The sequence below is a fragment of the Myotis daubentonii genome, chromosome 11, assembly GCF_963259705.1.
Source record: "Myotis daubentonii chromosome 11, mMyoDau2.1, whole genome shotgun sequence".
Classification (NCBI taxonomy): domain Eukaryota; kingdom Metazoa; phylum Chordata; class Mammalia; order Chiroptera; family Vespertilionidae; genus Myotis; species Myotis daubentonii.
In genome coordinates, this window is record NC_081850.1 from 61,229,771 (window position 1) to 61,301,859 (window position 72,089).

Here is a 72,089-nt window from a genome sequence, read left to right on the forward strand (position 1 = left end):
GTGAAGCCAGGGAGATGAACACAGAAGCCACTCCCACAAATTCCAACTCGGAGACACAGGCAAAGCACTATGGGACACAGTGGTGAGGGTGATTAACTTTTCTCCAGAAGGCTTCGCAGACGTGACGTTTGGGGCATCTCAAACAGTATTTTCTAAGTATGGGAAGTGTTTAAGGAAGTCTAAGAGAGTGGAATGTGTAGCTCAAGGAAGAGTGGCTGGACCTGCTGTGAAAGAGGGAGAGGACTTGGCCTCCCAGCCCTGTCGGTTCTCTAGCGGCCTCTGCTTGTAGTGGCCATCTGAACTGCGATGTCTTGGCTCCTGCCATTTCTTCAACCAAACTCCTAGTGGCTCCACAACTCGGAAGTTCAACGCATTTTCTTTGAACTTCTCTAATAGCATTGCTACTGTCTTTTTCAGTTTCTTTAAGTGTGTGTATGTGTGTGTGTGTGTGTGTGTGTTTATACCCAGTAAGCTCTACCAGATCATTGCCACAATTTTGTACTAATGAAAACTTTGTGAATAGATGCCACAGCCTGACTTTTAAAATACATATAAGTAATTGATTTTTGGGAGAATGTTTCCTTATAGAATTCAAAACTAGTCTATTCATACAGGGAACCAATATGAGACCCAGACGCACCCTATACTGAGTTTATGGCCCTTTAAAAGTGTTTTTCTGCTATAATTTCTGTGGTCTATAAAAATGCCAATGTGAGTCTAAATAATTCTGACTTGTTTAGAAGGCAACAAATACTGCATTTGATTGAAACAATCCCTGTGTTAAGAAATGAGCAGTCCAGCCACATGGAGGTGGGAGGACCCAAAGGCAGCCTGTCTCAGAGGACCACCAACAGAGGGCGCTCTCAAGGACAACAGAGCCGCCGAAACCGGTTTGGCTCAGTGGATAGAGCGTCGGCCTGCGGACTGAGGGGTCCCAGGTTCGATTCCGGTCAAGGGCATATACCTGGGCTGCGGGCACATCCCCAGTGGGAGATGTGCAGGAGGCGGCCGATCGATGTTTCTCTCCCATCGATGTTTCTGACTCTCTATCTCTCTCCCTTCCTCTCTGTAAAAAATCAATAAAATATATTAAAAAAAAAAAAAAGGACAACAGAGCCTATGCTCATGTCATTGGTATCTGAGGATGGGAGAGGGGTGAGAGGGTGTCCCAGAGTTTTGCAAATGGGCTTCTCTTAGAAACTCTAGCTTATAAAGGACAGAAATTCAATATAAACTGGGTTCAAGAATAACATACCTGAATATAGAATGCAGACATTCAAAGGAGACCATTGAAAAGGATCTCCTATCTCTGAGCTCTGCTTTCTGATTTGTTGGCTTCATCCTCAAGCAGGCTCTCCTCTCATGCTGACAAATGGTTGCCTTGGTTCATATCTTTACACCTCAGCAACCCTAGTGGAAAGGGAGGTTTTCGTTGCCAAAAGTTCCAACAAAATCCTAGGATTGAGTTTCATGAAATCAATGTGGGTTAATTATGTATCAATATCCAAAACAATCATCATGTGCAGGAAGTGGAATAAGCTGATTTCTCCAATATTATTATCCAGGCTGAATCATCCTGGATCTTAGATGAGGAGGATGGAGGGTAGGAAGCAGAGAACTCCATCTGGGCCTGATGGATGGAGAGATTGGGAGCCATGGTTCACCACTGCTATGGTGGTGACTGTCTCACTCTTTCTCCTTCTCTTCCGTCTTCTCTTCTTCCTAGATACACATTCTAATTATTGTTTTCAACCGCCTTAGCAGTTGGGTGTGTCCATGTTACTGAGTTCTAGCTAATGGAAGGTGAGGAGAAGTAGTAGGTATTGCTTCTAGGCCCATCAAAGCCTCCTAGCCAACTTTGGAGGCCATGAGTAGATGATGGTAGAAGCACACAATGGAAAGAGCCTGATCCCTAAATCTTTACCAACTGGAGGAAAGCTGCCCACCAGACAGGAACATCTACTGTGAACATTCTATCATGTTTGAAACATCATGCATTGGGGGATTTGTTTGTTACAGCAGCTCACATTATCTTAATAGAGATGCAAATGTCAAAAAGGGGGATCTGTAAACTGTACAGGCAAAAACAACTTGTGTCTACTAAAAGCTTCTTTGTGTTTGGTGTTGGAAACTTCAGACATCTGGTGAGTTTAATCAGTCAGTAAGCATGGCCTGATGGAAACGTTGGCTGAGGAGTCAAAAGACATGGGTTCAAGGCCTGACTCTGCCACTGATAGCTGTCTGTCCCTGGACATGTTGCTTTGCTCTGACCCTCAGTTTCTTCATCTGCAAAACAGCTACTTGACTGCCTCAGTGTGAGAACCAAATACAATTATGTGAGCCTCCCTCCTTTCTCCCTTCCTTCCTTCCCACTCTCAATTCCAATCCACTACTCAGAAGATTGTTTATGTTTGCCAGAGTGGCCACTCCTCATGGATTGTTCCATACCCCATCTTCTCTCTGTGACTAGTAAAATCCAGTCCAGTCCACCTTCCACAAGGTTGTTTAATAATCCTTTCAAAATACAATGATGTCATTTCTCTTGGCCCTATTTTCAATTCTGAATCCAAGATGCATGAAGCCCTTATAGTATGACTCCTCACAACCTGGTCTCAACCACCTTTCTCATCTTATTATCTCTAATTCAGGTCAAATAGACCTTCTCTCCATCTCCTGATGTTTCAGCTGCTTTTAAGACTGTTATCTCTACCTGGGAGACGGAGCTGGAGATGCAGACTGGGAAGATCTCTGTAGAAGCTATAATGGAAAACCTGGAGCTGGGGGATCAGTAGATAATGTAGGTGGAGAAGAGGCATGGAGGGAGAAAAGTCAGGGAGAAGTTCAGGAAGACCAATGTTCAAGTGGGACTGTGCCCTAAAGGAAGAACTCCAACTCAGAAGACAAATAAAAAGATGATGGTGTGAAGGAAGATGCAGAAGAGAGAAACAACACAGACCAGAAGGAAAGAGAAAGTGACAAGAAGGAGGGAAAGGTCCCCAGCATTAAATGCTGCAGGGAGTTCAGACGGGCAAGGAGAGAGAAGAAAGAGGTCACTGGGTTTGACCTGAAGAGAGTCAGAGAATGTTTTCTCAGTGGAACAGCCAGGGGTGGGAACCAGCCTGCAGCGGGTTCAGGAATGAAGAGAAGGTGAGGGAAAGGAGGCAGTGGGAGGAGCCAATGGTTTAGAGAAGAATAACTTGAGGTAGAGCCAGTTCCCTTAAAAAGTAGCCCATTGTCCCTGGCCGCTGTTGGTGGGGAGTGGCTCTCGGCCTCACCTGGTGGAGATTTCAGCAGCCATCACCTGTTTCCGGTGGCCCAGCCAGGCTGCTGTAGCATGAGCCTTTTCCCACCACCGTTTGAAAGGAACCGAAAACCAGATGCTGACATCCCATCTACTTCAAAACTTCCTCCTTCACTCACCTGCTTCCCAAATACCTTCCATCAGGAGCTCCTGGAGACCATGCCCCACATCTTGCTAACAAAAAAGCTATATCCAGTGCTGACCATCAACAGGATATGTACTGAGCATAAGATTTAAGGGAATCAAACCACGGCGCCTCTACAGCAGCTCTGTGACCTTTGGCAAGGCCTGTCTGAGCCTCAGTTTCTTTATCTGTCAAATGACACCGGTTCTTACTCTAGAGGGCAGATGTGAGGATCAAGTCAGAAAACGGATGCTAAGCCTCAATGTGAGCTTTCCACGAGGGTTCACTGTTAACGGTGTTCTGACTGTGAGGATGCACATTTTCCTAGAGCTGTGTTTATACCCAGTCAGCTCTACCAGATTTTTACCACAATTTTGCACTAATGAAAACTTTGTGAATAGATGCCATAAAGTCGGACTTTTAAGATACCTATAAGTAATTGATTTTTAGAAGAATTTTTCCTTATAGAAGTAAAAACTGGTCTATTCATATAGGGAACCAATATGAGACTCAGCCACACCCTATACTGAGTTTATGGCTCTTTAAAAGTGTTTTTCTGCTATGTCATCTTCAATTCCCTTCCCTCCCAACCCACCTTCAAAGCATCAAAAATCCTATCAGCTCTACCTTCTAAATATACCATGAATCTGACCATTTCTCACCACCCTCATCACTGTCACCGCGGTGCAAATTGGCATCCTTGCTCTCTTGGGAAACTGCAAGAGCCATGCACTTGGCCTGGGCCTGCCAGTCCTGCCTTCCTACAGTCTCTCTTCTCCCAAAGCAGCCAGAATGGCCTTTTCCAACATGCAGCCGGATCATGTCATCCTCCCCTCAAACCCACGGATGGCTCCTCATTGTGTGTAGAAACCCCCCTAGGCCCCTGCACGCCCTACGAGGCTCCCTATGACCTGCCTCCCACTGTCCAGCAGCCCTGGCTGCTCCCAGACCACACCATGCTTGTTCCCGCTCCAAGGCTTCTGCTCTCATGTGGGACTCACTCCCTTACCTGAGTCAGGTCTTTGTTCAAACAGCATCTCCCCAGAGCGGCCTCCCAGGCTATTCTAGTTCAAAGAGCCCCCTTCCAGTACCCCAGCCCTGTCCCTAGCTCAGCTCTTTTACACATTCCTAATTGACTGTTGTCTCACCTACAACCAGCCTCCTGCTTTATTCCTCATCATGAAACCAAGAGGACCATGAGGAGGATGTGTGCCCTCAAGGAAAATTCCCTCCACATCCTTTCCCAGGAGGGAGGAGAGAGGGCCCTTTGGTGAGGCTGTCTGCCACCTAGGTAAGCCATTCACAACTGTCCCAGGTTGGAGGGCTGCCTGTGCTTCTCTGAGCTCTGCTCTGTCCTGGAGGGGCAGTGAAGGGGAAACGGATCCTTCAGAACCTGTGTGCACAGCCAGAGGAAGCAAACCTGTTCATGGTAACAAAGGAGACCCCCAAGATGTCTTGATAGCTTTGCTCTCAAATGGCTGAAAGAAAAACAGAAAAGGCAGGGGGGCCAAACATGCACCCATGAAGACAGCCACAGCTGGGAGTGTGGGGACAAGGGGCGTTTAAAGGAAAAAGCTCAGAAGTGGCCAAATACACAGCAGCAGGGGCCATGGAGTGAGGAGGTCCCAGCATGGCATGGCTGGAAGCAGCCTGAAAGGTCTGCCAGTCCAACTTCACAGCCAAACCCGCAGGTCTTCTGCAGCTTCCCTGCCAAGAGTCAGGCCCCGCTCCTGCCCTGCTCACCTACCTGGGGGCGTCCCTGCCCCAACACCACGGCCCGGCTCTGCACATCTCTGTGTGTTAGAGAGTTCTCCCTCTGGTATTTGGAAACCTGCCTCCCCTCAGCTTACACCCACTAATCCTAGGTCCACGCCCTCGAGACCTCACAGAACAAGTCCAGTCCTGCTTCCCGGAGGCAGCCCTGACAAATGCCCCAATTCCACGGCGTCTGTGAACCCTCCACAGCAGGTCTGAAGTGGGCTGCCGGAGAGAAGCCTTCTCTTAACAAACAGGACTAGCCTTTCTGGTTAGGAGAGCTGTCTGGACCAAGAAAACCAATCCTGCTTGTCTTTTGAATCTGCAGCCTGATAGGAAGGGAACAATAGCCCTGGGAGAGGTACGGGGAGGACCTGACTCTTCACATCTTAATGAAGGTGTGAACTTTGAAGCTTTATTATGAACACTTGAAAGCTTACCCCTGGCTAAGCTCCTTTCAGCGGCTCACAGTCACCTGGATAATGAGGCCACAGCTGTGTGGGAAGCTGCTGGGGCTGGGGAAGGGGAGGACCAGGGTTATCTGGGCAAGAGCCTGGCTGGTGCTGGCAGAAAAGCCACTCTTGGCTGCAGGTTCTGCCCCGTGACCAGGCCCTGGTGGCTTTCAGGGACAAGGAATTCTCTGTTCCAGTGGAAGGAGAGAAATTACCCCATGAAGGATAGGAGAAAGGCCTGGAGAATCCCTTTTAAAACAAAAACCAAAAAAAACCTGTAGGTAAAAAAATAATGACTCACACTTGATGGCACCTTCCACCACCACGTCATTTTGATTCATACTAAAGGTTCTGTGAGGCAGAACATACAGTGGCTCACAGAAGTCAGTGCCCCTGCGTGAGTCACTTAGCCAGCAAATGGCAGGTCCATTTTTTCCAACCCAGGTCCCATTGCCCATAGGGTCAAGTCCAAATTCCACAGGGCAGCACCTGGCCCCTGTTGTCCTTCACACTCATCTCTTTCTGTTCACCACGGAACCCTCTGTCCAACCGCCAGCACTTCCTGCCACCCCTCAAACACACCAGCTGCCTCCCCTCCCTTGGCCTCTGCATGAATTCTCCCCAAGGTGTGGTGAGCCTTCTCCTTCAACAGCCAGCTCAGTTATTACTTCCTCTCCAATGGACTTTGGCATTTCTCTACTTTTGTACATAGACATTCGTGCTGTTTCCTGGATGTTTCTGTCTTCCCCGAAGTCCCTTCTGAGTCCATGGTAGGATTACACTGCCTGGTTCCCAAGTGCTTAGATAGGGCCTTGTAACTCCTTCCAGTTCTGGACAATGAGTTCTACAAAGAAGTGAGAGGTTGCACTTCTAGGCCAGAGAATTTAATCACCAGTGAAAGACCATCAGATCTCTCTTTCCCTCTGGCACCGCAATGGGAAATATCTGAGCTAGCCCTGCTCCCATCAGCCTGAGCAACCTAGCAATTCTGATGAGTGGAGAGCTCCCATCATTGCCAACGCTCCCCAATCTCCGTGCCAACTCGGGATGTACCTCTATTGTATCCTCTGAGATTTGATGATAAAGCCTAAACTGAGGTGGTGACCAGAAATGGCCAAACCATACGTCCACTGTGACTCTGAGTCTTAAACAAGGCTGAGCCAGTCAGTATCCAATCAAGATGGGTTTCAAGACACTCTGTCCTCCACGTCCACCTGTCCTCTAGTTATCCCGGTCCCTTTCTGTCAAAGGCAGAAGTCACATCAAAAGAGGAGGAGCAAATGACAGCACAATGGTTGGGAGAAAGCCAGATTGGGGATTTAAATGCTAACTCTGATGTGTCCTAGTTATGTAACCTTGGGCTGCTTGTTGCTTAACCTTTCTGAGCCTCAGTTTCATCATCTGTAAAATTTGACAGTAATGCTCATTTGCAAAGTTGTTGTAAAGATTAGGCCAGATAATGTATGAAATGTTCCTAATAGAGTACCTGGCACATAGTAGGCGCACAACTATAGCATCACATAGGAGTGGAGCACAAATGAACAAAGGATGTGAATTTCCTGTTGATCACATATTAACCACTAGGGAGTGCTCAAGACCCCTCCTTTACTCCATCCCCAGAAGAAGAAACTAATCTGTGATACTGAGAACACAATAGGACATCAAGCTAAGGGATGAAGTCTTCAAAAGCAAGAATGGAAGAGGTTAATGCTTCTTTGACAAGAGCTACTTCTTAGATCTCACATTGTGAGTGGTTTTTCTCTCTTTTCTTCCACGTGGCTGGCATAGTCAGATGGACCAGGGGTAGTGGTGTGCTAGAGCCAAGCCAAGTGATAAATTTTCAGAAATTCTGCAAGCTGGTGTCAAACAGCTATTATTTAATATTAAATTATATAAACTTACAAGAAAACAAATCAAACAAATTAAAAACAAAAGTAATAACTACTCAAATATCATCAGTTCCTAATTATTTCACAGCAGTTTACTTGAGATTATTTGTATCTTTTGTATCTTTATGGTAAAAATACTATCTAATGGTGTACTACTACACATCTCTTCCCATCCCAACATTCAGTGATATCATATTGGTAACTTGAAATTGGCCATGGTGGGAGAATTTGCACCACAGAAATAGGCAAACACTAGAAACCAGAGCCTGATTTATTGTTTTGTTGATTGTCTAGAGCAGAGGCCAGTAAACTACAGTTCATGGGCCAAATCCAGCCCCTGCCTGTAATATCTTTCAGATTTTGTACAGCCTACTGTGAGCTCATAGACCAACACTGTGAACTGCAAAAACCAAGCTGGGCATCCCCCTCTGTCTTGTATCACCCTCTGCTACCCGCACCTGCTTCCCTGGCTGGTGGCCACGCCTCACCACTGCCCAGAATCCATGCTGGTTGCCACCTACGCACTGGAAACTCTGCTGTTGGCAACTGCTGAGAACTGAGCAGTAGAATCTCAGTCCAGGAGTTGGAGATTTGGCAAGTCCCTTGGCCTCTGGTCAGCTTCCCAAGTTAAGAAGGCTAGGCTCTTTAGAAGAGAAAGGTGTACCAGGGTGTGGGTGTCACCTGGACAGACAGTAAAACTGACCTTGGCCGTCAACATGAGCTGCTTGCTCTTCTTGTGGGCAAAGTCCTTGTGAAAAAGCATAGCTCCTTGTTGGGGGATGGCCTCTGGCTGGGAGAAATGTGGGGCTGGCAGTGGTAACAGTTGGTTTCTCACGCTCTGGGAGCAGCTCAGCCTAGCAAATAAACAATTATAATCCAGTTAGTGACTACCATAGGACTGAGGCATGTAGGTAGCTGGCTGGATCCAAAAGTAGAGCATGAGGGCTGGGCTGGCAAAAAGAAAAATCCGTAAGGGAGAGTAAACAGACAGTTCTCCATTGAGTTCTGTTCTACCTTAGTTGGGCTAGGCCCAAACATTCAAAGATGAGCACCATCTCAGAAGGAATGTTCTTTTTCCTCTTTGGGGGATAGCACATTATACTGGAATTTGGCCAAATCCTGGCTTGCCTCATCTCCCAGGATTAATTTTAATGGCCTCCCAGAAAGATTTCATACTACACTTCTTGGACAGAAATGTGTGAAGGTTCCCAGCAGAGAAGTAGAAACAGATGCCTTCCTTCCATCAGATGGTTTGTTGGCCAGGAGAAAGAAACTGGGCGGGTCCACATTCCTTTTGAGTCTGAAAAGCCCAGGGTGAACCCTAGAAGACTCAAGAGGTAGAATCTATGCTATCACATCTCAGATAAGAGAGTAATTTATTTCAGGTTTGTAATATCTTTCAGATTATACTGACTTGCCCATGTATGGCCCTGCTTACACAACTTGGCTTTGAGGAAAGAACAATAGACTCTAAAATTAGATCAACCTGGGTTCAAATCCTGCTTCTGCCATTTACCATGAGGCCCTATACAAACCACTTCAGATCTCAGAGCCTCATGTTCTTCATTTGGAAACTGGAGTTAATTATAACTATCTGAGAAGTAGCTGTGAAGATGAAATGACTATATGTGAAGTCTGATACCTACTTAATAAATGGTACTTATGGTGCTAGAGGCTTATAAGAACCAATTGGTAAATATTCAGGAATGTTGAGTGGTTAAACCATTGGTAGCCTGAAATGATGGATTTACACCATAGAAACTGGCAAATGCCACCCAACAGGACTTTTTCCTGGAGATCCGTTTTACCAACACAACACTGTTGTTATTATGATCTCCCTTCCTCTTCCTATATCCTGGAAAAGCCCCTGTGAGGTAGTATTGTTACCCCCATTTCACAGATATGAAAATGAGATTTAGGTTAAATGACTTGCCCAAAGTCAACAAGTTATAAACATCCAAACTTTTTTGCCTACAAATCTACTACAATCTCCTCTCTAACATGGCAGCGTAATTTTGATCACACATAGATCCTCTTGTGGCTTCTGGTACCTCTACCCCAGCCATTTCAGAGGAGATGTGACCTTTCAGGGCCCCGGTTCCCGCCCCCCCCCCCCCCCGAACTTGGTTTTATCTTCGCACCAGAAAGCCACAGCTCTGTGCCAGCTATAGGAAGCTCCAACCGCATCTCCAAGGGTTCACACTTGTTAATTTCACTGTGTACTTATCACAGCATTTCTACAGACACTTCACCGTCTGCAGAGCATCCTTATGCTAAGTGGCTTCAAGGGCTCCAGAAACATTCTCTCTGCCCTTCTACACCCCGGTGGGGAGGGTTGGAGACCAGGACCCTTAGTTTACAACTGAGAAAAGTGACTTGGCCACGTTGCCTGAGGAAGTGGAGGCAGCTGCAGTGACTCTCTTTTCTGTTCGGCCCAGGCTGCTCCACCCACGAGCAAAGAGCAGAGCAGCAGCTGCAGCCTCCCTCCTGAAGGAAGAGGAAATGTCAAGGGCTATCAAGACTCTAGCTGCAGGGCACAAACTCATTACCAGGTAGGGTTAAGGATTTAAAAAAAAAAAAATCCCCTATATGATATACTACCATTCAAGTATGAGCTTCACCCAGGCTTGACGCGGTTGACACGGTCCACAATCAAGATTCTAAACCCAGTCTGGGTGAGGACATAGCGTGCATTCTCTGGCTGTGGGGTGAACCTGAAGTAGGGCTGGGAAAAATAAATAACATGGAGAGAGGTTCACGCCACTAGATTATTCGAGCTGACATTATTACTATCACGCCCAGTGATTACGCAGAAAATAAAGGCAGAGTCCCACTTGTCTAATTTGATTATCAGACACGCTCTGTGTTGATTACTAACGGCTGCTTGCAATTGGGGGCAGAAAAGAGGTAGCCAACCAGCTGAAAGCCGGGAAATCACACACAGGGGCCTGAGGTCTGTAGTAAATGAAATTTAATAATAAGGGGGATGTGCTTTCAGATAAAGAGGTAAATAACAGGCAGAGAAGGGGGAGGTTCCAGTTATATAGGTGGGAAGGGGATTCTGGCCAACCTGGTGTATTTGGAGAAATGGCCTGTGTTAAGAGGCTCAGAGCAAGAGTAAAAGCGAAGGAGAAAGAGGAATGAAAAGAAAAAAAGACAAAAAAAAAAAAAAAAGAAAAAAGACAGTGAATTAGAGATGAGATTACGGTGTTGGCCTCAGGAGAGGTGATTATAAGTACTGTTGGGGGCAGTGTACAGGAGACTTCTGTGTATATAGAGAGAAACGTGGCCAAATAAAAGGACCCCAGAGCCAAGCAGGGAAAGATCAGAAGGTGGAAAGCTAGCATCTGCTTGGAAACCACTGTGACTGCACAGGAGAGAAGGCCGGCTCTGAGGCTGCTCTGCCCCAGCATGTTAGCAAAGAACCCCAGCAGCCGCACTGACTGGGCACCTCGCAGTTCACAGTCCGCACCAAGACTCCAGTGGTGGCCATGCCATTGTCCAAAGATATTCACATGTGCAACCCACAGTCAAATAACCCAAGTAAAAGCACTTTGAACTGTTGAAATGGTGCTGATAAGAGGGGGGAAATGCTAGGCGTTGGAAGTCAGGCGACTGGGCTCTGTTCCTCCTCATCTGTAAAATGGGGATAATAATATAGTTCGTACTTGGGGGGATGGAAGAAGAAGAAAATTTAAAATGAGGGGAATAAGGGAGCTCTCTAAGGATTGAAACTGTAAAATCCGCATGTTACAAATCAAAGCAGAGATAGGCAAGGTCACACTAAAGAGACAGAAAGAGCACCCATAAGAGTTTGACTAAAAGTATTGACATCTCCAAAGAATAAAATTGTCACGAAAGGGGGCTTATGGGAAATGGAAGCATGATAAGGACGTGCCTCTCCCAGTGAATTCAGACCTAGAGGATTATGGTTCCATGGACAAGACCACGCCTACTCTGGTAATCTTAGGATGAGGCTGTTCAAGAGTCCAACCATCTACCTCTATGCCTTGGTTGTGTGCTCAACAGCCGATCTTTAGCGTGGCTTGTTCTACTGGGGAACAGCTCTGCCCCAGGAGAATGTGTTGGCCTTACTTGGAGAGCAAAACCATGTGTTCACTGAGCTTTTCTCAGGTGAGCAGCTAGGGGAGGAGCCCTGTTGCCTGAGCAGTGTTCTCTGACACAGCATGAGGTTTTCTGTTAGGCCAGGAACCGGCCAGGCTCCAAGGTACGAAGCTGCACCAGAGGCTGTCTTTGCCTTTAACGGGGGAAGCCGGGCATACCAATAATAGAATGTGGTAACTGCTGAATAGAGACCTGTTTTTAAGGGACTCTGTGCCTCTGTGTCCCTCAATTATAAAAAGTGGTAATGGCACAGATAAGTTTATACATGTAAAGCATTCAAAACTGGGCAGGCACATAGCAAGCTCTCCATAAAGGTCAGCCGTGGGCAATTCCTGGCCACAGCAGCATGTGTCCCCACTTCGCTGTACCCGCTGTCCTCTCGACTTGAAACTTTTATTTCTTAATGTCATTTTTATAGCTGTAATGTGCTTTATCATTATTAATATTATAGGATTGTCAGGCTATAAACACTATGGTACATGCAAAAGAAAAAAAAACAGCTTTGTTCAAGACTGAAATAATAATTTATAAAACAGGGAACAGAAAGATCTTCTAACACATTCACAGTTTATTTTAATACTTTCCAAATACATGCCAAGGAAGGCAGTGTTTATAAATAGCATTCAAAACAGCCCCTTCCACTTTCTGGGTGAATGTGCACCAGCTTGTCAATGTCCCCATTGTGCAGGGCCCAGAGCTGGATAGAATTAAAAATCCTCTTACCCAGGAAAACTTGCAGCATAGTTGGTCTGACACATACAATGATTTGTTAATTCAATCTGCAAACATAATTAGAGTAACTCTGGGCCTGGAAGATGGGGATGAATGTGATGGTACAGGGCCTTGTCTGCCCTTAAAGAGCTTATAATCAAATGGAGGGCTAGATGTGGGAGTGGCTAACTACAGTCTCAGACAGAAATACATGAATGCTAAGGAAACATTCAGCAGCTAGAAACACCAATGTCTGAACTCTTTGAGGGCAAGATTTTGCCTGTGTCCCCTTACCTGTAGTGAAAAGATGTCCTGGTACGGTAACTGGAAATCTAAACTCTGGAATCAGACAACCCGAGTATAAATCCCAGCCCAGGCTCTTGATGGGGTGAGCTGGTTAACTTCTCTAAACCTCAGTTTCCTCATCTTTAAAATAAGGATGCTAATAGTAACTATCCTCCTAGGGATAATTGCATTTGGAATAATATCTCAATTATTTCATAATAGTAATTGTTTCATTGGATGAAGATTGAGATAATGGACATAAACACATATCACAATACCTGCCACCTAATAAATTAGTAGTAATCTTACTTTGCTCACTTCCCCTAACACCTAGCATAGAGCTAGCCCACAATAGGTACCATTAATAAATGTATGAATAAAAAAATTTAAGAATAAATAAAATAATAAATAATTAATGAGACAAATTATTGTGTGGAAAAAAGAAGTGTAAATATCATTACTCTTTTTAAAAATATTTTTATTGATTTCAGAGAGGGAGAGAGAGATAGAAACATCAGTGATGAGAGAGAATCAATGATCGGCGGCCTCCTGCATGTCGCACACTAGGGATTGAGCCTGCAACCTCCGCACATGCCCTGACCAGAATCGAACTGTGACCTCCTGGTTCATAGGTCAATGCTCAACCACTGAGCCATGCCAGCTGGGCCAAACATTATTGCTGCTTGGGGAAACAAGGAGGTTTCTCAGACATGGCATTGAAAAGAGACCTGAGCCTACATGGCATGTGTGGAGCAGGGTAGATACACATAAACTGAGGTTGGAGCCTTAAGAACAATCTAAATCTGTGGGGCTTCTCTTTGGGGAAAGAAGGGTCAATGGAGATTTTAGTAGAGGGGTTTGATGTCATTTCTGTCTGTTAAAGTGCCATCTGGCCACACGCCAAGAATGAAGTCATGGGGGAAGAAAGTAGAAGCTGGAAGAACAATGAAGAGGCCAACATAAAAGTTCAGGCAAGAGATGATGGAAGTTGACCTAGGGCAATGGCAGTAGGGATAGGAATGAGGAGGAGAAGGCCTATGAGAATGAATAGAATGAGATAGATATGGGAGAGGGGGAATAAATGAAGATTTTGAGGTTCTCATCTGGATGACTGACATAGCCTTTATTATAGAGATCGTTACTAAATCACAGGGAGAAAATGGTGCATAATAATCAGTTACTTCTCCTGAATCATATAATCCTATATTATCATGGTAGATGAAACTAGACTCCAAACACTCACCATCTGCTGCATCAATTTCGCTCATCTGTGTCCTCATTCCAAAGCAGCTTTAGGACATGTCTTACTCTTAAGAAGGTCTGACATATACTGATTTAAAATCTGCGTTCCCATAATTTCCAACCATTGGTCCCAGTTTGGCTTCTGGAAACACGGATCAGATTTGGTCCTTCTTCTCTAAGACCACCTCTTGGATACTGTTGGCTAAAAAAGAATACCATCTTCATTTTTCTAATTTGTCTATAAAAATTACTTGCTAAGTCAAAATACACTGTGTCTACCTCTCTCTGTCCTATTATTCTATTAAACCTGCTCCTTCCCCCCAATGTGGAGAGGTTCTACTTATGTTATGGGTCACAAACTAGACACTAATGACCATCAATTTGTGTATAGGTACCCAAGAACTATTATTGAATAATCTGTTCTAGTTAATTTCCCCTAAGATCACCAAGTTAAGTGCCCAAGTTCAACTGTAATGGAAAAACTCCTCTGGAATCTCAGAGCCACAGCCACCATTACTCTAAGGAAAAGCATGTGCTAGTTCTGTGTCTTTGACCACACAGCTACCCAGTAGACCTCTATGCTTGCTAATTCTTCTCATGACATTCCCTTTGTATGGCAGGTTCTTTCCCATCACTTGGATTTCAGCTTAAATATCTCCACTCTCCAGGGAGACCTTCCTTGACCACTTGATCTAGACTCACCCCACCCCAACACTTTCCAGTTACTGTTTGTGTGGCACATAAAAACTATCTAAAATGATTTTGCTCACTTGTTTGCTTACTGTAAAATAGAAGCCTCCCAAGGGTAAGGATGTTGCCTTATTACATGTTTTAGTTCTAGCACCAAGAATGCTGCCTGGCACACAGCCTGTGCTCCATAAGCTTAATGTGTATGAATGGTTACTGGCTCAGCATTCTAATAGCCCAGGCTAACCTTTTCAGCTTTCACACACTCCAGGATGACGTTGTTGCTTTCTCCCAAGTTCCTGTCACATCCACTTTGCCAAGCAATTTTTCCTAGTTGGTCAGAATTAAGTCCAGAACAGAAGTTCCCCAAGTCTCTTCCGCTTCTGGCTGAAAGATGAAATTACCAGCCAAGTCGAGCAAGGCAAATGAATCAGATGCCCTGCGTGAGGCTGAAGGAAGCTCCCGGCAGTGGCTGCCTCCACACTGCTCTGTAAGGGGGGAAGTCTCGTCCCCCAGCTGTCTCCTACCATCATACATGCTCTCCAGCTTCAACGAGAGGCTGGATCCGCTCCAGCACTGTTAAAGCAGCTTCACAATGACTGACCTCCTTCTCTTCCCTGATTCTGGTTCTTGATTCCTGGCCTTAGTGACTGACTTTAGACCATCCTCTGATTGCAGCTCTAACATACAGGTAAGGACAATGTATATCATTGGTTGCATGGGCCAGAAACCACTCAAACTACACAAAATAAGAAAAAGACCAATTAAAAGTCAACAGGCAGTCTCATGGAACCCAAAAGTAGTCAACTATTGTCTCTCTCTGTCTCTGTCCCTCCCCATCTCCCTGGAACCACATGCTCTTGCACCTCTCCTTCTTTCTGCAGGGCTGAGCTGTGCTCCTGTTTCATAGCTGACTTCTTCTCCTTGATCCTGGTTTCTCTGCTCTCCCCAAACCTGGACTTTCCTGTGCTGTGGCTTTCCCTTTGTCATGTTGCAACCTTCATCTCAAGTCTATAGGTGCTTTCAGCTCAAATACCCACCGCCAAGTGACTACAGTCACTAGCCAATTATTCAACTGCTCAACAGGAAAAAATCTGAAAGGTCACCAATCAGCCAATGTATTGTCTTGTTATTTCAGGTGTTCACCTTGGGTTTAATCAGGTGTGGGTAGGGGCCATCATGCTTAGAGGGATGCTTCTCACAAGAGTGGCAAGTGAGATTTCCTAAGGTGGAGGGTATAGGAAAGGAAGTCTCAAAACTTTCTAATATGTATAGCATGATATCCTTGATAAGGTGACTATTTCTGGTTTGACCCTGCTTTGTCTCTCTAGATTGGAGACCAGTTCAACCTCTATGCTGTAACCTCCTAGACTTAAACCTCACTCCCCAAAGAGGAAGGAGTCGCCATCTCTACAGAATTTGTCAGTTCTCATTCTGCTCTTGAAGCTAGATTTCTGCTGCTTCTGGCATCAGCCAAAAACAGTCACATTTAGGTGCTGACACCCACTTCATTGGTTACAGTGGGTCTCAAACATGGGCAGCACCGCCACTACAAGGGGTATTTGACAATGTGTGAGGGTGGCTATGGGTTGACCTAATGACTGGCGAGAGCTGCTGGCCTTTAATAGAAAGCGGCCAGGGACCCTCAACTTCCTGCAGCATGCAGGACAGTCCTTCCAAACTCCTGGCTTCCTTGTCTAAAACTCCCATTCCACGTTTTTGCCCATTTCGGAAAAGAGGTAACTGCATTTTTTCTAGGCATCCAAACTTGGAATCATCCTTGGCTCCTCTTTCTCCCACATACACCCCATCAGTCAGTCCTGTGAGTTCAACCTTCAAATTGTGTCCCGTATCTGACCATCCAACCTAGTCAGAGCCACTGTTATCTCCACCTGGATTCCAGCCATAGGCTCCTAACTGATCTGCTCTTCCATGCTCCTTTTCATTCTGCTCTACCCCCAGCAGCCAGAGTGGTCCTGTGAAAATGTACTCATAATTTATTTCCTTAGTCCAATAATGCTGCATGGTTTGCTCCATCTGTTCAAATGCCATCTAATCAGAGAGCCCTTCCCTAATCTCCTGAAGTCACTCTAATCAGGTTTCAAGTCCCACCCTTCTGCTGGAAGAATGACCTCCACATTGCAAAATCCCACTGTCAGCTCTCAGGTCTCCATTTACCCAATGACGTCTCCATCTACCTACTGCACTCCCTATGTCCTTTACCCAACTTTTCCTTTATATACATTTTATATTTATTTATCATATATATTTATTTGTTGCCTCCCTGTAAGCACCAACACTTAGCCTTTTATACTCACTACCTTATTCCTAGCACCTACAACTGTGCATAACTCAAAGCAGGTCAATAAATACTTGCTGAACGAATGACCTCGCTACAAGAAGTGCCAAAATAGAAGTGTGATCCCAGAGCAGGATGTGATTATCTGTCTGGATAAGAGGTGATCAGCGGTAGGAGCAGCCCCTTGGATGAAATGATATGACACTGAGTTGTTTGGCACAAGTTTGAGAACCATTTTCCAATAGCAAGGTAGAAATAATGCCCGTTGAAGCTTGAACTTAATTCTAATTCAAATATCACCATTCACAGGCAGTCTTTCCTTGGGCAAGAGTCAAGGGAGCCTCACATCCAAACTCCTTACACATAAACGAGATCCTGCCTTTAGGGCTTCTTCCCAGTGTCCAGTGGAAATGGAGGCTTATGGCTGTCAGCACAGGGCAACCAGAGTGTCCATGGTTCAGCCCACATAGAAGATGATCCATAAAGAAAATTTGCTTAGAGATTTTTAATGAGCATATTTAACCAAACCAGACCTGTAGGAGGTTCAATGTTGCTGAGGATGCTCCGTTCTGTTGGAACAGCTGCAACCTGTAGTGCCTTGAAAGGACTTGTGCTCATTCACAGAGCGGGCACTCTCTTGCCTCTGGAGAGAGCAGGTCGATTTCAGTAGTTGCCAATAGAGGTCTATTCACAGCTGGAAATAAGAGGCATCACTCCTGCAACCTCAGGGCTTCTGGGGAGGCACCTGCCCCAGAGTATGCTGAGCTCACATCACAGCTACCAGTAGCATTTTCACCCCCCAGAGGCCCCCTCTCCCCCAAACCATGGGAAAACAACTCCTTGGAAGTGCAGGCTGTCCTGAGCTGTGGTCTAAGGGTGGAGTGATGAGGTGGTTTCTGGTCACTAAATGAACTTTTTTACATTGAATAGTAGCATTTGCAATTACCCACAGCAGGTCTTCTTTCATGTAAAAGTATTTCCCCCAAAGGTCTACCTAGGAATCAAATAGTTTTTATGCAAAAGAGACAAGTGCTCACAATCTGAAGGAATCCTTCAAGAATCCTATCAGTAGTGAATTGATAACTGAACGATAAATCTATTTGGTAGATTCATGCCTCAGGGTTGCTTTACATGGTTCTTTGATTTGTCTGCAGATGAGTTTAAGTATTAGTCCTGTGTGTTTTAGAGTTCAGCTATACTTCATATGCTAATCCAGTCTATCTTCTTTTTTTAAAAAAATATATTTTATTGATTTTTTTTACAGAGAGGAAGGGAGAGGAATAGTTAGAAACATCGATGAGAGAAACATCAATCAGCTGCCTTCTGCACACCCCCCACGGGGGATGCGCCGGCAACCAAGGTACATGCCCTTGATCGGAATCAAACCCGGGAACCTTCAGTCCGCAGGCTGGCACTCTATCCACTGAGCCAAACCAGTTAGGGCCAGTCTATCTTCTTTTAAAGAGGTAAAATGTACATAACATAAAATTTACCATTTTAACCAATTTAAAGTGTGACAGAACTATCACCACTAATTCCAGAACATTTTTCTTTTCTTTTTTTTTTTTTAATCCTCAAGGATATGTTTTATTGATAAGAGAGAGGGAGAAAGAGAAACATCCATTGGTTGCCTCCAGTACACGCCCTAATCAGGGATTGAACCTGCAACCTAGGTATGTGCCCTGATTGGGAATTGAACCTGCAATCTTCTAATGTACAGGAAGATCCTCCAACCAACAGAGCCACCCAGCTAGGGATAATTCCAGAACATTTCATCACCCTAAAAAGAAATTTGTACTCACTAAGCAATTATTCCCCATGACCCCTTTCTTTAGCCCCTGCTTTGTCTCTATGAATTTATGTTTCCTGGGAATCCTATCTAATAAAAGAGAAACATGGTAATTAGCGTACGACCGCTACCCTTCCCATTGGCTAATCAGGGTAATATGCAAATTAACTGCCAGCCAAGATGGCAGCCGGCAGCCAGGCAGCTTGAAACTAACATGAGGCTTGCTGCTTCAGTGACGGAGGAATCCAATGTTCCCCGCCTGCCTTGCCGGCCTCTGAGCTTGCAGTTTGAAACATTGTAACAAATATAGAAGCTAAACAAAACCCCAGAAACCTGCTTTCAGTGAGCCAGGATCTCAGAGCTGGAGTTGATACAGAGTTTCGATTATAGAACCCAAACAAACCAGATACCTGCTTTCAGCAGCGGAGGCCTAAAAGCTGGAGCCAAGCCTCAGAGCTAAAGCTGGTCCAGAATAAAAAAAAGAAAAAAAGGACAGGTTGGGAGCTTCAGTCACCCACCAGCCTGAAAACAGCCCTCAGCCCCTCACCCAGGCTGGCCAGGCACCCCAGTGGGGACCCCCACCCTGATCCAGGACACCCTTCAGGGCAAACCAGCCGGTCCCCACCCGTGCACCAGGCCTCTATCCTATATAGTAAAAGGGTAATATGCCTCCCAGCACCGGGATCAGCGGAGCCGAGAGGCCTCCCAGCACCAGTATCAGCGTGACAGGGGGCAGTGCCCAAACCCCCTGATCACCCTGCAGCTCTGTGTGTGACAGGGGGCAGGGCCACAACCTCCCTATCCGCCCTGCTCTGTTTGTGACAGGGGAAGGCGCCCCAACCCCCTGATCAGCCCTGCTCTGTGCCTGATAGGGGGGAGCTCCCCAACCCCCGGATCGCTCTGCGGCTCTGTGTGTGACAGGGTGTGGCGCCCCAACCCCCCCTCCCCCCACGAGCCCTGCTCTGTGTGTGACGGGGTAGAGCCATAACCTCCCCATCGGCCCTGCCCTGAGTGTGAGAGTGGCGGCGCCCCAATCCCCTGATCGGCCCTGCTCTGTGGGTGATAGAGGGCGGCGCCCCAACCCCCTGATCCGCCCTACTCTGTGTGTGACAGGGGGCGGTGCCCCAACTCCCCTATTGGCCCTACTCTGTGAGTGATGGGGGAGCTCCCCAACCCCCTGATTGACCCTGCTCTGTGCATGACAGGGTATGGAGCCCCAACCCCCCTGATGAGCCCTGCTCTGTGCGTGACAGGGGGCAGCGCCCCAACCCCCTGATTGACCCTGCTCTGTGTGTGACAGGGGGTGGCGCTGCAACCTCCCCATCGACTCTGTCTTGAGTGTGACAGGGGGCGGTGCCCCAACTCCCCAATCGGCCCTGCTCTGAGCCCGACCAGGGGCTGCACCTAGGGATTGGGCCTGCCCTCTGCCACCCGGGAGCAGGCCTAAGCCAGCAGGTCGTTATCTCCCGAGGGGTCCCAGATTGCGAGAGGGCACAGGCCAGGCTGAGGGAGCCCCCTCCCCCCCCCCCCGAGTGCACAAATTTTTGTGCACTGGGCCTCTAGTTTCATATAAATGGCATAAGACATGTGGATTTTTGTGTTTGGATTCTTTTAAATACAACATTTTCCAGGATAAGCCATGTTGTGATCGGTGTCAGTACTTCATTGCCTCATGGCTGAATAATATCCCATCGTATAGATACACCACATTTTGATATTTAGGTTGTTTGCACCTGCCGTCTACTAAGAGTAATGCTGTTATAGACATTTCTGTACAGTTCTCTTGGGTATATATGTGGGAGTGCAACGATTGCTCGTTTTAGCACTCAACATTGAGTGCCTATTCTCTACCAGGCTTTCTGCATGCTGTTCATTCATTTAACAAACATATACCAGATACTGGAAGTACAACCATGAACAAACATGCAAAGGTCCCAGCTTTCATATAGGTCACAGCAAAAAACCCACACACAGATGAGCAAATAAGATAATTTCAGATGAGGGTTGAGGACTATTTTAAAGTGTGAGGCAGGATAGAAAGAAGTTAGAGAAAACACCTGACGAGTGGAATGGGGAAGTAGGATCCGACATCACGGGATGGTAAATCACTAGGTCGACTCACCAGGATCCCCACCTCCACGCATGATCATAGGGAAACAGTCAGACAGGAAACCCCTGCAGGGTCACAGAAGTCAACAACAGCAACAAGGACTAGCTAAACCCAGATCCATCCAAGATGGAGAAAAAACTTGTAAGAGACTGGCCTCAAAGCTCATTATACCATCATCATAATGAAAACTGGCACAAGTAGAAGGGGAGGGGAGGCAGAGGAGGAAGAACACCATGATACTTTTTAGAACAGACCATATTAGGAACAAGACACACACACACACACACACACGCACGCACGCGCGCACACGCACGCATGCACGCATACAGAAGGCCGAGTCAGAACTCAGTGCCACAAAGTTTAGAAACAACCCAGCCTTGGAAACACATAAAATCCCAAGAACTGACTGACCCAGCACACAACTCACTCTCAAGTTCACCCATTCCACTTGTACTTTTGCTACTTTTACAGCGACGCCCTGAGACTTGCAACCAAAGGGGCAGTGGGCAGCTCAACCCCTGATCCTGTCTCCAGGAACCCGCATCCTAACTCTTTTTCTCTACCTGAACAAAACTGGCTTTCACTCTCACCATGACTCATTCTTTTCTTTTTTTTTAATAGATAAAAAATGCCTTTATTCCTAATATGTGTGCTAACAAATTTTGAAATTGTAGTACTAGTAAAACCCAGCTAATGGAGGAGCATTCTAGGGTCCTGCTTCTGGGAGCCAAGATGTCACTCCTCCAGCAACTCTATCTTTAGTTTTTCTTCAGCTGTTTTTTGTGATGTATGGAGAGTCGTTTTGGATTCCTCTGTATGACAGAGAGGTCGGACCGTGAGGAAGACCGGTAGCCCACATCCTCTGCTTTTATAGGCTTAATGATATGTCCTGGCTTGGTGACAACCTTGGGTGTAGTCAGCTTTTGGGAGGCTCTCTGGGTGTTCCATGTAGATCCTATAGGGGTCTGGATGGTCCTCTCAAATTGCTGATGGTGGGTAAATGGATATGGAAGCACTCGCACCTGGTGAGCTGCTGCGTGGATGTTTCGCTTCTCATTGATAATCACATTTGGTAAATTCTTGTCCTTTCTTGGAGGACCTTCAGGTGCTTTAATGAGAAACCGGCGTCTCTTCTTGGCACTGGGCTTCAGGCCCATACCGCCCCACTCGCCCCAGCCAGGCAGAGTCAGGTCCACGTCCTGTGGCTTACTCGCCTCCACTGCTTCTCTCTTCTCTTTCAAGAAATCTCTGATGACATCATCACCAGCAAAAGCTTCCTTTATCATTTGCTTTTGCTCTCTCTCTTCCTCTCTCTCTTGCTCATCTTCCAACTCCTCTATCGTGGGGACAGCCGAAGACTTCACGGAAGGAGATTTTGTGGTTAAGATGTTCTGTAGGTCAATCATTTGCTCCTTCGTTTTCTTGGGAGCACTAGGCTGATTATTCCTCTCCACCTGCTGCCCTTCTAACGCAGGCCTGGGAAGCTCCTCATTTTGAAAGCATCCTTCTTTGCTCAGTTCCTTTAGCTCCTCCAGAGTCTGTGCTCTCCCCGGCCTCTGTAGCAACAGGGGCTCCTCTTCTTCCCCAGAAGGTCCCTCTCTCTGGGTGGACAAAACAGTCCTCACTGAACCCATGTTTTGCTTTCTGCACTGATGGTTGTCCTTGTTGAGTTTCTGAGACAGTGCTCTCAGTTTGGATAGCACCTCCTGGGTGCTAGAATCTTCTGTTTCTTGTCTGCCCACTGGCTTGGTGTCCTGGTTGAGCCCCGACATTTTCCTAAGTGACTGACTTTCCTTAAATTCTTTCAACAAAATTTCTTCCTCTGCCACTGGTCTTTCTTCTTCCTCACTCTCAGAAGCCTCGTTGGCCATGGGCTCTGGAAGTTGTTCAGAGTCCTTCTGGATTTCAGCCTCTTTTGCGTCATCAGAGTGATTCCTGACCATCCAGGGGTTTGGTCCATCTGCAGTCATGTGTGCCTCATTCACTGCATCAGGGACAAGGAGATCACCCTCTTCTTCTTCACCTCCCTCTTCCTCACTCTCCTGGACTTTCTGCGTCAGTTCTTTGTTCCTGGCCAACTGATCCTGCATAGCCTGGCGAGCCTCCAGGTCATATTTGGTCATAATTGCCTTTGACTTTGCCCATTTTCCACTGTTCTGGTGCTTAAGGCTCATTCGCTCCATCATTCTGGCCTTTTCGAGTTTTTCCAGTTCCTCCAGCACAGCAGCAGGATTGGTCTTCCGCAGCTTCTCAAACTCTTTTAGGGATTTCTTGGCCTTTCCTTTCTTCAGAACTCTGTGATACTTTTTGCTCTTTATTTTCTTCTCTCTTCGAGCCCTGGCCTCATAGTAAGACTGCAGGGTCCGGGCCCTCTGAAGCTCTGCTCGGCGCATCTTAGCCATTTCCAGGCTCATGGCTTTGAGAGAGGCCCTTTCCACAGGAGTCAGTAAAGGGTCTGTCACTGGCTGCTTGTTCTTACAAAGGAGGTTAAAAATCTCCTGCTCCAGGGGTGTTCTTGCCTTCCAGCTGTTGAGCACATGCTCCATGGGAGCGAAGGCTGACTGCTCCTTTACCAGGGGGAAAACAAGCTGCTCTGCTTGTCGGTTCTTCTGAACGATGGGATCCCATTTGGAGAGCGCCTGTGAGGTTTTATTGAATGCCACTTCTCTGTGGATCCGCTCAACCTCTTCTTTGTTAAGGGGTAGCTCCACCGTCTTCTTTGATATGACTCTACTCAGTTGCTTTTTCACAGTGGCCAATGAGGATGAAGTTTTAACAGGTTCAAGCAGATCTGAAAGGACTAGCCTTTCTCCTGATCCTTTAGAACTGACCGTGAACTCTGACACCTTCAGACTAGCCTCAGATCTCTCAGCCAATTTCCGCCTATTCTTTCCATCAAGGGAACTGATTGCTTCCAGAAGCTTTTGATGCTTTCGCTCTCCACCACTGTCCCCCTCATCTTCACTGGTGCTGGAGGGGTAGTCATTTGACAAATCTTCTAGTTCTTCCTGTTCCCTTAGAGCCTGAAGGCTCTTCGCAGCCCGTATCCCCCACCATGACTCATTCTTGAATTCTTTCCTGTGAGAGTCAAGAGCCTGGAGGTCCTGGACCATTCTGGGGCAGGGCTAGTCCCGGATTGGAATGGGTCTGGGTGACAGGTGACTGGCCAGGGAAAGACTCTGTGAGCAGGAGACCTTTGAGCTGAGGCCTGAAATTAAAAAAAAAAAAAAAAGACCATCATGTTATGATCTACAGGAAAAACCATGAGACTATGTGGAGAAGGCATCTGAGCAGAGGGAACAGCAGTTGCAAAGGCCCTTAGAGATGAAGCTCTAAAATGTGCTCTCATCCACAGACCTCCCTTCCCGCCCATTTGAATTCTGATGCCCATGCCTGTGCTCAGCTGTGGACCTTATTCATCTGCCACGCCCAACCTCTTCTCCATCTTTGACCTCTCCCTCTCTATTGTCAACAGTTAATACAAATAAACCTCTGGAATTTCAAAATATTTTTAACCTACCTTTCAATCAACTGAACCATAAAATCCCTTTACATTGCAGCAAGAATTCCCTCCACCATCTAACTGTCACCTCAAACAGCTTCCCTCCAAGGCTTCTATATTTCTAATTATGACACCATCCAAGCACTCAGGCTCTACATTCCTCTTTCCCCCATTTCTTCCCCTACTCATTTGTTACAGAGACCTGCTGACTTTTCCTTTCATAACGTTTGTCGTAACAACACCTCCCTGTCCATTTCCAAAGGCACCCCACCCTAGTTTAAGGACGGATGACCTCAAGTTTGGATACTTCTTTCTAGCCCCACTGGTCTCCCTGCTCCCACTCCTCTCCTCCCAACACCCCACCCTCTGAGAGCCTCCCTGTGCTGCAGTAACTTTCCCAAATGCACAGTTGCCAAGAGCTCTTCTACTCATGCACATACGGGGTGAAATGCGGCTGGTTAAGCATACTGAAAAGAGACCAACAACCATATCCAAAGAGTGTTGTTGGTGACTAGTTGAGGCTGGAAGAATTCTGTTCTTCCAGGTATCCTGTTCAATTTTTGGTCAATGTTATGAGTGAAGTGCAGAGAAGAGATGCTAACCAAGTTGCAAATGACAAAAAGTCAGAGTGATGACAAATATGATAGGTATTTTTTTCCAACCTTCTAGAATGTTGGGTAAAAATGAGTAAGATGTTGGAAGGATAAATGAGCTTTTTATTCAGATTCTAAAAATCAATTGCATGCATGCCAGGCCAGGGGTATACTTGCTTAAAAACAGCTCCTGTGAACAATGGGGTAAGGTGACTCCTGGAGGAAAAGACGAGTCACAGGAAAGTGGTGTTGCAAACTCGGGAAGTAATTGACTCATTGTTCTGAGTTCCATGTAGATGATATCGGGACCACATTTGAAGAGGAATAATGATCAACTCCAGAGTATCCTTGAATGGGTAATCAAAATTAAAATACCAATTTTGAAAAACAGATATCACTATTTCCAAAATGGTAGATGGAGCATCAGATGAATCTATGTAATATCATTAAACTAAGGGCCAATTTTGTTCCAAGTCAGTAAAAAGCAATTACCCAAAAGATAGATAAGGTGAAAGGTCACTTTGGCAGGTTTAAAAACAATTGCAATTGCTTCTACATTTGAGTAAAGTTAAATATTTATTCAGCTATTTTTTCAAATTTAACTGAAAAAGCGGAAATCAACCCTATTGTCAGTTAGAGTGTGATAGAATTTGTAACCAAACAAAGGCAAAGCCATACTGTAATCCGCGCCCCCTCCCCCCCAAATTATTTCTGAGTGATTGTTGCCTTCTTGCCAAAGACATCTTCAGCCTCATTTTGTTCTAATTCCTGAACAGGATTTCTGAGATACCAAGCTGCTGAATTACTCCTACTCCCTAAGAGTATCTAATACAAAACTAGTTCCTATTTCTCTAGCTTTCCTTACAATCACCTCGTCAAAGCCCAAATTTTTTAATAAACCCCTCTGACACTCTCTTACCAAGACACCATATATTCTCATTCATTGGAGCAAGCTAAATAAACCTACATTTATTTAACTATAGGTATGTTCCTGGAAGTCTTTGGATGGTGGCATTGAAACAACAAATATTTGTTGAATACGTGCTATGTGCTAGGCACTGTACTAGGTGATGAAGGGAAGTAAAGAGTTGATTGCAGATAAGAAAATAAATGAGGCTGAATCAATTCCAGAGCTACTGATGACAGGGGGTGGGAGGAGGACCGGGGAGAAATTAGGAAAAAAGTCAAAGAAGTAGATGTTGGACAAGTTGTGTACCAGGGTACCTGGCTCACTCACACCTTCTACTGCAGGTCCCTGTTGAACAGGCATAGTCAGGCTCTGTACCAAGTGGCACACATAAGGGTGGACCCCAACCTCCAATGGGCTCTCCTACAGATTAGGAGCCCATCCCTTGGTGTGGAGCCCAGCCCTTGCTCAAAGAAGACGTGTTAGGCCAATTATATTCCTACCTCAGGATGCTGACCTAAAATTCACACAGGCCAGTTCCAGCTGTCAATAAAGTCAAAAGGATTATCAACAGTTCCCCCACTGTAGAGGGAACTGGGGGGGGGGGGGGGGGGCACTAACTACATGTGGAAACTGTGCAGGTGAAATACAGCTAGCCACTGGACTTAAGTTTTAACATTTGTATTTAACTAATTTGAATTTAAATGGGTGGCTCCTGGCTATAGTGCAACTCGAGTCTCTCCTCCCTACTCCTCCTGGACTTCAACAGCCACTCCAACCTCAGTGGCACTTGCTGTAGCTTTGTTTTTATACTTGTGTGAGTATTTGATTGTTTATCCCCCTCAGTAGATTGGAAGCTTCCTGAGACAGGGAACGTTCAGTTTGTTCATTTCCCTATTCTCGAAGCCTAGTACAGGGCCTGGCACAAAGTAGGTGCTCAGCATATGTATGTGCACAACTAAGTGACGAATATCCAATTAGGAGGTGCGTTTGTCAGTTCTCTGGAGAACAGAACCAACAGGAGATATACAGATACACACATACATATATATGTGTTTATATTTATATAGGGTGTCCCCCAAAAAGTATATATACATTTTGAATAATTATAAAGGCAGTGTTTATTAACATGCATTTCATTTTCAAAATTGAGCTATCAGCTGTGAAAGTATGTATACATTTTTGGGGATGCCCTGTATATAAAGACATTTAGTATAAGGACTTGGCTGACATGAAGATGAAGGCTGACAAGTCCCAAGGTCTGTGGGATGCGTTTCCAAGCTGCAGACGCAGGAGTCTGTGGTGCAGATCCAGTCTAAAGTCTGGCAGGCTCGAGACCCAGGAAGAGCCAATGTTTCAGTTCAAGTCCAAAGGCAGGAAGAAAGCCAACGTCCCAGTTAAAGGCAGTTAGGCAAAAAGCATTCTCTCTTATTCGGGAGAGGATAAGCCTTTTTGTTCTATTCAAGGCTTCAATGGATTGGATGAGGCCCACCACATTAGGGAGGGCAATTTGCTTTACTCAGATTTCAATGTTAATCTCACCCAAAAACAATCTCACAGAAACACCCAGAATAATGTTTGACCAAAGATATCTAAGTGCTCCTTGGCCCAGTCCGGTTGATACATAAAATTAATCACGGAGGGGGACCAGGGGAAATGGAATGTCTTTTTCTGAGTTTGTATTTAAGGAAAATTTTATTGTAATTAGGCAAATAGTTTAAAACAGAACTTAGGGAGTTGTCCCAACTTTGCCTGAATGCATCCCTTATCTCCTTCCTGGAAGGAGACAGGAAAGAACAAAAAGAACAGGATAAAATCCATCAACTCTGGCTCAGCACATGATTCTCTTCATGGGACACTGAGTACTGCAGGTGCTGCTGGGGTAATGGGCGTCCACTGACTCATCCTGAGATAAAGAGAGCGGAAGACACCCAAAAGCTGAGCTCTGGTGCCCTCAAAATTCTGAACCACATAAATCGGGGTGCCTGAACATTCATCCCTAGATATGGTCCCTGGTACCCCTGAAACTGTTGTTTTGCACAAGACTAAGTGTTTGCTATTTCAAAAACTCAAAGACTCTGGCCTCCAGCTTAGAAAGCTACTATCTTAATTCAATCTCTGGTAAAATGCTCACACTTTGTGCTTGGGACAAAAGGTCTGTGGCACGCGCCTGCCACCTGGTGGCAAGATGCTGAAAGATGTGCAAAAGGCTTTCACCCTAAGTTCTGACTTGGCCAAAATACAAGACAGAAAGGGCATGCTTTGGACTTGCATTAGTGAAACAGAATTATAGGTTAATAGAAGCAATAAACCTGGGAAAGAACTTAGTGATTACTGAGTCAACTACCACAATTTCCAGATGAGGAAACTAAGGCTTCGAGATACTTTGTGACTCACTCAAAAATTTATAGGAACTAAGTGACCAGAGCCATCTTGTCATCTCCAATCAAGTGTCATTGCCCCTCCAACCCAACTCTAAAATATAACTGTTTTTTTAATTTGAAAGCCACTAAAGACTTGGTTAATTGGCAGAACGGTTAGCAATTGAATACAATTATAAAGCAAACAAAAGGCCAATTTCATGATGCTAACTCTTTTGTAATGAGCACAGGTTTTTGTAAAGAGACTGTCTTTTCAGAAGTGACAAAACCCTGCCAGGGTTGAATCCTGAACTTGCTCTTTCAGTTTAAATAAACAGAGATGGATGTGCATTAGCAAAATCAAGCGAGTTATCAATTCCCTCTACAGGAAGGGGATGCCACCTTTTTATTTATGCTTTCGTTCATCAAATATGCATTAAACATTGCTATGCTGTGCTAGGTGCTGGGGATACCATGAGGAGAAAACAAATGAGATTTCTGTTCTCGTGGAGCTCACAGTCTGGGGGAGGAAGACCAACAAGCTAACATGCAAGTGCTGTGCCAGGTGGTGATGAGGATGCTGCACATGTGGTCAGTGAGCTAGGGCTGGAGGAGGCAAATGTCAATGGACCAGCAACAGCTGCTGGTCCTGGAGAGTCAGCAGTGTCTGAGGGAGCCAAATTCCAGGCATGGTAGGAGCCAGAGTAGCCAACAGGAATTGCTAAAAGGCAACCCTGCTAAAACTGGAGTTATGTCAAAGTGGGCATCAAGAAGATCCAGCCCAGCCGGAGAGGCTCAGTTGGTTGGAGCTTCGTCCTGTGCACCTTAAGGTTGCTGGTTCAATTCCCTGTCAAAGCACATGCCTGGGTTATGGGTTTGATCCCTGGTGAGGGCACATCTCACATTGATGTTTCTCTCTCTCTCTCTCTCTCACCTATTCTCGGGTGAGGATGAAAAAGAGAAGAAGATCCATATGGTCCATTATGCTTACTTGGCTGTGGAGAGCTCACCTCTGGAATGCCAAGAGCTGGATGAGGTTGTGGGCGGAAACACAAGGAAGGGCAGAGGGAGGCAGTAACAGAGGCTGGGCCCCTGAGTCCCAGGTCTGGGAAGCTGTCGACTGGGCTAAGGGAGGGAGAATATTAATACACATCTTGCCTGTCTGGATTGGCTCAGGGACTGGCATCAGGCTGAGCCAACAGGGAGGGGGTGCCAGCTCAGGCGGCTTCTGTGGTGAGGGTGCCAGCAGGGGCCAGATGGAAACTCTCACCGTAATGTTAATTCATTCCTCTGTGGTTTTCTGTTCAGACAAATGTTGGTCTCTTATGGGTTTAGCTTAAAGCTATTGGCTGTGTGGGGCGAAGGCCCCACATCCTTGATTTGCTTTAATTTCCAATTCCTTGGTCAGCTAAGTTTAAAGGAAGAGATGATCAAGGACCTGGCTACTAGAAAGGCACGATAACGCTTTATAGAGCTGGGGAGACATTGCTAGTTCCTTCCAGAGCTGAGGCACATCCTAGCCTGGGAAATTCATTCTCTCCTACTCCTAGTGCAACACCAGTCTGTGAGGCTTGAGGGCAGGCAGCGAGTCTCTGTCCTTCAACATGTCTAATCCAATATTTCCTTGGGAAGAACACTGACTCCTCCAGGTGGGAAGCAAAGCTTGGAGCAAAGATGGAAGACAGACTGGGTGACTCATGGTGTCACAGTGTCTTATCTGTCCATTGGACTGGGTCCCCCTGAGGAACTTCCCACACCGACACCTGCCCTGGGACATTGAGCTGGACCCTCTGAAGTGAACTTTGGTCCAAGTAGCAAGAGATCTGCTTCCACCAGAGCTTGGCCACAGACTAGCCCTGCACTCTGGGCTAGCTCTCACTCACTGACTCAGTTTCTCAGCTGCTCCTGAGATCATTTTTAATACTGGGAAGAAAAACTAGTGTCATGGCCAAGGATGAAAACATTATGCTGGATATTATATGTCGTCCAAGAGACAGTAAATTTAATGGCCCCAGAGTGGTTTCAGGCCTCGGCGAGGATTTTACTTTCCGAGCGCTGGAGAAGCTAGTGCCACCTTCTATTTCTGTTCCGCATCCGAAAAGTCATAAATAGTTAACTGCATGAGTCCTCCTTAAAAACCTCCTTGGAGCAGCTAGAAATAGCCTCAGGGGGCTCAGTGCATATTTCCTCAGGTCCTCCTCTTAATCCTTCAACATTGGTGGGGACAATTTACTGTTACTGTCGCCCACGGACTTGCAGAGACAAAAGCAGGGTCCCTTGGGAGGTAGAGCCTAGCATCAATTCTCTATATAAACACAGGGGGTGAGAGATGCCACCCCTCTTTGCCTTGGTTTCCCTGCTAGTAAAAGCAGGGGGTGGGGGAAGGTCCCCTCCCCAGGATGCTCAGGAATCTACCTTGAGTGGGAAGCTTCCACGGGTTCTTCAGGGCCTGCAGCAGCCAAGAGCTTTTATGAAAGTCAAGTCCACACTCATTATGTGCCTCTGCAGTGCATGTCACCCCGCCGTTTCCTACCTCCAGGCCGGCCCAGTGGCATGACCTGAGGCTGTCTATCTATCACACTCCTGATGGACAAGGGGCAGGAACAGCCAAGCCCAGCTCAGCGGCCTGCCTGCCCTTCCCAGCCATGCCTCTGCTTTCTTCATGCTTAACCGCAACAGTGGAAGCCACCTCCCTCTGACTCCCAGCGCATCTCCTTCAGGGAAACATCCCTGCAAACAGACAGAACACCAGCCCAGAGTGCTACTGCCAGCCCAGCACCAGCCCAGAGTGCTACTGCCAGCCCAGAAGGAAGGGCAGGGCAGCAATACCAGGCGGCCTCCTGCCCTCCGCCTTCTCTCCAAACCCTCCCAACAATACATGGTGATTAGCTGCATCTCGGGCCCCCTGAAACCCCTTAACCTGGAAAATCAGGCAGACTTTTCACGACAGCAATCAGCTCCCAGACACATCGAACCATAATGTGATTACGCCATTTACCAAAATGCAAAGAGAGATACTTGAGGCGTTTCTGATTAGGGCTGACATTATCCCTCTAATGGGCCACTGCATTAATCAAAGCTGTTGCTATGACTATGGCAATGGTGGGGAAATAACCCCAGCTTGATTCTGGGCCTACGAAACCCGCCAAGGAAGAGGTCAGCTTTGTCAGGGACACACCAGAAGAACCGCTTCTTCCTGCTCAAGAAGGGCTCTCTATTGAAATCGCAGCAGCAGCGAGAAAGAGAGGCCTCTGTTCTCTTTCACTACGTTGGGGTGTTCTGGTTCCTTTGCTCGAGATGACTTGATAGCATTGTCCTGGGAGGGTCTGGGGGTGGGGATATGGAGGCTGATTTGTGGGGCTGTCAGAGCCTTCTGCTTTCCAGAACTGTGTCTTTACTGCTGGAAGCCCCTGGGAATCATGGGGGTGGGGGGCAGGGTATGAGAACCCAGGGGTGAGTGCGAGGAGTGATGCATGGAAAAGCCCAGCTCTCCCCTCAGAATGAACTCTGGGCTCCTGCTGCTCTCTCCATTCCAGAGCCTCTAAGGCCTTTGGCAGAGACAAGCCGTACCATACACCCTATGACAGGCAGATGGAAAAACTGAAGTGGGAATGAAACAGACCTGAAGGGCCCGATGGAAAACCACTCCACCTCTGCTCTGTGCTATAGGGAACCCAGGAACCGCAGGGGAGGGGCGGGGAGACCAGGTGGTGGGCACCAGGTAGGACCCTCAGAACCTCCCTCTGGTAGTCAGCGGTACACAGTTCTATGGACCCAAGGCAGCTGGCTCAGGTGCAGGGGAAAGGGAGCCTGCAAGGTCAAGGTCAGGGACATGGCACACCTCCCCCCACTCCAGGGGCAGAGAGCACTGGAGCTGAACCAGGAACTGTCGGTCCCATCAAAGCCCTTCCAGAATTTCCTCTGGAGCCTCGGTTTGCCCATCTGCAGAGTGGGGGCAATGGCATCTGCTCTGCTGTCCTCCTGGGAGAGTAAAAGTTCAAATCACTTTACTTGGGGGACAGTGACCTGTAAACACTAGAGCACAGATCTTCAAACTTGCTGCACTTGGAGTCACCAAAGGAGTTTCTTAAAGTTCTGGTGCCTGGGCCCTGTATCAGACACTGGTTTCATCCCGGGGCGTGGGGATGTTTTGAAGCTCTCAGATATCTCACCTGGCGCCAAGGTTGAGAAGCACTGCTGTCAGAGAGCTGTGGGGAGCTGTACTTCCTCTTTGAGCATCATTCCCCATGTTTTTAATAATAAGAATTCTAAAAATAAAAACCTTTTGTGAGGATAAATGGAGAAAATGTATCTGAAAGTGCATAAGGTGGCACATTCCAGATGCCTAATTAATGCTTAAGGCCCTCGTTAGAGGCCACAGTCTCCGTTTCAGGGGAAAAGAGCCTTGTCCTCGGGCTGAGACCCCGGACAGCACCTCACCCCTTAGCCGTGTGACTGCAGGCACGTTACTAGCTAACAGGGAGCATCTGTGACACCTGGAGCCTTTCACATGTGTGATCTCTAATTACAGCGATAACCCAGTGATGGGCTCTGACCACCATCCCCACCCTCTGAAGCAACATCATAGGGGATTCAGGCCGTCAACGCAGGAGCTGGGATTTTAGTCCAAATTTGTCTTGTTCCAAACCTGGAGTCCTTTCTACGATCTGCTTGGTTAGAACTGACCCCAGTTTTGTCATTCACTGTGTACATGTACGAGGTCTTGGGCCACGGGTCTCCGTGTGTTATAATGAAAGCAAGTGTCAGAACTCTGCACACAGACTCTCACTCATTAGCAATAGGGGCACAAACAGGCCTGTGGCCTGCACTGCGAGCTCGGCAACATCCAGAATCATGGTCGCTGCGGGTGTCCAGCAGAGCCCTGCACGGGAGCTTCGCTCAGGGTGGAGGTGACACAGTTTAGCGCCAGGATGCAGGTGACCTTGTAGTCAGGCCAGGAGCAACAATCCTCTGGTGATCAGTCTAACAAATACAGGACCCATTTGGAGTCACAAGTTCATGGAGCCGCTCTATCCAGCTAGCCTGGGGAGACCGATCCTAAGGCTGCCAGAACATTCCAGCGTGGAGTTGACAGGGGTCTCTCCCAATGGCTGTGGGAAGGGGTAAAGGGGTTAGATCATTCACGGAGCCAACCAAGTATGTTGGTACTGTATTCATTTTCTAGGGCTGCCATAACAAAATACTGTAAACTGGGTGGCTTAAAGCAGCAGCAATATATTCCTTCTCAGTTCTGGAGGCCAAAAGTCCAAATGCACGGTGTCAGCAGGGCCCACTCCCTTGGAAGGCCTGGGGAAGGATCTGTCCTTGCCTCCCTCCCAGCATCCTCAGTGTTCCTGGGCTTGTCGCTGCATCACGGATCTCTGTCTCTGCTGTTACATGGCTGTCTTCTCTGTGCATGTCTGTGTCCCTGCCTGTCCTTTCTTCCCATAAGGACACCAATCATAACAGTTCAGAGGCCCACCCTAATGCAGTCTGACCTCAACTTAACAAATGACATCGGTGAAGATCCTATTTTCAAGTAAAGTCATATTCTTACGTTCCAGGTGGACATAAACTCAGGGACATTATATAAACTAGTACAGGCACCTAAACTGTGCCCAGCACTGTGGAGAGAGAAGACAAAGGTGAATGAACATTGCCCTGCATTTGGGTTGCTCACCCACAGAAGGGAGACAAGCAGGCAGGCGAGTGCACTGAGAGTGTGAAGGCACACTGCTGGTGCAGGACAAAGGAGGCATCCACCTACTTAACAGGGTCATGGCAATTTGTGAGCTGATTTCTGAAGGCCTGGCAGGAGGCAGCCAGGTAGAGGGGCTGGGATAGTAGCACAGAGGGAGGGATGTGGAGGTCCAAGGGTCATAGGTGGAGAAAGACTGCTTCATTGAGACAGGACTGTGGGGTCTGAGAGGGGCTAAAGGGGACAGATGAAGCCAAACTATTGGACAAACATGTGCCAGTTTAAGAAAGTTGTAACTTAATCCTGGAGAGCTCAGGGAGCCTTTGTCATATTTTCAGAAAGGAAGAGATGTAGTAATATTTGCATGTTAGAGCAATTACTCTGAAACTATAAAAAGGATACACTGGAAAGGTTAAGATTGGAAATGGGAAATCTAAGTAACAGACAAGGAATGATAAGGTTCTGGCATATGGCAGCCACCATGGGGATGGAGAGAAGGGAACTGATTTAATATTTATGCAGAAGGGGGAATCAGCAGAGTTTGTTGACAGATGGAATGTTGGATGCAAAAAGGACTCGGTAATAGCATTCAAGGTGGTGTGTCTTTTTGTTTTAATTTCATTTCTTGAGGTCATCCATGACCTATTTGGGAATGGAACAAGGACAGAATCCTGGAGAGGGTCAACATTTCAGGAGCATGAGGAGAAAAACCAGCTAGGAAAGAATTGAGAGAACAAAATAGTCAAGACAGGGAAACTGGAACTATACATTCAGCAGACATTATCCAGGGCCCTGTCTGAGCTAATGCCCAGGTAGGGGTTCTAGCCTGAGGAGGATTCCCGGGAAGAAGGACCCAGGGAGGCTTGGAAACCCCGGAATGAGGTGGAGTGGGGACCAGGACTAAATAACTTTATATTGGGCAACTTGCTCCAAGAACAATGGGATCAGGGCGGTTTATTCGTTCAGTCCACGAGGGTGACCAACTGTCCCTTCTGGGTTGCCCAGGGCAGTTCTGGTTTTAACACTGAAAGCTTGATGTCTCAAAAAATCTTGCTGTCCCGGGAAAAGCGGGATGGTTGGTCACCCTGGTTAACAAACATTTCCTGACCATCTGCCGCATGCCACTTCCTGAGTTGGATGGTACAGAGATGAATAATGCCTGGAGGGGTGCTTAAAACTGTTGAAGGGAGGTTAAGTTTCCTTCTCCTCTCTCTTACTGCCAAGGGCAAGTTAAAGGGCGGTAGTTTGGATATAACTTGGGCCAGGGACTGAAAAACACCCTTAGCAAAACAAAGCTGTGGTGTGAGTTCCTAAGAGAGTCTGTTGATAGGAGAAATTCTACCTTCTTGTATAAAATTGAGAGGGGCAAGAAGTTATGCTTAGTCTGTGTCAGTTTTCAAAATAATTGTGTTAAGAGGGGAAATAATTTCTCTTATTAAGCTAAGGACAGCCCGCAGGATAAAATGTGCTTGGTTTTAGAAGCCACAGAGAGGACCAGCTGTAACTGGGAGAGAGAACCGCTGGCCAGCCCCCTCTTCAAGCCTCACCCTTGCCAGCCCCCACTTCAACCCCCAGCCTTGCCCCATGTGTTAGTCTCCTCGGGCTGTTGTAACAAGTGACCAGAGTGTAGGTGGCTTAACACAATAGAATTCGTTTTCTCCCAGTTCTGGAGGCGAGAAGTTGGAAATGAAGCTGTCGGCAGAACTGCACCCCTGGAGGTTCGGGGGAACTGCTCCTCGCCTGCGCCAGCCTTGGTGGCTGTGGGTGTCATTTGGTGCTCTTTGACTGATGCTGCATGACCCTGATCTCTGCCTCTCTCTCGCATGGCCTTCTTTGTGTTTCTTCACACGTCTTCTTCTGTGTAACCTTCCCATGCCTTCTCCTGTAAGGCAGCTGTGGGTGCACTTAGGGCTCACCCAGGTAATCCAGGATGATCTCATCTCCAGATCCTTACGTTATAATTGCATCTCCAAGACCCTTTTTCCAAATGAGGTCATATTCATGGTTCCAGGGATTAGGAACTGGACATTATCTTTTTGGGGGAAGGGGAGTCACGATTCACCACACTACACCCTCACTAATCTAATCTAATCTAATCTAATCTAATCTAATCTAATCTAATCTAATCTGAGCTCAATTCCCCTCTTGTGTGATGCAAGGGGCAAGGAGAGGCCCGGGCCCTGACAAAGACACTCTCCCTCAGTCCCAGCTGCACATGAGCATAAAGCCACTGACAGGCCCTCGGGTGTGGCTGTCCAGCTCCCACATTGCACAAGCCCTGGCTGAGGGGTAACTGGAGAAGATGCTGAGATACCGCCTGCCCTCTGCAGGCCAAGCCATGTGTCCTGTCAGCACTGCACCTCTGCGAGAAAGGGACTTCCCAGTCCCAAGCAGGGTACCTGCTCATAGGAGGGCTCCTTTTTCTGGTTTGAACAAAGGTGCCACATAGGCTCTGGGAGAACCTGGCCATTGACATTCATTACCCCAACTGTGTTTACAGTGGTCAATTAGGGGTGATGGTATAAACTAGTTACTAAAATTTTTCAGGGCCATGCAAACCTGCCAGACATCAGGAGAGGTTGAGAGGGAAGCAGTGGCATGGAGAGGGAAACAAGGGGAGCACTGCAACAGGCAGGCAGGCAGAGGAGAGGGCTGCTGGAAGTAGGTCCACAAGCTGGACAGCCTCCATGTGGGCACACCCTCCGTCCTTCCCCACTGCCTTCGAAGCAGTGAGGCCTCAGCCCTTCTGCGATGGAGCTGAGGGGAGATGCAGATACCCCTGCCCCACGGCCTGTAAGATTTTGAAGTGATCACCAGTAAACACCTGCTTGAATGTTCACTGGGCACCAATATGCCTTTGCTTTGAAAAAAGCTGAGTGCTGTGGTGCCTGAGCCAGATGGAGAAGAGCAGCAGCATCCTCACTGTGGCCAACTGAGTGCCCAGCAGCAGATACCCACAGACAGTGACCCATCTGGAAAAGGGTAAGACCAAACCGCTTAACCTGATCAAAGAGCAGCCAGACACCCATCCTACAGGACAAGGGGACAGGGAGAAGGGGCCTCTCCTTTCTGCAACCTCCAAGCCTTTCTATGTCCACTATTTTATTGGATCCTCACATCAATGGCCCATGATAAGCCCATTTTACAGATCAGGAAAATAAGTCTGAGAGAGGCAATGGTATTGCTCAGAGGCAGGGGTCCATTCTCCTGATCCGTTTTTGCCATTTAAAGTCGTGATTTTCTAACTCCTGCCTTTCTATTAAAGACATGCTGAGAATCTGAAGGCTGGGTTCCAATCTAGACTCCCCCTTGCAGAGGTCTGGGGCATGCCATTTAACCCTGCAGCAGCATTTACTCTGTAAATAAAAGGAATAACAATTATCTCCCCCATGATGTCACCATGGAATAAAATGATTAAAAAGCAATTGCTAACAACTGAAATCAAATACATAAGGAGAGTAAATAACTGTGTTCTAATTATATCTAGGGATTTAGATATAATTTTAAAAGAAGACCAATCCCTGGATATCCATAAAGTTAGAGGGAGTCATTAGTGAGATGGAAAGAAGAGTGAATTTTCTTGATGGTTTTGCTAGTAAGAAAAAGAGTTGATGTGTATTGTTTGTCAAAAAATGATACTTCCAGAAGCATGTGGAAAATTAATCATTAAGACTCTCTTACAGCCCAGGCCCACTTACTATGTTCTCTGTGTGGGGGTACAACAACCTGCAAGATGACATTACGGTGACTACTCAGTGACTCATCAGGGTCACTGCCCCAGGAGATTTAGAATCTGGTGCTTATTCATGTCTTCCTTTCAGTAAGGTTTATTATCTCTTATGTTTGCCAGTGGCTAATGAGAGGTGATGGTACAACTAATAGTTAAAATTTTCCAGAACCATGTGAAATATTTATTTTGAGAAGAGGGGGAAATTACAGCTCCATCTTTGGCAGCAGAAGGGACACATTGTGATTTTAACAAACGCTGTGGCTGCTGGTCCTTAAGAGTTCAGGATCAGATCAATATAATTTGATGAACAAGAACAGATCCAGAGACAAATGGCAGGGAAGGGGTAGGGGGGAGAGAGCAACCAAAGGACTTGTATGCATGCATATTAGCATAACCAATGGACACAGACACTGGGGCGGTGTGGGGGCTTGCCCGGGATGGGAATGGCTGGGTGTGTGTGTCGGGGGGAGGGGGAGGGGGTCAACCGGGGAAAAGAAGACATATATAAAACTTTAGACAATTAAAAAAAAAAAGGAGTTCAGGATCAGTTTAATATGCAGTGATTGGCTGACAGTGTGGGCCTCTGGAGCTGAGATGCTCATCTCACTCTCATCCCCAGGAACATGCTGACCACAGCTCATGCTTTGTGGCTTTAAATTTCCGTGGCCTGGGTTTGGTCCATGAGGACTTTTTCTCTTTCATAATCCTTAACCATAGCAAGATGGGATAAACCATGGGCGTGCCAAATTGAGCAAGGCTCACTGGGATGTCAGAGGCAGGGAGACCAGAGCGGATGAGCTCCATGGGACAAGAAAAAGTGCAACCTGTACGTAACATCAGGAGAGGTGATGCTTAGAAATTCAGATTCGCAATCCTGAGAAGTCTGACAACACATAACCAAGTCTCAGAACCTAGAATGGGGGTCAGATTGAGACTGGTCTCTAGGGAGGGAGAAAGGAGAGATGGTAGAGGAAGAAAAGAATCAAGGCTGGGTCTCAGACACAAAGAGTACCCAAGCAGCACTGAGGCAAATGCTGCATCCTAGAGACCCGGAATTGGACAACTCCCTCTCGATGCAGCAACCTTTACCTTCATAACATGTTGTTGGACTGAGCAGCATCAAACTCACTCAGCACCCATTCCCATTCAGAGTGGCTGGAAACAGACATTATAATCCGAAGCTCACTTGCAGCTAGGGCTTGCTATCCAAGTTAAGTTCCACCAATTAAAGTGCTCATGTCAGAGTTGAGAGGGGAAGTGAAGTGGAGACCATTTCCTGCTGTTTTACTGTTTCTTCAGGGAAGAAGCATCATGAGGACAGACTGGCAGCCATCAGATGAACCTCTCTGTTCATCTGTTCATGTGAGGACTGGGATTGGCCCACCTCCCTGCTCCTGTCCTCTGAAATCCACCCTCACATCCACCCCAGAAACCACGCTTCCCACTGGCTAGGAATTCTTTCATTTTCCATAATTCTCATAATGAAACAGGCTTTCTTATTATTGGCCCCATTTTGCATTTGAGGACATTGAAGCTTAAAGCAATTATGTAATTTCCCCCAAATCAAGTAAAGGGCAGGCTCTCCTGCCTGACTTATTGTGCATGTACCATGTGCCACTTGCCAAGCTAGGACCTACACAGAGGCTATTTCACACACTCCTCACTAGAAAGGCAATGCCAGCACCAGGTTTTCAGGGGCGGGCTTGGCTTAGATCAGCGGTTCTCAACCTGTGGGTCGCGACCCCTTTGGAGGTCGAACGACCCTTTACAGGGGTCGCCTAAGACCATCGGAAAACACATATATAATTACATATTGTTTTTGTGATTAATCACTATGCTTTAATTATGTTCAATTTGTAACAATGAAATTGGGGGTCACCACAACATGAGGAACTGTATTAAAGGGTTGTGGCATTAGGAAGGTTGAGAACCACTGGCTTAGATGGATCTGATTAAGAGAGCTTCATCATTGGATTTCTTTTTTGTTTGTTTGTTTATGATATGCTTTTGTTGATTTTAGAGAGAGAAAGGGAGAGGAAGAGAAACATTGATGTAAGAGAGAAACATCAGCTTCCTCCCACATACACCCCAACCAGTGATCAAACCTGCAACCTGGTATGTGCCTGGACCAGGAATCGAACTGGACAGGATGAGGCTCAACCAATTGAGCCACACCTGCCAGGGCTGGATTTCTTTTCAATGGTGTTCTCATTATCTCTAATAATTAGAATTGCCAGAGAGAAAACAGAACAAGAATACAAGTTAAATTTGAATTTGATATGAATAATTATGTAGTGTAAGTATGTCCTAGGCAATATTTGAACACTAGAGGCCTGGTACATGAAATTCATGCATGGGTAGGGTCCCTAGGCCTGGCTGGTGATCAGGGCCGATCGGGGCCTTCCTTTCCCCAGCTGCTCGCTGCTGGCTGGGGCCTTCCTTTCCCCGCTGCCAGCCGGACCTTCTTCCGTTCTGCAAGCCCCCCGCCCCCCGTGGTAAGCCCACGTCATAGCAAGCAGTTGAACTCCCAAGGGAACAATTTGCATATTAGCCTTTTATTATATAGGAGGATACTTAGACTAAAAAATTATGTGTTGCTTATCTGGAATTCAAATTTACCTGGGTGTCCTATGGTTTTGTTTATCAAGTCTAACAAGTGTAATAATAATTAACAAACCCTCTCAAGAAAACAGAGAATGTTGTCCAAAGCTATATACAGAAAGAATGTTTAAGCATTGCCTAAGATGCAAAGCCAGGAATTTTTCATTTGTTTGTTTGTTTATTTGTTTAATATATTTTTATTTATTTCAGAGAGAAGGGGAGAGGAAGAGAGACAGAAACATCAGTGATGAGAGAGAATCATTGATCAGCTGCCTCCTGCACACCCCACACTGGGGACCAAGCCTGAAACCTGGCCATGTGCCCTGACCAGGAATCAAACCGTGACCTCCTGATTCATAGATTGATGCTCAACCACTGAGGCACACCAACCACGCAAAGCCAGGAATTTTTATAAGAAAGATAACAATAACAATAATAGCTGATTTACTGAGTACATTTCTACTTGGCAGACATGTTCCCAAGGCCTTTAATGTAGTAACTTACTCTAATCTCTCTAACCTCACAATAAGCCAATGGGTAGGCACCACTGTTATTTCCGTCCTACATACAATGAAGACTGGGAGAAACTTGTGGAGGACAGACAGCTAGCAAGCTGAAGGACTGGGATTTCAGCCACGGTGGTCAGTTCCTGATACTAGGTGCTTAACCCATTCTCATAAAAAGTAAGATTCAATTGCCAAATTATACAGGAAATATTCAACTCAGGTTTACACAAACGTTACAAATTCCCTCTTCATTTGTTCTTTTCCAGTTACCACCAACCTAGGCCCATTTGAGTCCTGAATAGGCATCATACCCATTTCCTCCTAGTCTGGCAGCAACCTAACCAGAGCATGTATTTTTAAGCTACAATTTTCTTATTAAAAAGTATTGCATGTTAACCTTTTAAACTTTTGGAATACAAAAAAGAATACAGAAAACTATAGAAAGCATAAAAAAACTTAAAATCACCTTAATTTCTACTTTAATAGTCTTCCTATAGACACATATACTTATTTTTTAAGACTGTCTGAATCATAGCATACACACTGTTTTGTGACTTCAATCAATAGCTATTGTGAACATTTCTTCTTTTTCACAAGTGGTTTTTGAGAATGCTAAGGACTGAATTGTCCCCACAACATTCATATCTGAGGCCCTAACCCAGAGTGTGACTGTATGTGGGGGAAGGAAGTAATTAAGGTTAAATGAGGTCATAAAGTCGGGTGCTAATCCAATGGGATTAGTGCCCTTATAAGAAGAGATACCAGAGAGTTGGCTTGCTGCTCACTCCGCCTCCTAAGGACACAGCAAGAAGGCGGCTCTCTGCAAACCAGGAAGAGAAACATCACCAGATCTTGATCTCGGACTTCTAGCCTCCAGAACTGCCACAAAATAAATTTCTATTGTTTAAGCACCCAACCTGCTGTTTCGTCATGGTAGCCTGAGCTAATATAGAGAGTGTGAGGGTGGAACCATTCCATCTGATGGATATACCAACATTTATTCAACAAATTCTCTATTGCTAATTCTCCAAATTGCATTCAAATCTGCACTTTCACAAGTATCACCTATTAAAAGTATGAGAAGTAACCTTTCCTGGCTCGTTACTGAAGACAGATTTCTAGAGGCAGAGCCACTGGTCAAGTGATCCACCGTCCCACTTTGCCCTGGGCTGTCCTGGTTTTTGCACTGAAAGCCCCATATCCCGAGAAACCCCTCTGTTCTGGCAAACCAGGGCAGCTGGTCACAACATCCCAGGTCAGAGGCAATGCACTTCCTTCTTACACACACCACTGATCACCCACCAGACATGTGCTATTTCCACACCCACCATGAGTTTCCCTTCCAGGTATAGAACCTCATCTGTAATTTACATGAACTTGCATCAGCATAGATAGTGAGAAATATGAGGTGTAAATTAAAATATTCCCTAGAAATGGTTCATTAATATGTGAAGTGCCCTAATCAGGAATACACATTCCAGAGGTGGCTGGTTAGCATTTGAAAGACCCTAATCAGGAGCCCCCTCTACTCCAGTGCCTGCACAAGCACTGTGACAAGTGCTTGCCTTAAATAACCACTACCTGAAGCTGCAGACTGATCTTGTTAATTAGCACAAAGGGTATTAGCAATAATGATTCACTGGTGAAATGTGAGTTATTCCAGAACCACTCTGACTTGAATTAACAGAATATTTTTAAAAATCTGGTATCAAAACCAGCAACCTAACACCTTTGGATTAATACTTGAGGTGAAGAATTTCATTTAATCCTATCAGCCCTACATTTATCAGAGGTTTGAAAATGCATGTGTGTGTGTTTTGGGCAATCCCGATGGCCAGAGAAGTTTAGCCAATAATCAGGACCCTGTGGCATTTTTGCCTCAAAGTGAACCTTCTGGGTTGGAGAACCCCAAGAACAAAGGGTCTGCACTTCAAAACAGATCCAAAGTCTTTGTGTCTGTTTTCTGTTATTGTGTTGGGCTTTGTTTGTTTGTTATTTTGTTGTTAATGTGGCTGAATCTGGTTCAGGACTTGCTTGCATTGTAACACATCACCCAGAAGTGAGGTTTTGAGAAAGGAGACCAGTTGCCCTCACCCACCTTTAATCATTGGAAAGCATGAATATTCAACAAAAAGAAGCTGATCCTTCTGAACAGGCAAATCACCTGGGTCAGGCCACAACAACGGGTATCTTTAAAATTTGCTTTATCTAGTTATTATCCCTTTCAGTGCTATTAAATACCAAAAAAAAAAGAAAGAAAAGAAATGCAGTGAAAATGAAACTAGCAAATTCCTCTGTTTTACTTAAACTAATGCATACGCCAAAATTGTCTGATGCTACTGTTTGCTGAAAAATATGCCTGACAAATGTGACAGTGTGTACATGCACATTCGATACTCGAAGAGGCAGGCTGAAACTCAGAAGCAATGCCACTGCCGGTGGGGAAGAGAACCCCTCCAAAGAGAGGCCTCTCCTCTTCCTCCCTCCTCCCTTCCCCCCACCCCACTACCAGAGAGGCTTGTCTGGTAGAGGGCAGATGCCCACAGCACAGGATCTCAAACTCCACAGGACCTCAGAACCTCCTGGTGGGTCCTTAAAATGCAGATCACTGGGCCTCACCGCCATTTCTGATTCAGGAGGGCTGAGGTGGAGCCTGAGAATTTGCATTATTAACAGGTTCCCAGATGCTCCTGGGCCTGGAAATACACTTTGAGAACCACTGCTCTGGTTTTCAACCTTGACTGCACATTAGAATTACTTGGGAGATTTTAAAAGGATGAAGACTTGACCTTATTAACCTAATCATAGGAGTAATATTCCAACCTATTCGTTGATCCCACTTTTATTGGGGTGGGGTTAGATTACATGGGATATGTCCACAAGGGGGCAGGAATCTTGGGAGGCATCTGCCTACCACACCAAGGAACCTAACTCTGACTACAAGTTCGTTCATGGTGATCTCTGACTTAAAAGGTAGCAATACTGTTCAGCTATCATTTTGAACCTGAAATTTGTGCATAGACTACGTCAAGTCAGTTCATAACACTAGGATAGGAAACCAAAGGGGCAGAACTGCCGGAAGACTTCTGAGCACCATCCATACCATCTGGGTGCATCGTCCCCTTATTCAGTAACAAAGACATTCGCGAGCCTCTCCAACCAAAAGACAGGGGGAACTTGATACCCAGAAGAGTAAAAAGAAGCCCATTTGCTCAATGATCTGTTCACCAAATTTGAACTACTTGTTCAATGACCTATTCCCAAATTATAACAACTTTACCCATTTATTAAAATTTATCCTAAAGAATATTCTGCTTAAATATATTCAACAAATTTAATATATTCTGTCCTATAGAGAAATTACTAACATTTCCCCCTTTCTATTAGAAGCAAAGAATACTTGCTAAGTGAGCAAATGGAAGATATTTTCATTATCTATACTTTAGAGCACCTCCTGCCTCAGGAGTCCAATTTAAATTATACCTTCAGAAAAAAATATCAGAACAGTTAGGGACCTAGGATTCACACTCAACTGAAATATTTCTATGAACTACAACAGGTTGATATGCACCCTGAGGAGGTGACTTTACAACCCCAATTATCCTTTAATTTATATGAATTTCCCATTTTTTTTATGTACTTTTATTGATTTCAGAGAGGAAGGGAGAGGGAGAGAGAGAGAGATTGAAACATTCAATGAGAATCATTGATCGGCTGCCTCCTGCTCGCCCCCTACTGGGGATCAAGCCCATAACCCAGGTATGTGCCCTTGACCATAATCAAACCTGGGACCCTTCAGTCCACAGCCAACACTCTATCCACTGAGCCAAACCAGCTAGGGCTCTTCCCATTATTTTTTAAAGCTTTTACTCAAATTATCAGGATTATTCAGTCATTCATTTGTTGAATAAATATATTTTGAGAACCAATTATATGCCAGGTGCTCAATATGGAAAGACAACAGTAGACCACAGAAATTTCCTCCTTTGTGGCATTTTCAGTATAGCAGAGACATGGATAGTCAACAAATAACCCCAAATTAATACATACTAGTAATTGTAAATTCTGATGACTAATAGGAAGGGAAAGTATAAGAGAAAAATAAAACCATGTGGTTCTGATAATTAAAGAATGGAAATCATGAGTTCAGACACTTTCTCTTTCCTTCTACCTCTACAAAGGAAATGAAGTCACTGTTTTGAAGACATATCTGTACTCCCATGTTCACTGCAGCATTATTCATCATAGCCAAGACATGGAAACAACCTCAGTGTCCATCAACAGGTGAGTGGGTAAAAAAAAAAGTGATACTATTCAGCTATAAAAAATAAAATCCTGACATGCCTCGCATGCTCAGTGGTTAGAGCGACAGCCTGTGCACCAAAGGATCGACAGCTCGATTCCCAGTCAAGGTACCTCAGTTGCAGGTTTGATCCACATGTGCAGGAGGCAACCAATCAATGTGTTTCTCTCACATCAATGCTTCTTTCTCTCTACCTCCCTCTCTTTCTACCTTCCACTCTCTAAAAATCAATGGAAAAAATATCCTCCAATGAGGACTAACAAAAAAATGAATAAATAATAGGTGGGTGAGCCTTTAAAAAAAGAAAAAAAAATTCTATCATTTACAAAACATGGATGGACCTTGTACTAAGTGAAATAAGTCAGGCAGAGGAAGACAAATACTGCATGATATACTTATATGTGGAACCAAAAAAAAGCCGTATTTAGAGAATCAGAGAGCAAAGTGATGGTTGCCAAGGGCTGGGGGATGGTTGAAATGGGAAGATGTTGGTCAAAGGGCACAATCTTCTAGTTATAAGATGAGTAAGTTCTGGGGATCTAATGTACAGCATGGTGATGATAGTTAACAATACTGCATTATATGCTTCAAAATTGCTAAGAGAGATCTTACATGTTCTCACCACTCACACAAAAAATGTAATTATGTGAGTGATGGGTATGTTAAGTGATCTTACTGTGGTAATCATTTTGCAATCCATATGTGTATCAATCATCACACTGTATACCTTAAACTTACCCAATGTTATTTGTCAATTAGATCTCAATAAAGTTGGGGGTGGGGGGAGGAAGAAACACCTACCTTCCTGAGATATGCAAAGGACAATTAGGAATGCAGCCACCTATCTGAGGGATAAGGGATCTACTTAATCAAGTTTATTTCGGGGGAAAAAACCCCAGGTCAGCTGCGTGACCATGAGCTTCCACTCACCTCATTTCATCTAGAAAAACTAGAGCCCCGGCAGTGCCCTCGGTGGTCCCGGATCTGTCTCTTGCTTCATCAGTGTTTGGATGGGACAGACCCAGGGACACCCCTTCTTCCAGCCTCTGGCCACTCTCCTGCATCTTATCCAGTCACCACCTTCAGAACCACCTCTGAGACCAGCCAACACACAGGGTTTTTTTCTACCTTCACTCCTTATTGCTGAACAACCATGAGCTCCCAAATTCGTCAGAATTATTCCACCGAGATGGAGGCTGCGGTCAACTGCCTGGCCAGCCGCCTCTGCGGGCCTCACACACCTACCTCTCTCTGGGCTTCTATTTCAACCATGAGATGTGGCTCTTGAAGGCGTGGGCTGCTACTTCTGCGAGTTGGCGGAGTATAAGTGCAAGGGCGCTAAGCATCCCTTAAAGTTGCAACACAAGAGAGGTGGCTGCATTCTCTTCCACCATGTGCTGAAGCCTCCCCAGATGAGTGGGCAAAACTCAGGATGCCATGGAAGCTGCCCTGGCCTTGGAGAGGAACCTGAGTTAGGCTCTTTTGGAGCTGCAGGCCCTGGGTTCTACCCACGCAGACTCTCATCTCCCTGACTTCCTGGAGAACCACTTCCTGGATGAGAAGGTGAAACTCAGCAAGAAGATGGGTGACCACCTGACTAACATCCGTAGCCCCCAGGCTGGGCTAGGCGAGAATCTCTTTCTCTCAATCTCTCTCTCTCTCTCTCTCTCTCTCTCTCTCTCTCTCTCTCTCTCTCTCTCAAATATTTTTATTGATTTCAGAGAGGAAGGAGAGAGAGACAGATATAGCAATGATGAGAGAGAATCATTGATCGGCTGCTCCTGCACACCCCACAACCCAGGTATGTACCCTGACCAGGAATCAAACCGTTGACCTCCTGGTTTGTAGGTCTATGCTCAACCACTGAGCCATGCCGGCCGGGCTGGGTGAGTATTTCTTCAGAAGGCTCACCCTCAAGCATGACTAGGAGCCTTTGGAGACCAGAGGCCTTTGAGAGGCCCCTCCACATCCCCGGGTGTCTGGCTTTTACCTGAGCCATTTCCTGAAACTACTAGCCATTCTTTAACCACCCTGAAGCCCTCTATCATGCATTGGATCAAATGAAACAATAAAGCTCTCGGCAGGGGGTAAAAAAAAAGGAAAGAAAAGCTAGAGCCCCACCAACTCAGTCTCTCTCCTGATATTACTTGCCCCATCAATCCCTGTTGTAAAGTCAGCTAAATAAGAAGTGCTAAAATCCTTATAAATAAAAAAGTAGGGAAATCTACTGATTATATTTAATGCCCATTAAAACTATGTATGAAAATCGAGAATTCCTTGTGTTTAAATATTTACCAAACACAGATAAATCCTAGGTCTTAAATAGCACAGTATAATTTAGTTCAATTTCATTCACTCTAAAATAAGGATTCTCCACTGTAATTATCCAGGTAAAGTCAGTTACTCTCTAAAACCTTCCTTGATCCCCCCAGGCATAGTTATTAATAGTTATGTCCTTCCCTGTGCTCCCACAAGACTTCCATTACAGCCCTTTCCAGCAGTGTACCATAAATATCGTGAGGTCTTTGAAATTACTTTTCCGGCTCTTACTCAGCTGAGGCCCATGAGGAAAACAGCTTGGTCCTATACATTTGGGTAGCCTTCATACCCAGCAGAGTGCCAAGTTCACAATAATAAGACTCAACGAACGTTTGAGTAAATAAATAAGAGGTCTCACATACATCAAATCTTATAACAAATGGAGGAGGGGGGTGGCGAGGGAAGGTAGGGGGGAAGGGACAGTCGGTCGCCGACCGCATTGGGTTGCCGCCTCCGCTGCCACCATCGTGCCAGCCCCTCGGGGTTTCAACGAGGCTGGGTGGACGCTCCAGAATGGGAGACAAGCCAATTTGGGAGCAGATTGGATCCAGCTTCATTCAACATTACTACCAGTTATTTGATAGTGACAGAACCCAACTAGGCACAATTTACACTGACGCATCATGCCTTACATGGGAAGGACAGCAATTCCAGGGGAAAGCTGCCATTGTGGAGAAGTTGTCTAGCCTTCCGTTCCAGAAAACCCAGCACAGCATCGCGGTACAGGACCACCAGCCCACGCCAGATAGCTGCATCCTCAGCACGGTTGTGGGCCAGCTTAAGGCCGATGAAGACCCCATTATGGGGTTCCACCAGATGTTCCTATTGAAGAACATCAACGATGCTTGGGTTTGCACCAATGACGTGTTCAGGCTTGCCCTGCACAACTTCGGCTGACCTCCTCCCAGCCAGGCTCTCATGCTGTTTCCTCCTCCTTCCTCTTCCAGATACTATTCACACTCCTCCAGATGCTCCAAATATCATACACAAATGAGCAGGACCGAGGTGGGAGTGGGCGCAGTGCGCTGCTGCTACCTAGGTATTGTGCATGATGTTTGGACGCTAGACTAGTTACATCTGACAGGAGAAGTTTGTGTTGTACCAGCGCATGCCTTGGAAAGATTTAAGTAATGCAAAAGGTTGTCTTTTTCTTTTTTAATCTACTGACAAGTTGCTCTAGTAACCCAAAGAAGTGAAGGAGAAAGCAGCTGCCTCACCGTCCAGATATTGATTTGTTCAGATGTTTCAATGCCTCATGATACAATAAAACCACAAAAATTTTCTTAACAGTTATTTAAAAAAAAAAAAAAAAAAAAGCCCTAACTGGTTTGACTCAGCGGATAGAGCATGGGCCTGCGGACTCAAGGGTCCCAGGTTCGATTCCGGTCAAGGGCATGTACCTTGGTTGCGGGCACATCCCCAGTAGGGGGCGTGCAAGAGGCAGCTGATCGATGTTTCTCTCTCATTGATGTTTCTAACTCTCTATCCCTCTCCCCTCCTCTCTGTAAAAAAATCAATAAAATATATTTTTTTAAAAAAATTTCTTAACAGTTAAAGAAAACAAACCAAAAAAAAATGGAGGAGGGTGACATTTGACCTTGACTTGGGCCCTGAAGGAGGAGTCAGCCATGCAGAGATCTAGCATTCAAGAGAGAACTGAAAGTGCCAAGGTTTTAAGGGGAGGAAAAAAAGATATAGAAAGAAGGCTACTGGGGAGAGTTAGAGTGGAGAAGATGAGGAGAGCAGAGCATGCAGAAGGTGAGTGAAGGCACATTCCAAGGGAGGAAACAGCGTGCTCTAGAAAAAGGGAGGGAATGTCAGGAAGCGGCTGTTGGTGAAACTGGCTGGAGCAGAAAGAATGCAACAGGAAAGAACAATAGGTGGAGAGCCTTTAGGGCCACCCTCACAGGCTCATACTTGTTCAGTGAGCCCTGGGGGCTTTTGACATGGACGCCCGACCTGAACTTTAGAAAGCGTGTGGTGTGGGGGTTGGATTGAAAAGGACGGAGGAAAGAGCCCCAAGTCAAGGGAACCAGGAGGGAGGCTACTGAAATGACCTAATGAGTGGCCACCAGGCTCCTCAGGCAGAGGCTGGGTGGGAAGGAGAAGAGACGCACAGATATGAAAGTGCACAACATTTTTCAAAAACAGCATTAAAGGCAGTCAAACTATGGCTCAAAATAAATGTTCTCTTTTGGAGCAGAGGCAGCAATGGGCCTACGCTGCTTTCATTTAAACCAATACTTGTTAGATGCAAGGACAGTGGCTGGCCAGTAGTAAATTGCCCCTTATCTCTAGATCCAGGCCATTTCATTCCTCTGCCCAGAGTCTGAATAATAAATGTTCTATTCCTCCAAAGAAAATAATGCCATTGAATGAGGTGAAGATATCAGAAATAGGACGGTTTGATTTTTATGGACAGAGTTTCAGACAATAGATTAGAATTCATCTATTTCTTTCCCAGTTGACCCATCAGCCCAACTACCTGACCTTGAAAAGTCATTTTCTTCCTCTTTTCAGTACAATTTTAAAAATCGAAGTGTTTTTAGAATTGAAAAGAAAAGCCTAGGGAGGAGGCTTGTAGCAAAGAAAGGGTAATCGATCTGTTCAAAGAATCAGTGTTCTGATGAGACTGAAGGGAAATAGCTGAAGCCCTCCCCGTTAGGACTACAGATTATGCAGTGATGGGAAGGGAATTAATTTATTGGCACCTGTTACTCTTCAAGTACTGAACTTGGTGTTATGGATTTTAAAATGAACAAGATAAGATCATCCCTGCCTTCAGGGTGCTCACAGACATATAGAAAAAATCCCATACAGAATGATGGGAGCAACAGTATGAATGGTGGAAGTTTGGGGAGCCAGAGAAGGTTCCAAGAGGCTTGAGTAAATAGGCATCATCCAAGGAAGAATGCATCAGGACTCGGAAATCAGTATCTCTCAAGCTTCCACATCACACTTCCTGATTTCAAATTATATTACAAAGGTATAGTAACCAAAACAGTATGGTACTGGCATACAAATAGGCACACAGACCAATGAAACAGGTTCAGAACCCAGAAGTAAATCTTCATATATACAATCAATTAATATTTGACAGTGGAGCCAAGAATATTCAATGGGAAAAGGATAGTCTCTTCAATAAATGGTGTTGGGAAAACTAGGTAATCATTTGAAGAAGAATGAAATTGGGACCCTATTTTACACCACTCACAAAAGTTAACTTGAAGTGGATTAAAGACTATAACATAAGATCTGATACCATAAAACTCCTCGAAGAAAACACAGGGTAAGAGTTCCATGGCACTGGTTTTGGCAATATTTTTTTTAAATCTGATTCCCAGATCAAAGGCAGCAAAAACAAACAAGTGGGACTACATCAAACTGAAAAGGCAACCAAACTCAAAAGGAAAAGTGCTGTTCCAAAATGGGGGAAATTGTCTTGAGAAGATGTGCATCCTCTTATTTATGCAGATGTCCAAACTCAAGTGGGGCGAGCACTGGGCAGGGGTGTGGCAGAGGGGCTCAAAACAGCAGACAGGTGGAATGGATGACTTAAAGCTTCCTGTCAAGCCTGACATTCTGTGACTCTACATTGAAGGTATATGTGAGGTCTGCTCCAATGCTCTCTCTATCCCTACAGAGCTCCCTGCCCAGGGAATACATATTAAGAAATGGCAGGCAGCACCATGAAAAACCAGGACTTGAGGAATGCAATCAGATTGCAATGTTATTTGTGTCTCCCACTTTCCCTTCAAACTGCATTCAGTGAGATAAAACTCAAGCAATCTCATGATTTTCTGACCACACTCTGATCAAAAGTCTGATGGCCATTTTAAGCTGCAAACAGTATCAATCCAGTGATTAAAAAGTCCAGTCTCCTATAATACTAATCAAAGCTGCCAACTCCTTTGAAGACAAGACTTTCCCTTTCTTCCCCAGGAGGGCAGGTGCTAGAGGAAGGGGGAAGGAGTGTGGTAGCTAGTCAAGGTCAGTCTTTGATGCCCTCAGGGCTGGGGAAGGGCAGGATCAGGTGTACACAGTTGATAGGAAAGGTAAAAATAGCAGAAACGTTTTATCTATCAGGTTGGGAAGGTGTTTTGTTTTTTTCGGGGGGGGGGGGGGAGGCGTTAATATTGTTTTCTGGGGCAGTTCACAGATAGCTCTCACAGGCCATGACCTTGACCCAGACAAAAGCCTGCTGGTCTAGTATTACTCACTCTCTCCTCTGCCTTTGGGAATCCAGAAATACAACTTTGGTTTATCTTTTACTGAGGCAACTTCTTCCACCTTAATAATTCTACTGGGAGTGAAGGCCAAGCCCCAAGCAGAAACAATTCTCCTTTGTTTTGCTGCCCCATCAACTAGACAGCCCAGGTTTCACCCTGATATGCTGGTTGGGCAGTAGTGTGGTATCAGACAACAACAGGTCTGTGTGTTCCCCTAAACTCCTTCATTTGACAAGGTGAAGGGGAAGCTCCCCTCAACCTTCCTCCTTAGATAAGGAAGGAGGACTCCCAGCACAGCCACACTCTCTCCAAAGAAATTCTCATAAAGTTTCCCTAACTCTCCATTCTCTCCACCTTATTATATCCTTGATATGGTTTGGGGTCTGGTGAGCTGTGCTTTTCAACTTATCTTCTCTGTAACTTCTGCATATGACCTAGAACAGTGGTTCTCAACCTGTGGGTCGCGACCCCTTTGGCAGTCGAACGACCCTTTCACAGGGGTCGCCTAAGACCATCCTGCATATCAGATATTTACATTACGATTCATAACAGTAGCAACATTACAGTTATGAAGTAGCAACGAAAATAATTTTATGGTTGGGTCACAACATGAGAAGCTGTATTTAAAGGGCCAGAAGGTTGAGAACCACTAGCCTAGAACCTCCTTTAGAATGTATATTATTGCATTAATAGAAACCTCCCATATAACACCGTTTAATTTTCAGTGACCAGGTAGGAAAGAAATGACAGAATTATTAATAGCTATGTAAGTGCTTGATGCTCTCATGCAAAGCCTCTGTAAGAGAATAAAGAATTCAGAGGAGGCCTGAAGCACCTTGCTTCCTACTTACTGAATCTCTTCCTCTTCCGCTCCCCAAACACAGGGGTGGATGTTATCATCGCAGTGCAAGAAAGACCAAGGTGAAGCAGCACCCCAAAATGACCGGAGGAAGTGGAGCAAATCCAACCACTAAAAGACCTCATTGATCCCAAACCTGGTGCTGAGTATCCCAGGCATCTTCCTGTGGGATGAGGACAGTAGACAAGGTCAGGTTGTCATCTGGGAGAAATGAAAGCTGAATGGAGATGGCCAAGTCGCCTCTGATATGGGAGAGAAAGGCCCCAGTCTTTCAACCAATCTTTGGACCAGGAAGTGGAAGAGGAACAGGTAAGAGAACCCACCAGGTATAGATTCAAGAAGTGAAAGAGAAAGAGGATGGCTTGGTTCCTGCCACTGAGTAATTCAAAGCTTCCCAACTGGCCAAGTTGCATGCCAAGAATGGGCTACAGGTGTGCAACAAGACCTCAAACCCCCAAGCCTTTGGGGCTGCTGGAGATTCCGGACTGGTCACCTCTGGCCATAAGCAGCCTTATTTGGGCTTCTGCAGAGGGTGGCCAAGATGACTGGGACAACCCACAGTGCCTGCAGGCAGGAGTGTAACAAGCACCACTGAACATTGATTCGGCCTCCACGTGCTGGGCAGAGCAAAGGAAAAAGAAGCCCTTCCACCTGAACAGCTACACTGGCAGCTGAACATGGAGCCCAGACTGCCCAGCGAACACAAGTGGCCCATGGGTCCTCCAGAGGAGCACAGTGCAGACACAGCCCAAGGCGCCACCTGCCTTTGTTAGAGGAGGGGCAGCAGGAAGGCTGAGCTCCTGGTGATGGCCTTCTCATTGGGATTTCCGCCTGTTAGTAATGGATGTGTCCTTTCAATGGTGACTGTTCTAATGATATGCGACAGTCTGCATATTAGTCACCTTAATGTTTTGAAATACTAGATATAAAAAAGTTCAATTAAATTTGAAAAACATTTGCATTATCACAAGAAATTTCAACAGTAAATTTATCAATAAAAGAAAAGGATGAGCTGCTATTGTCTCCAAATATAACTTCAACTAGTATGAATTTTGGAATAGTTGTAAAACAATGGTTTAAATATGGTTTAATGTAAAGTTACCCATTGGTGGCGAATGTCCAAAATTTGAAGAGATCATAATTGACACCTTTTGATAAGGACTGAGTACAGCCATTTCAAGCATCAAGCTTGATTTTTTTTTAAATAAATTACATTTTCAGAAGCACATTCATTTTTTTCATTTAAAATACTGACTCTAGCCGAAACCGGTTTGGCTCAGTGGATAGAGCGTCGGCCTGCGGACTGAAAGGTCCCAGGTTCGATTCCAGTCAAGGGCATGTACCTTGGTTTCGGGCACATCCCTAGGAGATGTGCAGGAGGCAGCTGATCGATGTTTCTCTCTCATCGATGTTTCTAAGTCTCTCTCTCTCTCCCTTCCTCTCTGTAAAAAATCAATAAAATATATTTTTTTAAAAAAATAAAATACTGACTCTATTTGGGTGTTTTATGCAAACCTAATATATTTCTCAAATTTTAATTTCCCTTGTATTTACATGATGCAAAAAAAAATGATTTTTTTTTTTCACTCTATCTCTTTTTTCATAGATGCCCCAGAACCCCTTTAGGTACCTAAAATGTGCCGTAAGAACATTCTCATTTCTGAATGAGCCATGACACAGCGGTAATTCCCTGTATTTGAGCACATGGTGTAACAATCAGCTTAGGTAAGGGCTCCTTCCAGCACTATCTTGAGCTGGGTGAGGAAGCTTAGGGAAATTTTCCTTGGAGGAAATCGCATCAATGTGCATATTTTTAAGTTTGCATACTCTATCAAGAATATATCCATTGTGTATATTGTGTCAAGGATGTTTCCTAAAATATCTGATCCTCAACTATGGATCTCACTCTCAAGATTCTTGCAAGGATCCCATCTTGGGAGGACTACATGTGGATACGAGGCTCAGGCTCTGCCCTCCAGTGGGAAGGCACAGAACCACCTGGGGGCCCTGCACTCTCCCAGGTGTTGATATGACCAAACTACATTTTCTTATCTGGTCATTTGGCCACTTTAAAAAACAAACAAACACGTTAATCTAACTTTAGCATACTCTTTGGCTAATTTCACTATTTTATCTTTTAAAATACATTCTTTACTAACTCTTTTAACTTATTTCTAATGTTTTATCTTTTTCCTCCTAGTCCAGCGGTTCTCAACCTGTGGGTTGTGACCCCTTTGGCGGTCGAATGACCCTTTCACAGGGGTCGCCTGAGACCATCCTGCATATCAGATATTTACATTACGATTCATAACAGTAGCAACATTACAATTATGAAGTAGCAACGAAAATAATTTTATGGTTGGGTCACAACATGAGGAGCTGTATTTAAAGGGCCAGAAGGTTGAGAACCACTGTCCTAGTCCCACCTTGTTGAGGAATGGTAGATGAGAGGTACTCAGAGATTTTCAGAAAAGGCATCACATAGATGACCCAGGTCAGAGAAACATGTGGCACTGTAGTCAGGCTCAGTCCTCAGGAAGCCTTGCTGAGCATCTCGTTGTCCAACTGCTCAGTGCCAGGTGCTCGCACATGCTACTGCTAGTCATTACTCTGACCCTTTCATACAGGTATTAGCAGATCTAGCTTACAGATAAGGACACTGAGGCTCAAAGCGACTCAGCAATTGCCCAAGGACACGTCCCTAGTGACGGGTATGTCAGGAGTTACAGTCAAATCTGCCTATTTGTGAACCTGTGCTCTTTCTATTCCTAGAGTGCTTCTCAAACTTTAAGATGCTTGTAAGTCTTAAAATGCAGATTCCGATTTAATAGGTGTGGAGTGGGGCCCAAGAGTCTGCATTTCTAACAAGTTCCTGGGTGAGGCAGTTGCTGCTCCCCAGACCACACTTGAGTGAAAATGTGCACGTGGCCTTGGCCAGGCCCCTGCGGGTACACTGGCATCCAGGAGGCGGCCCAGAGAGAGCTGTCGGGGTTATCATTTATGCTCATTTCGTTTGCTTTCGCTGACTGGCTTTTGATCAGGGTTCCAATAGATGGCTAGCAAGAGCTAATTACAATCCCAAGTAATACACTGTGTCAGTTGTTATTCATTAACAAATTATGTTCCTGACAAACTGCTCTAGTGTGGTACCCTAAGTACTGTAATTAAAATCTTAGAAAGTTGCATGTGGGCCTAATTGATTTCCTTAATGTATTACTCAGACTAAACATGCCATTATTTTGTATCTTGATGTTTATGAAGGGGCAAACTGCTGCTGCCACCCAGGCAGCAGAGGGAGAGCCGCTGGGTGAGCGGGGGAGCTTGCCAGCTCTGGGGGGCCTGCTCACTTCCCCAGCAGTGCCACCCGAACAACGTTCAAATGACAGTGGTGGCTGCTTTCCACCAGAAATATTCTGGATTTATGTTTATAATTTGTGCGTCCTCCTTGGATTTCCAAACTTCGGGAATGCTACGATGACTCTAGTGTACCCACGGAGAAATGGAGAGATGCTTCCCCAGGAAGTCATGGCCCCATGGCCCAGAGGCTCTCCCATTTGGTACCAAGCACCAGAGGGCAGAAAGGGAGGGTGAACTGGGGACAATGTCTATGCTTTATCTGAAGTCATGTATGATGCAGACAAGTCCAAGTGTACTGGTATTTGGCAAATCTGGAATAATAAGGGCAGCCAATATCTATACTGAAAGCCACTGAATTAGACTGTATGTAGTCATTCCTTCATGTGTTCTTAATGAGTATCTAGGATGGGCAAGGCCTGGGTGAGGCAGTGTTAGATGTAAAAAAAAGAACAAACAAAAAACATGCGAAATAAGCACAATCATAAGAGCAGAAAACATGTATTACATGCCAGGCACTGTTCTAGAAACTGTAAACATACTAATTCCTGCTCAGTTCCTATGAAGTTGGTACTTTTTTTTTTTTTTTAAATACATTCTATTGATTTTCTACAGAGAGGAAGGGAGAGAGACAGAGAGCCAGAAACATCGCTCAGAGAGAAACAACGATCAGCCGCCTCCTGCACACTCTCACAGGGAATGCGCCCGCAACCAAGGCACATGCCCCTGACCGGAATTGAACCTGGGACCCCTGAGTCTGCAGGCCGACGCTCTATCCACCGAGCCAAACCGGCCAGGGCATGAAGTAGGTACTCTTATTGTCCCTGTTTTACAAATGAGAAAACTGAGGCAACAGAGAAGGTATGGGACTTGCCTAAGGTTGCACAACCAGGATTTAGGTCCAAGCAGCATGGCTCTCCTTACTTGAACCCTTGTGCTATCCTGCCTCTCTTAAGTATAATAATGATAGCTAATGAGGACTTAGCATGTTCTTATGAGTAATTCGATACTCACAAAACCCTAATGATGTAGTTACTGTCATTATCCCCATTTCACATTGAGGAAACTGAGGCATAGAGAGGCTGCTTAACTGCCTCAAGGTCTCATGGTTGTAAGTGGCAAGGTGAGGATTTGAGCTGAGGCCCTGAACTTATATTTTTAATCTCCATGCTTCTTAGATAGAACTAGCAGAGATCTGAGAAATCATATAGGGATTTGGGCCTGCACAGGTCAACCAATGTAAATAATTAAACTCCAGGTGAGCTTGCTCCATATTTCGAACAGATGGAGAGGAAGGTCCAGGTAAAAAGTGCAGACCTTGGACGTGAAGGCAGACGTCTGATGCCCAAGGCTGCCCCTGACCTCTGTATCATCATGCCTCTTGTACGCCCACAGTTCTCTGAGGCCGTCTCCCTGCCCTCTGCCCCACTCACCCTCACTCAGCCTCCAACACAACAGGATGGACCGCAGTGTCTAAGGACACTCTTAACAGCTTAGTAATACGTTCCATTATTCACTATGCATTGCATGTTGAAGAAACTAAAATGTGATTAATTCTGGAACTTCCTTTCATTTTGTATGAGGGCAGACATAAAAAAAATGCAAATTATAGCCTAGCCAGCATGGCTCAGTGGTTGAGCATCGACCTATGAATCAGGAGGTCATGGTTCAACTCCTGGTCGGGGCACTCCAGGTGGCAGGCTTAATCCCCAGTCGGGGGCGTGCAGGAGGCAGCTGATCAGTGGTTCTCTCTCTCCCTCTTCCTTCCTCTCTGAAATCAATAAAATATATTTTTTGAAATGCAAATGATAAAAGGCAGACATTTCTCACATTTTTCTGATTTAAAAAAAAAGTGTCGGTTGTGCGGTCTTTTGGAAAAATTGGGCTATTGTGTTTGCTGGAACAGGAGATGGGGCTTTTCAACAGGTTATAATCTCACGCTGTACTGCCACACTCAATGAGAACGCCCATTACCCGCTGGCTGCCCTGTGCATGATGGGCCTCCCTGGTGTTTTCAAGTTCTCTCCTTGGTTCCCGAACCACAACCTGATATGACTCATCCCCACTAGCCTGAGTCACTTCCTATGTCGCTGGTTCACAGCTCCCTCATCACAAACTGCATTATTTCTGCTTCTCTCAGACGAGTGCCTTTGCATACACCCGATGTAGGTTTCCAGATCATTCTACCCCGAGACTTCTGCCACAGGCATCACAAATTCCCTTCCTCCAGTTTCTGGGGATGAGCTACCCACCATCCTTGGTGAGCTCCCTCTTTGAGCCGTTTCCACTCATTATTAAGCACATTTTCCTCTCGGGTAAACCAACTGGCTTTTCATTGATCCCTTTTTACATATAATATTCTTTAACTATTTTTAATGCATATATGTATATATACATATATTTATATTTTAATATTAGCAGCCAATACTATAATTTTTTTTATCACATTACTAAGCAAAAACTGAATTTAAATTCAAAGAATCATGTAGACAGACTATTCATCCCTGCAAACTCCATTGTCAATTCTTATGCAGGATCTTGGCGCACTGATGACTTGGCTAATAAAAATGCCTTCTGAAGTTAAAAACCGCTCCCGGGCAGTGCTACCTTTCAATAAGGGAGTTCTTAAAAACACCTGACAGAACTCGGTTGCCTATGACAGATTTTCCCCTCTCCACATGTCACCGTCTGCAAGCAGAGATGGAGGCAATGCAATCATCAGAAAAGCTTCAGCCACTCTTTTCAATGTATTTGATATATAAGAAAACATCTGGTTTATGGGCGAGTGTTCAGAATACAGAGTACTTGTGAGACAGACAGGATGCCATTACCTAATAAAGACAGAATTTCTTTTTTTCTTTTCTTTCTTTGTTCTGGAACTGCCATTGGGAGGTTTCTGGCAGTTTTTAGTTTTGGGAGGTTGAGAGAGCTCTCAGAATCTTTGGAACAGAGAGATTCCTTTGGTTTGTGCAAAATTATTAGGATTGGTCCTGTAGTTATTCAAATACAGGGTGGGGCAAAAGTAGGTTTACAGTTATTTGTATGAAAAATAATACATTAATAAATAATCATGCAAGAATAAACTCTTGCCCTGATTGGTTTGGCTCAGTGGATAGAGTGTCGGCCTGTGGACTGAAAGGTCCCAGGTTTGATTCTGGTCAAGGGCATGTACCTTGGTTGCGGGCACATCCCCAGTAGGGGGTGTGCAGGAGGCAGCTGATCGATGTTTCTCTCTCATTGATGCTTCTAACTCTCTATCCCTCTCCCTTCCTCTCTGTAAAAAATCAATAAAATATATTAAAAAAAAAAAAGAATAAACTCTTTCATGTACTCACAACTGTAAACCTACTTTTGCCCCACCCTGTGTAAAGCAAGTGCCTATCCATTGTCCTTGGTGACTGCAGTGAAGTCACCATAAACCTGAATGATATTGCAGATTAAGATGCCAAGTGTCCTGCCCACTGATGTAAGTGGGACCTGTTCAGCCAGAACCATGCCCCAGAAGCACATGCCTACATGGGAATCTAGAGTAGGACCACTGGTATCTAAGTGGTATTTAACGAGTAAATAACACTAACCTTTTGAAATGTATTTTCAACTACTTGAGTTAGTTCACAACTTTCTTGGTACACATTAAAAAAAAAGACATTTTAGAGAATATTTCATGTTTTTCATAATATTCAATAAACACATGCCAGAAATATCTAACACTAACAAAAGTTTAATGAAGCAATACTTATCCTTATCTACACTAATAAAAGAGAAACATGCAAATTGGTGTCACTCCGCTATGCCCACCAGCCAATCAGAGTGACTATGCAAATTAACCCAACAAAGATGGTGTTAATTTGCATATGCAGGCACAGGGCGAAGACTGAAGGCTCTGGCCAGAGTGAAGACTGAAGACTGAAGACTGAAGAGGCTTGGCTTCAGGTAGCGGAGAAGCCAAGCCTCACTGCAGTCGCAGTGGAGAAGCCTAGCCTTGAGGCTTGGCTTCTCCGCTGTGGCCGGACCAAAGGCCTGTGTCCCAGGTGCTGGAGGAAAACCAGTGCCAGCAGCCAGGGGAAGGAAGGCCTATTGCGCAAAACTTCGTGCAATGGGCTTCTAGTTACATATAATGCTGATATTTCTATAAATCCTATACCATTGTTTAAATGTTGGTCATGTCCCACTGAATTCATATTATGACCTGTTAATGGGTCATCATTTGCAGTCTGAAAAACATCCAACTATTGTAATTGCTTTGTCTGGGTCCAGGAGTCAATCTGTGGCATCCAAGAGATTGGTGGCCTTTGGCTTTGAAGTTCAGGGACCTATAATAATGTCAGCAGTTGACTTTAAAACTTTCCAAATAGACTGTGAGATACTATAGACGAGCCAGTTAGTTTCAGCTTTAACTCTAGGGGTACCTGGGGTGGTCAGGGGGCATTCTCATCTGCAGTTCATCCTTCGCTGCTTCTGCTGTCTGTATCTCAGCCAATTGTCCCAGCTTTGCCAATTTGCACTCAGAATGTCAAAAATGAGTTTTTATGGTGGAAAGTGATGTCCTGTTGATAGGCAAAAAATGTCAGAAATGGGCTCCTATTAGTGAAATTAAAAGTATTCGTTGTCAAATATAAAAAGAACACTCATAATGAAGATGTTTCTAAGACTACTTAAAAAAGTAGTTTTAATATGTGAACTGGCTAAGATATCTTTACTCTTGTATAATTAGGGTGGCAGAATCCAGGGAACTGGGCAGCCAACAGCCCCAGGGAGACTCGATTGTTGCTAAAAGGCTCTACATGCACCCCCAGCGTATGACAACTGATGTGAACTATCCTTGTCTGATAACGACAGAAAGGTGACAGGATCCTGCCTCTGTAGTCTTGACTTTTGTCTCCAGTGAACCATCCAAAAGGCCAGAGGCTGTGACTTCATCAAGCTTCTAGAATAGATAGCATGAACTGTTTTGTGCCTGCTTGCTAGTGAATGTGTGTTCAGCACATGTTTGCTGCGTGGCAGAATCTGGTCTGAGACTGGCTTTCATTATAACATGGTAGGGAGGTTATGTGGGAGTGTCCAACTATCACCCACCTCAAACATCCTTGGGGTGACTAGTGTTATCTTTTTTAAAAAACCTCTAAGGGCTGTGATTACCAAATAGATTAAATCCAGTTCATAGGCCCCTTCTACACTTGTAAATCTATGTGGAGATCAAGGGATGCAGAGAAGCAGGTCACTTTGTGGGAATGGCTGACAAATGCAGCCAGCAGAACAGATATGTAGAGCAAGTGAGTGTCCTCTCAACTCTCAGAATTCACTGGTGAGGAAAGCCCAGCAGAGGACGGGTCTTCAAAGGACAGGGACTTTGGGCCATTTTACTGTAGATCATAAAAGGAAATATGACCTTATTTGGTAAGCAGAGGCTGCTGAGTTCTGAAAACCATAAGTCACATTTGGAATCACAGTATATAACAAAAAGGATTTTGTTGACGTTCCATTCTATTTAAAGGTTGGTGTTTTAGTTACGAAGTTCACTGTCTCAGGATAATAATGTGGCAGGGAAAATGGTAGGACTCCATTTAAGTCTAAGATACATCCACTGCTAAATTTCAGACCTTTCTGATGAGTCAGACAAAGAGACAGGCCGTAACTGAATAACAAGGAAGGGGCTTTGTGAATTATGGGGCTATTTGGAAGGAAGCTGGTGGAGAAGGTTTGACAAGTGTCTGAGAGCTGGAGATGAAATCATGGGTTTGAGATCTGCCTTGTATATCTCCCTGGCCATGAACTAGACCTGCTCTCTCTGGGCTGCAGGCAGAATCAAAAGGAAACCTGAGGCCATGGCTGGTTTGGCTCAGTGGATAGAATGTCTACCTGCGGACTGAAGGGTCTTGGGTTTGACTCCAGTCAAGGGCATATGCCCAGGTTGCGGGCTCGATCTATCTATCTATCTATCTATATATATATATATATATATATATATATATATATATATATATATTTTTTTTTTTAAGGAAACCTGAGGATATTGCTCCCAGCACACTGGACTTGGGAATTAGGTGTAACCAAGATGGGGAGAGGGGTCTTCTCTTCACTGCTGTATGGATTCAACACAGAGAATATTCAAGGGCATGCAGTCAGGCTCGGCATCTTGGGTATCACTTGGAGAGCACAATGTTGCCATCCCAGGCCCTGGCATCAGTGACGGTTCTGAGATGTGACCACTGAGGCACTTTTTAGTCAGTGGACAGGACTTGAGAACAGTGTTTGCTGACTCATACAATTTGGGGCAAAAGCCAAAAACTTCTGGTCATTACCCGCACTGAGCTCCACTGTGCCTATTTATGGAGCAAGAGTTAAGGAAACTTGGATTAAATTTGGGAATCTGGGAATCACATTAGAATCGTGGTGATTCTGGATTATCCTTTTAAAACAGAGTCTGTGAGAGACTGCTGAGATGTGTGGATTAGCATGCCCCGCGGCTGGTGCTGCCCCTGGCCTGTGGTCACCCTGCTTCTCCACCTCGAGCAGGACTTAGCCAGCCAGAGCGCCACACCTCATGAACGGGCCTTCTAGGCAGCTCCTGGCCCTGGGGACCCCTGTCTGGCTGCTTACCCGCAGCCCACCAGCCGTACACATCCCCAGAGCCAGGCCTAGGGTGGGTGGCTACTAGGTGTGGCAGAGGTGAGTTCGGTGGCATCCCCATAGCCATGCCAGCTGGCCGTATAGCTTGGTCAGAAGTACCAGATTGTGGTGGTTGGTGGGGCAGTGTGGGCAAGTTGGTGTCCACCATCCAGGCCACAAGGTCCTATTTTGTAATGGATTATGATCCAACCATCAGGATCCCTACACACAGCAGCGTGTGATAGATGACTGAGCCGCCAGGCTAGATATTCCACACAGAGCAGGACAAGAAGAGTTGGAGCTCTGAGAAACAACATATGAGAGGCTTTCCTGTTGGTCTTTTCAGTCACAGAGACAGTTTTGAAGAAATCTGCAAGTTTCAAAGACAGATTCTCAGAGAAAAGGATTGTGATGCATTTCCAATGATTTTAATTGGTAACCACGCAGATCTGGATGATCAAAGGCAGGTGACCCAGGAAGGACAGCAGTGAGCACACATCTGAAGGCGACTTACATGGAGGCGTCAGCAAAGGTTAGGATGAGTGCAGATCAAGCTCTGCATCAACTTGCCCAGCGTAGAAAGAAATTTCAAAAGCAGGAATGTCCTCTTTCACCAGAACCAACGTGAAAAGAAAAAGACAAGAAAGGCTGCATTGTGTCATTTTCTCAGAATCTCTTGATTTTTAGCTACCAACTGCCAGGAAAAGCTCTCATCTCCTTCTCTCCGTACGGTTTATGTCACGTTGGTACCTTTCTAGCCTTACACAAATGGTCCCCATGGTAGCCTTAGACCAAGAAGCTGGCTAATCCTTTTCATGAAGCTAATTCCATGGTCATTTCAAGACAGATATAAAGGGGACACTAAGGCAACTCCAAAGATCACCTTATTATTTTCATACATATATCTATATATACAGACACATCCTTTTTCAAGGGCTCACATTTTAATCGGGAGGAATAAGATTTGGAGTCTGAGCTGTTTGCCAAGCTGAAGTCATAAGTTCTGAAATCACTTTTTTTTTTTTAAATATATTTTATTGATTTTTTACAGAGAGGAAGGGAGAGAGATAGAGAGTCAGAAACATCGATGAGAGAGAAACATCGACCAGCCGCCTCCTGCACATCCCCCACCGGGGATGTGCCCGCAACCCAGGTACATGCCCCTGACCGGAATCGAACCTGGGACCCTTCAGTCCACAGGCTGACGCTCTATCCACTGAGCCAAACCGGTTTCGGCCTGAAATCACTTTTAACTTCTGGAATTATAATGGCCACTGTTACTCGACATAGGAAGTTTTTTCATGTGAATTTTTGCCTATCTCTATAATTCTTGCTGTCACCTTCAGTTACCTTAAATACACTAACCTGAATCCTCAAAAGTGAGACATTGCAGACCTTTAATGATGCTACAGCCTTTGTTTTCCAGTAGCCAAAATAATGCCTATTGTATTTATGAATTAAAGACTCATCTAAAAGCCTTTATTATTACTCCTACTCTTAAAGATGATAATATTCTATGTGGCCAAATATTTGGACTCATTCTGGACTTAGGCATTTCATGTTCTTGGTTTTCTGATTTAACTCTTTTTACAACCATGTTGAGAGTAAAAATAAATAATTTATTTATGGGAGGCAAGCGATCAATGTCTGTCTGTCTGTCTGTCTGTCTCTCTCTCTCTCTCTCTCTCTCGCTCTCTCTCTCTCTCAAATGAAAATAAAAAAAACAAACAAAAAACCATATCCTTGGGTAAGGATTTTTTAAAAAGGGAATCCACTGGCTCATGTAACTGAGCAGTTTAAGAGTATACATGGATTCAGATAAGGCTTGATGCAAAATTTACATAATATTATTGCAAAGGAGCTGAAGAATTGATGCAAGACAGAAAAAAAAACACCCAGATATGTAGCATATCAATATTAAAATGTTTGTCTATGTGATAAATGAAAAACAATAGCAATTTTATTTTCATTTTCCTAAGCAAGTGGTTGAAGTGGGATTTGAACACAAGTCAGTTGACCCTGAAATTCATATTCTCTTACCAATATGCTTCCTATACTATATCCTTCACATCAGTTCCATTTGGAATCCTGAAAAAGGCAGAAACATCGAAGAAAATACTGTCTATCCGATCTATGAAGATGACAAAAGACTTAGAAATGCCACCTGGGAAAACTTAATGGAAATGGGGATTGTTTTTCTCATTGCTAAATTTGTAAAGGCTATGAAATAATGTAACTTCTCAGGAATCTTTAACTGTTTAACTGTTGCCTTTTATTGAGGGAGAATCATGAAAGGATTCTGACCAGCTGGCGGAGAGGAAAAGGATTGAATCTAAGCCAAAGGGAATCAGCTTAGTCACAACAATTACATTTCTCAACAGATTAAGGTACAACACAGGGATGGGTGTAGTAGACATATATCGTCTGCCTCTGCATCCTCCCCAGTTCCTGTTATCCTGACGGATCCGTGAAAAATGATGCCCCCCTCCTCCCAGTGTGAAAGTGGTCATGTGGCCCAGGATGACCAATCAATACTCTCGTCACTCTGGTCATGGTCAAAGGTTCAAAGACAGGCATGTGATATAAGCAGAGCCATGATTAGTGAAAAAGGAATAGAACACATATTATATCGCCAAAACCGCTTTGGCTCAGTGGAGTGTCGGCCTGCGGACTGAAAGGTCCCAGGTTCGATTCTGGTCAAGGGCATGTACCTGGGTTGTGGGCACATCCCCAGTAGGAGATGTGCAGGAGGCGGCTGATCGATGTTTCTCTCTCATCGATGTTTCTAACTCTCTATCTCTTTCCTGTCCTCTCTGTAAAAAATCAATAAGATATATTAAAAAAAAAATTGTTTAAAAAAAAAAGAAAACATTTTATATTTAAGGATATTTAAGGATAAACACCCAGACCACAAAAGAGGAGAGGAAGAGAAAAGCAGAAAACAAAATAGAATATTAGTCACCAAGTGATTTTTGTAGTAAATAATAGAATATGACGTGCAATCGTGCAATTTTCCTTTGCCAGCCCATCAATGCACTTGTAAGCAGAATCTTCCCTCGGACTTTTCTGCCGGAGTACTCAGAATACCTCTTTTCCCTGGGGGTTGGCTCCAGTGCATCCCTGAACTTCCAAGTCATGTGAGCCAATAAATGTCCTATTTTGCCTGAGCTGATGTGTTCAGAGCTCTGTTTTCTAACAAGAAGTTTTCACCAACATACCAGCTCACACTCACATTTGTTTTAATTCCTCTTATGAGTCTATTTATGTGAGATGCCTTGTGTGTGGGAGGATGGCCAGTTGAACACCTCCAGAGATCGGTTCCCTTCACACCAGGGATCCCATGGTGAGTGTAATAGAAATAAAAAGAAATGCAGGGCGAGTGTGATTCTCACTTCAGATTCTGGGAAGTGCATTCATGGCCCCCATGGTCCATAAATATGACCCCATATCTCTTAGGCGGGAGACATCTAAGTGATTTACAATGTGTAATAGATAAAACCACAATCCTTTTTCCTTTGTTGCATGAGAAATGAAAAGGTGATTCCTATTTACCATCCTTCACAGAAGCCAGATTCTGGGCCACGTTATCAGCTGCCATTTGACCGGCCAAAACAGTGCTTTTTAAACGTTCTTTGTAATACTCATCCAATAGAGCAAACTTATCAACCTGGATGTGAGCTGGAAGCAAGGGTGTGATGAATAAACACTAGCTGCAGCAAATTTTTTTTTTTTTTTTATTGCTTAAAGTATTACAAAGGGTATTACATATGTATCCATTTTATCCCCCCGCCCTAGACAGTCCCCTAGCCTCCCCTATCACCCAGTGTCTTATGTCCATTGGTTATGCTTATATGCATGCATACAAGTCCTTTAGTTGATCTCTTACCCCCCTACCTCCTGCCCCCCAACCCTCCCCGGCCTTCCCGCTGCAGCTCGACAATCTGTTTGAGGCAGCTCTGCCTCTGTATCTATTATTGTTCAAAAGTTTATAATGGTCTCTATTGTCCACGAATGAGTGAGATCATGTGGTATTTTTCCTTTATTGACTGGCTTATTTCACTTAGCATAATGCTCTCCAGTTCCATCCATGACGTTGCAAATGGTAAGAGTTCCTTCCTTTTTAGAGCAGCATAGTATTCCATCGTGTAGATGTACCACAGTTTTCTAATCCATTCATCTACTGATGGGCACTTAGGCTGTTTCCAGATCTTAGCTATGGTGAATTGTGCTGCTATGAACATAGGGGTGCATATATCCTTTCTGATTGGTGTTTCTGGTTTCTTGGGATATATTCCTAGAAGTGGGATCACAGGGTCAAATGGGAGTTCCATTTTCAGTTTTTTAAGGAAACTCCATACTGTCTTCCATAGTGGCTGGACCAGTCTGCATTCCCACCAGCAGTGCACAAGTGTTCCTTTTTCTCCACATCCTCTCCAGCACTTGTCGTTTGTTGATTTGTTGATGATAGCCAGTCTGACAGGTGTGAGATGGTACCTCATTGCTGTTTTGATTTGCATCTCTCGGATGATTAGTGACTTTGAGCATGTTTTCATATGTCTCTTGGCTTTCTGAATGTCCTCTTTTGAAAGGTGTCTATTTAGGTCAGCTGCAGCAAATTAAAGCCTTTCTGAGAGCCTTTATAACTTGGGGCTTTGGGGAACAGACAAAGGACCTGAGCCGAGTCTCTAACCTGGGTTCCGTGGAGAAGGGGAAAGACGACGAGCCACAGTATAAATGCCACCGCCTGTGGAGCTGCACATTTTATCCCACTTTATCCTCACGACTGTTTTGTAAAGGAGGCATTTTTAATTCATGGATATTCACATAGAAAAATGGAGACTCACAAAGGTCAAGGTTTGCCCAAGGTCGTAAACTGGTACTTGGGGAATCTAGGACTCAAGCTCAGGTCTGGCTTGTCCAATGCCTGTGCTCTTCTCAAAAGCCCGTGTTTTATTCCACACGCGACGTGGCCATCTACAGCTGGGTTTATTAACAGGTTTGCATGTAAGGCATTCCTTCAAGAACTAGACTTCTAGGCAAGACCTCTGAAGAAATCAAATCACACCCACAATTCTTACAGTACAGTTTGGTCTTCTCTTCTAGAAGGATGCTCTTTTACAGAAACTGTTCACTGCCTTGAAATACTCTCTTATCAAATCCCAGTTCAAAGGCTGTGTATGTCCCAGCAAACAAACATCTTTCTTATTCTTCGCCATTGGCTCAACAATGCATTCCTCTCGCTCACAAGAAATCATATCCTCATCTATGGTATATCGCATGACACACCCAATCCATCTTATAGTTACTGCCTTAATTGTATGTATCCTTAACTAAAATGTTTACATAGTTGTGATGGAATCAAATTTATTAATTTTGCAGTATCCACACATTTCCCCTCTCCCTGAGTCTGCCAAAGAGACCCCGTAATTAATTACCTGCCCAGCTTTCCTCCCTAGGAGACACAAGAAAATAAAAGAAGTCCTCTAATTATTTTGTGCTTGTTTGTGCCTCTATTAATCTGACTCTTCTCTGAGACGGAACCACCTGGGACCAGATGCTATAGAGCTGCACAGTGACAGCTGTGAAAAGCTAGCAGTGCACCAGGTACACAGGCGCACATGCCTGGTGGCTGCAGGCCGGGATGATTCCTGGAGCCACAGCGTCCCTGGTGTGTTTTCCACCGTGTTATCAGGGGGATTACATGAAACAATGTACATGGAAATTCTTTCTGAACTACAAACACTGTGCACATGTGAGCTGTTAGAACCAGGTGGTGTGCGCAGCGGAGGGTACCTTTTGCCGGGGGGTAAGCATTTCAGTTTACATAACACTTTTCATTCCGGGAACCCCAGACCCTTGTGAATATTATCCTGAGAAATATCACTTAAACATGCACATAAATAAACAGAGTCTAGCAAATGCAGGCACCAAGTATGATGACAATGATGAAGGTCTTAAATAAGAACATCAACGTTTTGACATGTCAGCTCTCAAGGATGTTGCCACTGTAGTCACAACAACTTCTGAGGGGAAAAACAATTCTCAACATGAATGTTTTCCCTCAGTGTTGACTGTTTGGGTGAGGAGGGAGGAAGAGGGGAATGGAAGTGGGAAAATATTTTAAAATGTGAATTTTATTTCCCTAGCAGGACACCGGAAAACTAAATATAACTGCACAACTCTGTTTAAGAGTTTCTTTTTGTTTCCTGGTGGTAAAGGGAGAGAAAGTAAGCTGTCATTATCAGAATGATCAAACGCAGAGAGAAAAGAGGCAAAGGTAAGTAAACACCAATTACAGCACTGCCAATATGTGCCGGTCAGGCTCCCTCCAAACTATAATATGAATGGACTTGAGGACTTGGGGATGGGGGTGACGGGGGTGAGGAAGAGAGAGCTGCCAGAATACAGGACGGAAAATGTAGAGAAACAGCCCCTGGTACGGTGGGAGCAGTTCAATCGGGCACAGCCCTGCACATTCCCAGGCATCAGCTCCAAGTGGTGTGCTGGTACAGATCTGGCTGCGGGCTCAATGCCTTTGTTTGGGGAGCTAGGCATGAAAAAAGAACCATCCACAACCAGAGCGCAACTCAATTCCCAATTCCTCTCTGGAAACAATCCGCTGGCACCATGAAATGTTCTGGGTAAAGGCTGTGCTTTGGCTGGGCAAAAGAGGAATTTCAGACCCTCCATCAGGATCTTTGTGGCCGAGGCTACGCCAGTTCTTGGAAACCGACAGAAGAGTCTGTACCTCTGGAATAGTTTGTGTTGCCCCGGCATCTCACTGTTCCTGCCAAAGACAAACAGAACCCCCTGACAATTTTTCCTCTCTCTCCTGGCAAAGGCAATGACGGCACAGCTGTTTTCTCACTATAAAAAGACAGTCACTCCTCTCTGTCACTCCAGCCTATGGCAAAAGGTCAATGCACACCAGTGATTGAACTGCCATGAGTCCTGTGAAGAAATGCAAATCCACCAGGAGAGGCTCTAAGATTCCTAATCGTTTTATCCCGTGCCAGCACGAAGCTTGAGGGTGCTGCTCACTTGATTTTGAATGAGTGCAGGACAAGGAATTTGGATAAATGTTGCATTATCTGCTGTTTATGGGAATCTTTATGCAGGATAACTTTAATTCCCACCTTTTTTTCTTCCTCTTGGGTCAGGGAAGACACTTTATCATTAAATAACTGCTACGCTTTTGTATTGAGTACCTAATGGGTTCGAGACACATCTGAGAAACGTAATAAAAACTGGAAGAAAGAATAAGTGGACTTCCAGTAAGCATGAAAGACTACACACAAATGTGCCTTTCCCTTCCCAAACTCTCTAAAACATTAAAAGAAAAAATAAAACTTGAATCTACAAAAACAAAGAAAAGAGAACAGGAGACGACAGCCACAGTATTTTGGAAATGGAAACCCAAGGAGAGGAAAGAAAGGGGGTATGGGAGGAGGATCAACCAGAAGCAAACCAGTTCATGCCTCAATCCCCAGGAAGTCTCAGGAATTGATGCCACGTGCCTCTGAAAGCAGAAATAGGTTTGAAAATAGGTCAACTGATTGATTGCAAGTTTTGTAAGAAGTGAGCAATCTCCCAGGTCCCTACACCAGCTCTTTGTGGCCAGGCAGCCACATTCCCTACCCCAGTGGAACATCAGGGGGTCCCCTGTGCTCACGCTGTGCAGATGTGTTCTGGACTCTGGAACACCAGACACAGCCACAGTGAAGTGAGTCACCACAATTAAATGGGGAGATTGAGTGAAAAAAATTACATAATAAACAGCAAGTCCGACCCAACCCCACTCCCTTCTTTATGTTGTCAGAAATATTGCCATTCAAGCTTAAAACTGCAGACAGGAGAGAGAAAACTGGTCACAAAGAATTAGGGAAAAGAATGGCATCTGCTCATCTGTAGCAATACTAGCAGCTTGACCTTGATTTGCTCTCCACATGCTCGGTTCTACAGCTTTGACTTCATACTTTAGGCTCCCACAAAATATTGGTGTTTGCCTCTGTAAGTGCCTGGTATGGTGTATCCACCCAGCCCTGGGTTCTCAACCTACAGAGAGCCTGAGGAACTGCCTTATGAAGGCCAGCGTGGATTGTTCCCTGGACCCTCTGTTCTTTGCATAGTACTCTCAATTCCCTATTCTCCTCTTGTGATTATAATATAAAATGCAACTGCAGCAGCCAATCCCAAATATATTTCTGACTCCTGCAATGTAGCCAAAGATTGATTTCATCACACTTTCCTTTTTTGCTGATGATGGAAGGAACAATTGGATCATGGCTTGCTTTGATGAATAAATAAGTGGCCTGGTGACATCTGGAATGGCAGCCTTCCAGATCCGCAATCGCCATAAAACTGCAGACACAGATACTGAACCTGGGGTGGAGACAACGGGTTCAAGGACCATAGATTTGATGTTACCTCACCACCCAAACATCGGCCTTGATTTCCCTTTCTTGGCTGCATTCAGGGGCCAAATGCCAACTCTTCATAGACTATGTAATGGAGATGAGAAGGTGATGCTCAGAAAATCCACCAGAGTCTATGGAGCCTGCAGCAGCCAGTATGCTTGACACATACTGTAATCCTGTTGTTACAAGTGTTCTTTTTTAAAAAAATCTTTATTGTTGAAAGTATTATATATGTCCCTCACCCCAGGCCTTCCCCACCTTACTGTCTGTGTCCATGGGTTATGCATATATGCATACAAGTTCTTTGGTTGATCTCTTTCCACCCAGCCCCACCTTCCTAAGTATTCTTTTAATGTAAAAAGAAAAAAGAGAATAATCTCATCTTTTTAGGCAGCTGACGGTGAAGATGATCACTTTTGTTCTTGGCAAACCAATGGAGGAGAAAGTCAATCCCCATGGTCTGAAAAAGAAAGTGAGAACCTCATTTTTAAAAAAAATATATTTTATTGATTTTTTTACAGAGAGGAAGGGAGAAGGATAGAGAGTCAGAAACATCGATGAGAGAGAAACATCGATCAGCTGCCTCCTGCACACCCCCCACCGGGAATGTGCCTGCAACTAAGGTACATGCCCTTGACTGTAATCAAACCTGGGACCTTTCAGTCCGCAGGCTGATGCTCTATCCCAGGGGTGGGCAAACTTTTTGACTCGAGGGCCACAATGAGTTCTTAAACTGGACCGGAGGGCCGGAACAAAAGCATGGATGGAGTGTTTGTGTGAACTAATATAAATTCAAAGTAAACATCATTACATAAAAGGGTACGGTCTTTTTTTCCCATAGTTTTATTCATTTCAAACGGGCCGGATCCGGCCCGCGGGCCGTAGTTTGCCCATGGCTGCTCTATCCACTGAGCCAAACCGGTTAGGGTGAGAACCTCACTTTTATACTTGGAAGAATTTAAGAGAAACAATCTGTAGGAAATTGAAGGGACACAACTGTATTGTGCCTCTGGTTCCTGGGTGTTGTGTTTGAACTTGGTCTCTGCCATTGAGCCTTCCACCGGTAAGGCTGGCCCCACTTAACTCATGAGAGAGAACTGGAACATTCCCAAGGTTGAAATGCAGTGTGAATCTGGAAAGATAGTGTTATTAACTGAAATTTGCAATAGAGGAGAGGAGCAATCGGCAACTGAGGGAAAGAAGATGATAAGTTTTTTAGAGAGCATGGTGAATTTGAAATACCTGCAGGATATTCAGGTTGAGGTTCTTGTGAGCACTGGAAGTGTCGCAAGGAAACCAGAAAACTGAGCTCAGGGGATCAATTAAGTTTACT

At 45.1% G+C, this 72,089-nt stretch overlaps 2 protein-coding genes and 1 pseudogene across 2 annotated transcripts; 2 read left to right on the top strand and 1 right to left on the bottom strand.

The window, feature by feature from the left end:
- Nucleotides 1-20,228: 20,228 nt before the first annotated feature.
- Nucleotides 20,229-46,277, bottom strand: LOC132212237 (U3 small nucleolar RNA-associated protein 14 homolog A-like). The gene is made up of 2 exons (XM_059657578.1): nt 46,215-46,277; nt 20,229-23,977 (listed from the first exon to the last, which is right to left on the bottom strand). The coding sequence occupies exon 2, from the start codon at nt 23,880-23,882 to the stop codon at nt 21,528-21,530; it is 2,355 nt and encodes a 784-aa protein (XP_059513561.1). The 5' UTR covers nt 23,883-23,977; nt 46,215-46,277; the 3' UTR covers nt 20,229-21,527.
- Nucleotides 46,278-47,704: 1,427 nt separating this feature from the next.
- On the top strand, nt 47,705-48,577 carry LOC132212235 (nuclear transport factor 2-like). Its single transcript, XM_059657576.1, has one exon. The coding sequence runs from the start codon at nt 47,802-47,804 to the stop codon at nt 48,183-48,185; it is 384 nt and encodes a 127-aa protein (XP_059513559.1). The 5' UTR covers nt 47,705-47,801; the 3' UTR covers nt 48,186-48,577.
- A 12,384-nt stretch (nt 48,578-60,961) lies between these two features.
- LOC132211716 (ras-related protein R-Ras2-like) lies at nt 60,962-63,123 on the top strand (annotated as a pseudogene).
- The last annotated feature ends 8,966 nt before the right edge of the window (nt 63,124-72,089 follow it).

What these genes read in the sequence shown, in the direction of transcription:
- LOC132212235 (XM_059657576.1), top strand. Translation starts at nt 47,802, where the DNA reads ATGGGAGACAAGCCAATTTGGGAGCAGATTGGATCCAGCTTCATTCAA.
- LOC132212237 (XM_059657578.1), bottom strand. Translation starts at nt 23,882, where the DNA reads ATGGTCCAGGACCTCCAGGCTCTTGACTCTCACAGGAAAGAATTCAAG.